The sequence below is a fragment of the Triturus cristatus genome, chromosome 10 (genome assembly GCF_964204655.1).
Source record: "Triturus cristatus chromosome 10, aTriCri1.1, whole genome shotgun sequence".
In the NCBI taxonomy this organism is placed as follows: Eukaryota; Metazoa; Chordata; class Amphibia; order Caudata; family Salamandridae; genus Triturus; species Triturus cristatus.
In genome coordinates, this window is record NC_140593.1 from 827231220 (window position 1) to 827303308 (window position 72089).

Genomic DNA, 72089 nt, shown 5'->3' on the forward strand with positions numbered 1-72089 from the left:
CTTTTGCAACAAAAACAAGTGTGTTTAGAGTCACTGTAATGCCTTAAATTGGTCGAAATAGAAGCTTCTGAATAGGAGAAAAAGTCTGTAATAATGGCAATTTTGGTCACATTGAGGCTTTAAAAAGTAGTTCTTCAACATGATGCACATTCCAAATGACATTTTGAATCAATTTTTCAACAGTCCAAAAAATCAATTTTCTGATGAAAAACGATGACCCGTGACCTGTCGAAATTTCTCCAGATGGTCAGAAATGGAAATTTTTTATAGTTTAATTTTTCGACTGCAAATGACTATTCCATGTAAATTATCACTTTTGGAACAAAAACAAGTGTGTTTAGAGTCCCTTTAATGCCTGAAATTGGTCGAAATAGAAGCTTCTGAATAGGAGAAAATGTCTGTAATAAGGCAATTTTGGTCACATTGAGGCTTTAAAAAGTAGTTATTCAAAATGAGGCACAATCCAAATGACATTTTGAATCAATTTTTCTACAGTCCAAAAAATCAATTTTCTGATGAAAAACGATGACCCGGGACCTGTCGAAATTTCTCCAGATGGTCAGAAATGGAATTTTTTTTATGTTTAATTTTTTGACTGCAAATGACTATTCCATGTAAATTATCACTTTTGGAACAAAAACAAGTGTGTTTAGAGTCACTGTAATGCCTGAAATTGGTCGAAATAGAAGCTTCTGAATAGGAGAAAAAGTCTGTAATAATGGCAATTTTGGTCACATTGAGGCTTTAAAAAGTAGTTCTTCAACATGAGGCACATTCCAAATGACATTTTGAATCAATTTTTCAACAGTCCAAAAAATCAATTTTCTGATGAAAAACAATGACCCGTGACCTGTCGAAATTTCTCCAGATGGTCAGAAATAGAAATTTTTTAGTGTTTAATTTTTCGACTGCAAATGACTATTCCATGTAAATTATCACTTTTGGAACAAAAACAAGTGTGTTTAGAGTCACTTTAATGCCTGAAATTGGTCGAAATAGAAGCTTCTGAATAGGAGAAAATGTCTGTAATAAGGCAATTTTGGTCACATTGAGGCTTTAAAAAGTAGTTCTTCAACATGAGGCACATTCCAAATGACATTTTGAATCAATTTTTCAACAGTCCAAAAAATCAATTTTCTGACGAAAAACGATGACCCGTGACCTGTCGAAATTTCTCCAGATGGTCAGAAATGGAAACTTTTTAAAGTTTAATTTTTTTACTGCAAATGACTATTCCATGTAAATTATCACTTTTGGAACAAAAACAAGTGTGTTTAGAGTCACTTTAAAGCCTGAAATTGTCGAAATAGAAGCTTCTGAATAGGAGAAAAAGTCTGTAATAAGGAAATTTTGGTCACATTGAGGCTTTAAAAAGTAGTTATTCAAAATGAGGCACAATCCAAATGACATTTTGAATCAATTTTTCAACAGTCCAAAAAATCAATTTTCTGATGAAAAACGATGACCCGTGACCTGTCGAAATTTCTCCAGATGGTCAGAAATGGAAATTTTTTAATGTTTAATTTTTCGACTGCAAATGACTATTCCATGTAAATTATCACTTTTGGAACAAAAACAATTGTGTTTAGAGTCACTTTAATGCCTGAAATTGGTCGAAATAGAAGCTTCTGAATAGGAGAAAAAGTCTGTAATAATGGCAATTTTGGTCAGATTGAGGCTTTAAAAAGTAGTTCTTCAACATGAGGCACATTCCAAATGACATTTTGAATCAATTTTTCTACAGTCCAAAAAATCAATTTTCTGATGAAAAACGATGACCCGGGACCTGTCGAAATTTCTCCAGATGGTCAGAAATGGAATTTTTTTTATGTTTCATTTTTTGACTGCAAATGACTATTGCATGTAAATTATCACTTTTGGAACAAAAACAAGTGTGTTTAGAGTCACTTTAATGCCTGAAATTGGTCGAAATAGAAGCTTCTGAATAGGAGAAAAAGTCTGTAATAATGGCAATTTTGGTCACATTGAGGCTTTAAAAAGTAGTTCTTCAACATGAGGCACATTCCAAATGACATTTTGAATCAATTTTTCAACAGTCCAAAAAATCAATTTTCTGACGAAAAACGATGACCCGTGACCTGTCGAAATTTCTCCAGATGGTCAGAAATGGAAATTTTTTAAAGTTTAATTTTTTTACTGCAAATGACTATTCCATGTAAATTATCACTTTTGGAACAAAAACAAGTGTGTTTAGAGTCACTTTAAAGCCTGAAATTGTCGAAATAGAAGCTTCTGAATAGGAGAAAAAGTCTGTAATAATGGCAATTTTGGTCACATTGGGGCTTTAAAAAGTAGTTCTTCAACATGAGGCACATTCCAAATGACATTTTGAATCAAATTTTTCTACAGTCCCAAAAAATCAATTTTCTGATGAAAAACGATGACCCGTGACCTGTCGAAATTTCTCCAGATGGTCAGAAATGGACATTTTTTAATGTTTAATTTTTTGACTGCAAATGACTATTCCATGTAAATTATCACTTTTGCAACAAAAACAAGTGTGTTTAGAGTCACTGTAATGCCTTAAATTGGTCGAAATAGAAGATTCTGAATAGGAGAAAAAGTCTGTAATAATGGCAATTTTGGTCACATTGAGGCTTTAAAAAGTAGTTCTTCAACATGATGCACATTCCAAATGACATTTTGAATCAATTTTTCAACAGTCCAAAAAATCAATTTTCTGATGAAAAACGATGACCCGTGACCTGTCGAAATTTCTCCAGATGGTCAGAAATGGAAATTTTTTATAGTTTAATTTTTCGACTGCAAATGACTATTCCATGTAAATTATCACTTTTGGAACAAAAACAAGTGTGTTTAGAGTCCCTTTAATGCCTGAAATTGGTCGAAATAGAAGCTTCTGAATAGGAGAAAATGTCTGTAATAAGGCAATTTTGGTCACATTGAGGCTTTAAAAAGTAGTTATTCAAAATGAGGCACAATCCAAATGACATTTTGAATCAATTTTTCTACAGTCCAAAAAATCAATTTTCTGATGAAAAACGATGACCCGGGACCTGTCGAAATTTCTCCAGATGGTCAGAAATGGAATTTTTTTTATGTTTAATTTTTTGACTGCAAATGACTATTCCATGTAAATTATCACTTTTGGAACAAAAACAAGTGTGTTTAGAGTCACTGTAATGCCTGAAATTGGTCGAAATAGAAGCTTCTGAATAGGAGAAAAAGTCTGTAATAATGGCAATTTTGGTCAGATTGAGGCTTTAAAAAGTAGTTCTTCAACATGAGGCACATTCCAAATGACATTTTGAATCAATTTTTCTACAGTCCAAAAAATCAATTTTCTGATGAAAAACGATGACCCGGGACCTGTCGAAATTTCTCCAGATGGTCAGAAATGGAATTTTTTTTATGTTTCATTTTTTGACTGCAAATGACTCTTGCATGTAAATTATCACTTTTGGAACAAAAACAAGTGTGTTTAGAGTCACTTTAATGCCTGAAATTGGTCGAAATAGAAGCTTCTGAATAGGAGAAAAAGTCTGTAATAATGGCAATTTTGGTCACATTGAGGCTTTAAAAAGTAGTTCTTCAACATGAGGCACATTCCAAATGACATTTTGAATCAATTTTTCAACAGTCCAAAAAATCAATTTTCTGACGAAAAACGATGACCCGTGACCTGTCGAAATTTCTCCAGATGGTCAGAAATGGAAATTTTTTAAAGTTTAATTTTTTTACTGCAAATGACTATTCCATGTAAATTATCACTTTTGGAACAAAAACAAGTGTGTTTAGAGTCACTTTAAAGCCTGAAATTGTCGAAATAGAAGCTTCTGAATAGGAGAAAAAGTCTGTAATAATGGTAATTTTGGTCACATTGAGGCTTTAAAAAGTAGTTCTTCAACATGAGGCACATTGCAAATGACATTTTGAATCAATTTTTCTACAGTCCAAAAAATCAATTTTCTGATGAAAAACGATGACCCGTGACCTGTCGAAATTTCTCCAGATGGTCAGAAATGGAAATTTTTTAATGTTTAATTTTTCGACTGCAAATGACTATTCCATGTAAATTATCACTTTTGGAACAAAAACAAGTGTGTTTAGAGTCACTGTAATGCCTTAAATTGGTCGAAATAGAAGCTTCTGAATAGGAGATAAAGTCTGTAATAATGGCAATTTTGGTCACATTGAGGCTTTAAAAAGTAGTTCTTCAACATGAGGCACATTCCAAATGACATTTTGAATCAATTTTTCAACAGTCCAAAAAATCAATTTTCTCATGAAAAACGATGACCCGTGACCTGTCGAAATTTCTCCAGATGGTCAGAAATGGAAATTTTTTCATGTTTAATTTTTCGACTGCAAATGACTATTCCATGTAAATTATCACTTTTTGAACAAAAACAAGTGTGTTTAGAGTCAGTTTAATGCCTGAAATTGGTCGAAATAGAAGCTTCTGAATAGGAGAAAAAGTCTGTAATAATGGTAATTTTGGTCACATTGAGGCTTTAAAAAGTAGTTCTTCAACATGAGGCACATTGCAAATGACATTTTGAATCAATTTTTCTACAGTCCAAAAAATCAATTTTCTGATGAAAAACGATGACCCGTGACCTGTCGAAATTTCTCCAGATGGTCAGAAATGGAAATTTTTTAATGTTTAATTTTTCGACTGCAAATGACTATTCCATGTAAATTATCACTTTTGGAACAAAAACAAGTGTGTTTAGAGTCACTTTAATGCCTGAAATTGGTCGAAATAGAAGCTTCTGAATAGGAGAAAAAGTCTGTAATAATGGCAATTTTGGTCACATTGAGGCTTTAAAAAGTAGTTCTTCAACATGAGGCACATTCCAAATGACATTTTGAATCAATTTTTCAACAGTCCAAAAAATCAATTTTCTGATGAAAAACGATGACCCGTGACCTGTCGAAATTTCTCCAGATGGTCAGAAATGGAAATTTTTTAATGTTTAATTTTTTGACTGCAAATGACTATTTCATGTAAATGATCACTTTTGGAACAAAAACAAGTGTGTTTAGAGTCACTTTAATGCCTGAAATTGGTCGAAATAGAAGCTTCTGAATAGGAGAAAATGTCTGTAATAAGGCAATTTTGGTCACATTGAGGCTTTAAAAAGTAGTTATTCAAAATGAGGCACAATCCAAATGACATTTTGAATCAATTTTTCTACAGTCCAAAAAATCAATTTTCTGATGAAAAACGATGACCCGGGACCTGTCGAAATTTCTCCAGATGGTCAGAAATGGAATTTTTTTTATGTTTAATTTTTTGACTGCAAATGACTATTCCATGTAAATTATCACTTTTGGAACAAAAACAAGTGTGTTTAGAGTCACTGTAATGCCTGAAATTGGTCGAAATAGAAGCTTCTGAATAGGAGAAAAAGTCTGTAATAATGGCAATTTTGGTCACATTGAGGCTTTAAAAAGTAGTTCTTCAACATGAGGCACATTCCAAATGACATTTTGAATCAATTTTTCAACAGTCCAAAAAATCAATTTTCTGATGAAAAACAATGACCCGTGACCTGTCGAAATTTCTCCAGATGGTCAGAAATAGACATTTTTTAGTGTTTAATTTTTCGACTGCAAATGACTATTCCATGTAAATTATCACTTTTGGAACAAAAACAAGTGTGTTTAGAGTCACTTTAATGCCTGAAATTGGTCGAAATAGAAGCTTCTGAATAGGAGAAAAAGTCTGTAATAATGGCAATTTTGGTCACATTGAGGCTTTAAAAAGTAGTTCTTCAACATGAGGCACATTCCAAATGACATTTTGAATCAATTTTTCAACAGTCCAAAAAATCAGTTTTCTGATGAAAAATGATGACCCGTGACCTGTCGAAATTTCTATAGATGGTCAGAAATGGAAATTTTTTAATGTTTAATTTTTCGACTGCAAATGACTATTCCATGTAAATTATCACTTTTGGAACAAAAACAAGTGTGTTTAGAGTCACTTTAATGCCTGAAATTGGTCGAAATAGAAGCTTCTGAATAGGAGAAAATGTCTGTAATAAGGCAATTTTGGTCACATTGAGGCTTTAAAAAGTAGTTATTCAAAATGAGGCACAATCAAAATGAGATTTTGAATCAATTTTTCAACAGTCCAAAAAATCAATTTTCTGATGAAAAACGATGACCCGTGACCTGTCGAAATTTCTCCAGATGGTCAGAAATGGAAATTTTTTAATGTTTAATTTTTTGACTGCAAATGACTATTCCATCTAAATTATCACTTTTGGAACAAAAACAAGTGTGTTTAGAGTCACTTTAATGCCTGAAATTGGTCGAAATAGAAGCTTCTGAATAGGAGAAAAAGTCTGTAATAATGGCAATTTTGGTCACATTGAGGCTTTAAAAAGTAGTTCTTCAACATGAGGCACATTCCAAATGACATTTTGAATCAATTTTTCAACAGTCCAAAAAATCAATTTTCTGATGAAAAATGATGACCCGTGACCTGTCGAAATTTCTCCAGATGGTCAGAAATGGAAATTTTTTAAAGTTTAATTTTTTTACTGCAAATGACTATTCCATGTAAATTATCACTTTTGGAACAAAAACAAGTGTGTTTAGAGTCACTTTAAAGCCTGAAATTGTCGAAATAGAAGCTTCTGAATAGGAGAAAAAGTCTGTAATAATGGTAATTTTGGTCACATTGAGGCTTTAAAAAGTAGTTCTTCAACATGAGGCACATTGCAAATGACATTTTGAATCAATTTTTCTACAGTCCAAAAAATCAATTTTCTGATGAAAAACGATGACCCGTGACCTGTCGAAATTTCTCCAGATGGTCAGAAATGGAAATTTTTTAGTGTTTAATTTTTCGACTGCAAATGACTATTCAATGTAAATTATCACTTTTGGAACAAAAACAAGTGTGTTTAGAGTCACTTTAATGCCTGAAATTGGTCGAAATAGAAGCTTCTGAATAGGAGAAAATGTCTGTAATAAGGCAATTTTGGTCACATTGAGGCTTTAAAAAGTAGTTCTTCAACATGAGGCACATTCCAAATGCCATTTTGAATCAATTTTTCAACAGTCCAAAAAATCAATTTTCTGATGAAAAACGATGACCCGTGACCTGTCGAAATTCCTCCAGATGGTCAGAAATGGAAATTTTTTAGTGTTTAATTTTTCGACTGCAAATGACTATTCAATGTAAATTATCACTTTTGGAACAAAAACAAGTGTGTTTAGAGTCACTTTAATGCCTGAAATTGGTCGAAATAGAAGCTTCTGAATAGGAGAAAATGTCTGTAATAAGGCAATTTTGGTCACATTGAGGCTTTAAAAAGTAGTTATTCAAAATGAGGCACAATCCAAATGACATTTTGAATCAATTTTTCAACAGTCCAAAAAATCAATTTTCTGATAAAAAACGATGACCCGTGACCTGTCGAAATTTCTCCAGATGGTCAGAAATGGAAATTTTTTAATGTTTAATTTTTCGACTGCAAATGACTATTCCATGTAAATTATCACTTTTGGAACAAAAACAAGTGTGTTTAGAGTCACTTTAATGCCTGAAATTGGTCGAAATAGAAGCTTCTGAATAGGAGAAAAAGTCTGTAATAATGGCAATTTTGGTCACATTGAGGCTTTAAAAAGTAGTTCTTCAACATGAGGCACTTTCCAAATGACATTTTGAATCAATTTTTCAACAGTCCAAAAAATCAATTTTCTGATGAAAAACGATGACCCGTGACCTGTCGAAATTTCTCCAGATGGTCAGAAATGGAAATTTTTTAATGTTTAATTTTTTGACTGCAAATGACTATTCCATGTAAATTATCACTTTTGGAACAAAAACAAGTGTGTTTAGAGTCACTTTAATGCCTGAAATTGGTCGAAATAGAAGCTTCTGAATAGGAGAAAAAGTCTGTAATAATGGCAATTTTGGTCACATTGAGGCTTTAAAAAGTAGTTCTTCAACATGAGGCACATTCCAAATGACATTTTGAATCAATTTTTCAACAGTCCAAAAAATCAATTTTCTGATGAAAAACGATGACCCGTGACCTGTCGAAATTTCTCCAGATGGTCAGAAATGGAAATTTTTTAAAGTTTAATTTTTTTACTGCAAATGACTATTCCATGTAAATTATCACTTTTGGAACAAAAACAAGTGTGTTTAGAGTCACTTTAAAGCCTGAAATTGTCGAAATAGAAGCTTCTGAATAGGAGAAAAAGTCTGTAATAATGGTAATTTTGGTCACATTGAGGTTTTAAAAAGTAGTTCTTCAACATGAGGCACATTGCAAATGACATTTTGAATCAATTTTTCTACAGTCCAAAAAATCAATTTTCTGATGAAAAACGATGACCCGTGACCTGTCGAAATTTCTCCAGATGGTCAGAAATGGAAATTTTTTAATGTTTAATTTTTCGACTGCAAATGACTATTCCATGTAAATTATCACTTTTGGAACAAAAACAAGTGTGTTTAGAGTCACTGTAATGCCTTAAATTGGTCGAAATAGAAGCTTCTGAATAGGAGAAAAAGTCTGTAATAATGGCAATTTTGGTCACATTGAGGCTTTAAAAAGTAGTTCTTCAACATGAGGCACATTCCAAATGACATTTTGAATCAATTTTTCAACAGTCCAAAAAATCAGTTTTCTGATGAAAAATGATGACCCGTGACCTGTCGAAATTTCTCCAGATGGTCAGAAATGGAAATTTTTTAATGTTTAATTTTTCGACTGCAAATGACTATTCCATGTAAATTATCACTTTTGGAACAAAAACAAGTGTGTTTAGAGTCACTTTAATGCCTGAAATTGGTCGAAATAGAAGCTTCTGAATAGGAGAAAATGTCTGTAATAAGGCAATTTTGGTCACATTGAGGCTTTAAAAAATAGTTATTCAAAATGAGGCACAATCCAAATGACATTTTGAATCAATTTTTCAACAGTCCAAAAAAATCAATTTTCTGATGAAAAACGATGACCCGTGACCTGTCGAAATTTCCCCAGATGGTCAGAAATGGAAATTTTTTAATGTTTAATTTTTCGACTGCAAATGACTATTCCATGTAAATTATCACTTTTGGAACAAAAACAAGTGTGTTTAGAGTCACTGTAATGCCTTAAATTGGTTGAAATAGAAGCTTCTGAATAGGAGAAAAAGTCTGTAATAATGGCAATTTTGGTCACATTGAGGCTTTAAAAAGTAGTTCTTCAACATGAGGCACATTCCAAATGACATTTTGAATCAATTTTTCAACAGTCCAAAAAATCAATTTTCTGATAAAAAACGATGACCCGTGACCTGTCGAAATTTCTCCAGATGGTCAGAAATGGAAATTTTTTAATGTTTAATTTTTCGACTGCAAATGACTATTCCATGTAAAGTATCACTTTTGGAACAAAAACAAGTGTGTTTAGAGTCACTTTAATGCCTGAAATTGGTCGAAATAGAAGCTGAATAGGAGAAAAAGTCTGTAATAATGGCAATTTTGGTCACATTGAGGCTTTAAAAAGTAGTTCTTCAACATGAGGCACATTCCAAATGACATTTTGAATCAATTTTTCAACAGTCCAAAAAATCAATTTTCTGATGAAAAATGATGACCCGTGACCTGTCGAAATTTCTCCAGATGGTCAGAAATGGAAATTTTTTAAAGTTTAATTTTTTTACTGCAAATGACTATTCCATGTAAATTATCACTTTTGGAACAAAAACAAGTGTGTTTAGAGTCACTTTAAAGCCTGAAATTGTCGAAATAGAAGCTTCTGAATAGGAGAAAAAGTCTGTAATAATGGTAATTTTGGTCACATTGAGGCTTTAAAAAGTAGTTCTTCAACATGAGGCACATTGCAAATGACATTTTGAATCAATTTTTCTACAGTCCAAAAAATCAATTTTCTGATGAAAAACGATGACCCGTGACCTGTCGAAATTTCTCCAGATGGTCAGAAATGGAAATTTTTTAATGTTTAATTTTTCGACTGCAAACGACTATTCCATGTAAATTATCACTTTTGGAACAAAAACAAGTGTGTTTAGAGTCACTTTAATGCCTGAAATTGGTCGAAATAGAAGCTTCTGAATAGGAGAAAATGTCTGTAATAAGGCAATTTTGGTCACATTGAGGCTTTAAAAAGTAGTTCTTCAACATGAGGCACATTCCAAATGACATTTTGAATCAATTTTTCAACAGTCCAAAAAATCAATTTTCTGATAAAAAACGATGACCCGTGACCTGTCGAAATTTCTCCAGATGGTCAGAAATGGAAATTTTATAATGTTTAATTTTTCGACTGCAAATGACTATTCCATGTAAATTATCACTTTTGGAACAAAAACAAGTGTGTTTAGAGTCACTTTAATGCCTGAAATTGGTCGAAATAGAAGCTTCTGAATAGGAGAAAATGTCTGTAATAATGGCAATTTTGGTCACATTGAGGCTTTAAAAATAGTTCTTCAACATGAGGCACATTCCAAATGACATTTTGAATCAATTTTTCAACAGTCCAAAAAATCAATTTTCTGATGAAAAACGATGACCCGTGACCTGTCGAAATTTCTCCAGATGGTCAGAAATGGAAATTTTTTAATGTTTAATTTTTTTACTGCAAATGACTATTCCATGTAAATTATCACTTTTGGAACAAAAACAAGTGTGTTTAGAGTCACTTTAATGCCTGAAATTGGTCGAAATAGAAGCTTCTGAATAGGAGAAAAAGTCTGTAATAATGGTAATTTTGGTCACATTGAGGCTTTAAAAAGTAGTTCTTCAACATGAGGCACATTGCAAATGACATTTTGAATCAATTTTTCTACAGTCCAAAAAATCAATTTTCTGATGAAAAACGATGACCCGTGACCTGTCGAAATTTCTTCAGATGGTCAGAAATGGAAATTTTTTAATGTTTAATTTTTCGACTGCAAATGACTATTCCATGTAAATTATCACTTTTGGAACAAAAACAAGTGTGTTTAGAGTCACTGTAATGCCTTAAATTGGTCGAAATAGAAGCTTCTGAATAGGAGAAAAAGTCTGTAATAATGGCAATTTTGGTCACATTGAGGCTTTAAAAAGTAGTTCTTCAACATGAGGCACATTCCAAATGACATTTTGAATCAATTTTTCAACAGTCCAAAAAATCAATTTTCTGATGAAAAACGATGACCCGTGACCTGTCGAAATTTCTCCAGATGGTCAGAAATGGAAATTTTTTAATGTTTAATTTTCCGACTGCAAATGACTATTCCATGTAAATTATCACTTTTGGAACAAAAACAATTGTGTTTAGAGTCACTTTAATGCCTGAAATTGGTCGAAATAGAAGCTTCTGAATAGGAGAAAAAGTCTGTAATAATGGCAATTTTGGTCAGATTGAGGCTTTAAAAAGTAGTTCTTCAACATGAGGCACATTCCAAATGACATTTTGAATCAATTTTTCTACAGTCCAAAAAATCAATTTTCTGATGAAAAACGATGACCCGGGTCCTGTCGAAATTTCTCTAGATGGTCAGAAATGGAAATTTTTTTATGTTTAATTTTTTGACTGCAAATGACTATTCCATGTAAATTATCACTTTTGGAACAAAAACAAGTGTGTTTAGAGTCACTTTAATGCCTGAAATTGGTCGAAATAGAAGCTTCTGAATAGGAGAAAAAGTCTGTAATAATGGCAATTTTGGTCACATTGAGGCTTTAAAAAGTAGTTCTTCAACATGAGGCACATTCCAAATGACATTTTGAATCAATTTTTCAACAGTCCAAAAAATCAATTTTCTGACGAAAAACGATGACCCGTGACCTGTCGAAATTTCTCCAGATGGTCAGAAATGGAAATTTTTTAAAGTTTAATTTTTTTACTGCAAATTACTATTCCATGTAAATTATCACTTTTGGAACAAAAACAAGTGTGTTTAGAGTCACTTTAAAGCCTGAAATTGTCGAAATAGAAGCTTCTGAATAGGAGAAAAAGTCTGTAATAATGGTAATTTTGGTCACATTGAGGCTTTAAAAAGTAGTTCTTCAACATGAGGCACATTGCAAATGACATTTTGAATCAATTTTTCTACAGTCCAAAAAATCAATTTTCTGATGAAAAACGATGACCCGTGACCTGTCGAAATTTCTCCAGATGGTCAGAAATGGAAATTTTTTAATGTTTAATTTTTCGACTGCAAATGACTATTCCATGTAAATTATCACTTTTGGAACAAAAACAAGTGTGTTTAGAGTCACTTTAATGCCTGAAATTGGTCGAAATAGAAGCTTCTGAATAGGAGAAAATGTCTGTAATAAGGCAATTTTGGTCACATTGAGGCTTTAAAAAGTAGTTATTCAAAATGAGGCACAATCCAAATGACATTTTGAATCAATTTTTCTACAGTCCAAAAAATCAATTTTCTGATGAAAAACGATGACCCGGGACCTGTCAAAATTTCTCCAGATGGTCAGAAATGGAATTTTTTTTATGTTTAATTTTTTGACTGCAAATGACTATTCCATGTAAATTATCACTTTTGGAACAAAAACAAGTGTGTTTAGAGTCACTGTAATGCCTTAAATTGGTCGAAATAGAAGCTTCTGAATAGGAGAAAAAGTCTGTAATAATGGCAATTTTGGTCACATTGAGGCTTTAAAAAGTAGTTCTTCAACATGAGGCACATTCCAAATGACATTTTGAATCAATTTTTCAACAGTCCAAAAAATCAATTTTCTGATGAAAAACGATGACCCGTGACCTGTCGAAATTTCTCCAGATGGTCAGAAATGGAAATTTTTTAATGTTTAATTTTTCGACTGCAAATGACTATTCCATGTAAAGTATCACTTTTGGAACAAAAACAAGTGTGTTTAGAGTCACTTTAATGCCTGAAATTGGTCGAAATAGAAGCTTCTGAATAGGAGAAAATGTCTGTAATAAAGCAATTTTGGTCACATTTGGGCTTTAAAAAGTAGTTATTCAAAATGAGGCACAATCCAAATGACATTTTGAATCAATTTTTCAACAGTCCAAAAAATCAATTTTCTGATGAAAAACGATGACCCGTGACCTGTCGAAATTTCTCCAGATGGTCAGAAATAGAAATTTTTTAGTGTTTAATTTTTCAACTGCAAATGACTATTCCATGTAAATTATCACTTTTGGAACAAAAACAAGTGTGTTTAGAGTCACTTTAATGCCTGAAATTGGTCGAAATAGAAGCTTCTGAATAGGAGAAAATGTCTGTAATAAGGCAATTTTGGTCACATTGAGGCTTTAAAAAGTAGTTATTCAAAATGAGGCACAATCCAAATGACATTTTGAATCAATTTTTCAACAGTCCAATAAATCAATTTTCTGATGAAAAACGATGACCCGTGACCTGTCGAAATTTCTCCAGATGGTCAGAAATGGAAATTTTTTAATGTTTAATTTTTCGACTGCAAATGACTATTCCATGTAAAGTATCACTTTTGGAACAAAAACAAGTGTGTTTAGAGTCACTTTAATGCCTGAAATTGGTCGAAATAGAAGCTTCTGAATAGGAGAAAAAGTCTGTAATAATGGCAATTTTGGTCACATTGAGGCTTTAAAAAGTAGTTCTTCAACATGAGGCACATTCCAAATGACATTTTGAATCAATTTTTCAACAGTCCAAAAAATCAATTTTCTGATGAAAAATGATGACCAGTGACCTGTCGAAATTTCTCCAGATGGTCAGAAATGGAAATTTTTTAAAGTTTAATTTTTTTACTGCAAATGACTATTCCATGTAAATTATCACTTTTGGAACAAAAACAAGTGTGTTTAGAGTCACTTTAAAGCCTGAAATTGTCGAAATAGAAGCTTCTGAATAGGAGAAAAAGTCTGTAATAATGGTAATTTTGGTCACATTGAGGCTTTAAAAAGTAGTTCTTCAACATGAGGCATATTGCAAATGACATTTTGAATCAATTTTTTTACAGTCCAAAAAATCAATTTTCTGATGAAAAACGATGACCCGTGACCTGTCGAAATTTCTCCAGATGGTCAGAAATGGACATTTTTTAATGTTTAATTTTTCGACTGCAAATGACTATTCCATGTAAATTATCACTTTTGGAACAAAAACAAGTGTGTTTAGAGTCACTTTAATGCCTGAAGTTGGTCGAAATAGAAGCTTCTGAATAGGAGAAAATGTCTGTAATAAGGCAATTTTGGTCACATTGAGGCTTTAAAAAGTAGTTATTCAAAATGAGGCACAATCCAAATGACATTTTGAATCAATTTTTCAACAGTCCAAAAAATCAATTTTCTGATAAAAAACGATGACCCGTGACCTGTCGAAATTTCTCCAGATGGTCAGAAATGGAAATTTTTTAATGTTTAATTTTTCGACTGCAAATGACTATTCCATGTAAATTATCACTTTTGGAACAAAAACAAGTGTGTTTAGAGTCACTTTAATGCCTGAAATTGGTCGAAATAGAAGCTTCTGAATAGGAGAAAAAGTCTGTAATAATGGCAATTTTGGTCACATTGAGGCTTTAAAAAGTAGTTATTCAAAATGAGGCACAATCCAAATGACATTTTGAATCAATTTTTCAACAGTCCAATAAATCAATTTTCTGATGAAAAACGATGACCCGTGACCTGTCGAAATTTCTCCAGATGGTCAGAAATGGAAATTTTTTAATGTTTAATTTTTCGACTGCAAATGACTATTCCATGTAAAGTATCACTTTTGGAACAAAAACAAGTGTGTTTAGAGTCACTTTAATGCCTGAAATTGGTCGAAATAGAAGCTTCTGAATAGGAGAAAAAGTCTGTAATAATGGCAATTTTGGTCACATTGAGGCTTTAAAAAGTAGTTCTTCAACATGAGGCACATTCCAAATGACATTTTGAATCAATTTTTCAACAGTCCAAAAAATCAATTTTCTGATGAAAAATGATGAATAGTGACCTGTCGAAATTTCTCCAGATGGTCAGAAATGGAAATTTTTTAAAGTTTAATTTTTTTACTGCAAATGACTATTCCATGTAAATTATCACTTTTGGAACAAAAACAAGTGTGTTTAGAGTCACTTTAAAGCCTGAAATTGTCGAAATAGAAGCTTCTGAATAGGAGAAAAAGTCTGTAATAATGGTAATTTTGGTCACATTGAGGCTTTAAAAAGTAGTTCTTCAACATGAGGCACATTGCAAATGACATTTTGAATCAATTTTTCTACAGTCCAAAAAATCAATTTTCTGATGAAAAACGATGACCCGTGACCTGTCGAAATTTCTCCAGATGGTCAGAAATGGACATTTTTTAATGTTTAATTTTTCGACTGCAAATGACTATTCCATGTAAATTATCACTTTTGGAACAAAAACAAGTGTGTTTAGAGTCACTTTAATGCCTGAAGTTGGTCGAAATAGAAGCTTCTGAATAGGAGAAAATGTCTGTAATAAGGCAATTTTGGTCACATTGAGGCTTTAAAAAGTAGTTATTCAAAATGAGGCACAATCCAAATGACATTTTGAATCAATTTTTCAACAGTCCAAAAAATCAATTTTCTGATAAAAAACGATGACCCGTGACCTGTCGAAATTTCTCCAGATGGTCAGAAATGGAAATTTTTTAATGTTTAATTTTTCGACTGCAAATGACTATTCCATGTAAATTATCACTTTTGGAACAAAAACAAGTGTGTTTAGAGTCACTTTAATGCCTGAAATTGGTCGAAATAGAAGCTTCTGAATAGGAGAAAAAGTCTGTAATAATGGCAATTTTGGTCACATTGAGGCTTTAAAAAGTAGTTCTTCAACATGAGGCACATTCCAAATGACATTTTGAATCAATTTTTCAACAGTCCAAAAAATCAATTTTCTGATGAAAAACGATGACCCGTGACCTGTCGAAATTTCTCCAGATGGTCAGAAATGGAAATTTTTTAATGTTTAATTTTTTGACTGCAAATGACTATTCCATGTAAATTATCACTTTTGGAACAAAAACAAGTGTGTTTAGAGTCACTTTAATGCCTGAAATTGGTCAAAATAGAAGCTTCTGAATAGGAGAAAATGTCTGTAATAAGGCAATTTTGGTCACATTGAGGCTTTAAAAAGTAGTTATTCAAAATGAGGCACAATCCAAATGACATTTTGAATCAATTTTTCAACAGTCCAAAAAATCAATTTTCTGATAAAAAACGATGACCCGTGACCTGTCGAAATTTCTCCAGATGGTCAGAAATGGAATTTTTTTAATGTTTAATTTTTCGACTGCAAATGACTATTCCATGTAAATTATCACTTTTGGAACAAAAACAAGTGTGTTTAGAGTCACTTTAATGCCTGAAATTGGTCGAAATAGAAGCTTCTGAATAGGAGAAAATGTCTGTAATAAGGCAATTTTGGTCACATTGAGGCTTTAAACAGTAGTTATTCAAAATGAGGCACAATCCAAATGACATTTTGAATCAATTTTTCTACAGTCCAAAAAATCAATTTTCTGATGAAAAACGATGACCCGGGACCTGTCGAAATTTCTCCAGATGGTCAGAAATGGAATTTTTTTTATGTTTAATTTTTTGACTGCAAATGACTATTCCATGTAAATTATCACTTTTGGAACAAAAACAATTGTGTTTAGAGTCACTGTAATGCCTTAAATTGGTCGAAATAGAAGCTTCTGAATAGGAGAAAAAGTCTGTAATAATGGCAATTTTGGTCACATTGAGGCTTTAAAAAGTAGTTCTTCAACATGAGGCACATTCCAAATGACATTTTGAATCAATTTTTCAACAGTCCAAAAAATCTATTTTCTGATGAAAAACGATGACCCGTGACCTGTCGAAATTTCTCCAGATGGTCAGAAATGGAAATTTTTTAGTGTTTAATTTTTCGACTGCAAATGACTATTCCATGTAAATTATCACTTTTGGAACAAAAACAAGTGTGTTTAGAGTCACTTTAATGCCTGAAATTGGTCAAAATAGAAGCTTCTGAATAGGAGAAAATGTCTGTAATAAGGCAATTTTGGTCACATTGAGGCTTTAAAAAGTAGTTATTCAAAATGAGGCACAATCCAAATGACATTTTGAATCAATTTTTCAACAGTCCAAAAAATCAATTTTCTGATAAAAAACGATGACCCGTGACCTGTCGAAATTTCTCCAGATGGTCAGAAATGGAAATTTTTTAATGTTTAATTTTTTGACTGCAAATGACTATTCCATCTAAATTATCACTTTTGGAACAAAAACAAGTGTGTTTAGAGTCACTTTAATGCCTGAAATTGGTTGAAATAGAAGCTTCTGAATAGGAGAAAATGTCTGTAATAATGGCAATTTTGGTCACATTGAGGCTTTAAAAAGTAGTTATTCAACATGAGGCACATTCCAAATGACATTTTGAATCAATCTTTCAACAGTCCAAAAAATCAATTTTCTGATGAAAAACGATGACCCGTGACCTGTCGAAATTTCTCCAGATGGTCAGAAATGGAAATTTTTTAATGTTTAATTTTTTGACTGCAAATGACTATTCCATGTAAATTATCACTTTTGGAACAAAAACAAGTGTATTTAGAGTCACTTTAATGCCTGAAATTGGTCGAAAAAGAAGCTTCAGAATAGGAGAAAATGTCTGTAATAAGGCAATTTTGGTCACATTGAGGCTTTAAAAAGTAGTTATTCAAAATGAGGCACAATCCAAATGACATTTTGAATCAATTTTTCTACAGTCCAAAAAATCAATTTTCTGATGAAAAACGATGACCCGGGACCTGTCGAAATTTCTCCAGATGGTCAGAAATGGAATTTTTTTTATGTTTAATTTTTTGACTGCAAATGACTATTCCATGTAAATTATCACTTTTTGAACAAAAACAAGTGTGTTTAGAGTCACTTTAATGCCTGAAATTGGTCGAAATAGAAGCTTCTGAATAGGAGAAAAAGTCTGTAATAATGGCAATTATGGTCACATTGAGGCTTTAAAAAGTAGTTCTTCAACATGAGGCACATTCCAAATGACATTTTGAATCAATTTTTCAACAGTCCAAAAAATCAATTTTCTGATGAAAAACGATGACCCGTGACCTGTCGAAATTTCTCCAGATGGTCAGAAATGGCAATTTTTTTATGTTTAATTTTTTGACTGCAAATGACTATTCCATGTAAATTATCACTTTTGGAACAAAAACAAGTGTGTTTAGAGTCACTTTAATGCCTCAAATTGGTCAAAATAGAAGCTTCTGAATAGGAGAAAAAGTCTGTAATAATGGCAATTTTGGTCACATTGAGGCTTTAAAAAGTAGTTCTTCAACATGAGGCACATTCCAAATGACATTTTGAATCAATTTTTCAACAGTCCAAAAAAATCAATTTTCTGATGAAAAACGATGACCCGTGACCTGTCGAAATTTCTCCAGATGGTCAGAAATGGAAATTTTTTAAAGTTTAATTTTTTTACTGCAAATGACTATTCCATGTAAATTATCACTTTTGGAACAAAAACAAGTGTGTTTAGAGTCACTTTAAAGCCTGAAATTGTCGAAATAGAAGCTTCTGAATAGGAGAAAAAGTCTGTAATAATGGTAATTTTGGTCAGATTGAGGCTTTAAAAAGTAGTTCTTCAACATGAGGCACATTGCAAATGACATTTTGAATCAATTTTTCTACAGTCCAAAAAATCAATTTTCTGATGAAAAACGATGACCCGTGACCTGTCGAAATTTCTCCAGATGGTCAGAAATGGAAATTTTTTAATGTTTAATTTTTCGACTGCAAATGACTATTCCATGTAAATTATCACTTTTGGAACAAAAACAAGTGTGTTTAGAGTCACTTTAATGCCTGAAATTGGTCGAAATAGAAGCTTCTGAATAGGAGAAAAAGTCTGTAATGATGGTAATTTTGGTCACATTGAGGTTTTAAAAAGTAGTTCTTCAACATGAGACACATTGCAAATGACATTTTGAATCAATTTTTCAACAGTCCAAAAAATCAATTTTCTGATGAAAAACGATGACCCGTGACCTGTCGAAATTTCTCCAGATGGTCAGAAATAGATATTTTTTAATGTTTAATTTTTCGACTGTAAATGACTATTCCATGTAAATTATCACTTTTGGAACAAAAACAAGTGTGTTTAGAGTCACTGTAATGCCTTAAATTGGTCGAAATAGAAGCTTCTGAATAGGAGAAAAAGTCTGTAATAATGGCAATTTTGGTCACATTGAGGCTTTAAAAAGTAGTTCTTCAACATGAGGCACATTCCAAATGACATTTTGAATCAATTTTTCAACAGTCCAAAAAATCAATTTTCTGATGAAAAATGATGACCCGTGACCTGTCGAAATTTCTCCAGATGGTCAGAAATGGAAATTTTTTAATGTTTAATTTTTCGACTGCAAATGACTATTCCATGTAAATTATCACTTTTGGAACAAAAACAAGTGTGTTTAGAGTCACTTTAATGCCTGAAATTGGTCGAAATAGAAGCTTCTGAATAGGAGAAAATGTCTGTAATAAGGCAATTTTGGTCACATTGAGGCTTTAAAAAGTAGTTATTCAAAATGAGGCACAATCCAAATGACATTTTGAATCAATTTTTCAACAGTCTAAAAAATCAATTTTCTGATGAAAAACGATGACCCGTGACCTGTCGAAATTTCTCCAGATGGTCAGAAATGGACATTTTTTAATGTTTAATTTTTTGACTGCAAATGACTATTCCATGTAAATTATCACTTTTGGAACAAAAACAAGTGTGTTTAGAGTCACTTTAATGCCTGAAATTGGTCGAAATAGAAGCTTCTGAATAGGAGAAAAAGTCTGTAATAATGGCAATTTTGGTCACATTGAGGCTTTAAAAAGTAGTTCTTCAACATGAGGCACATTCCAAATGACATTTTGAATCAATTTTTCAACAGTCCAAAAAATCAATTTTCTGATGAAAAACGATGACCCGTGACCTGTCGAAATTTCTCCAGATGGTCAGAAATGGAAATTTTTTAATGTTTAATTTTTTTACTGCAAATGACTATTCCATGTAAATTATCACTTTTGGAACAAAAACAAGTGTGTTTAGAGTCACTTTAATGCCTGAAATTGGTCGAAATAGAAGCTTCTGAATAGGAGAAAATGTCTGTAATAAGGCAATTTTGGTCACATTGAGGCTTTAAAAAGTAGTTATTCAAAATGAGGCACAATCCAAATGACATTTTGAATCAATTTTTCTACAGTCCAAAAAATCAATTTTCTGATGAAAAACGATGACCCGGGACCTGTCGAAATTTCTCCAGATGGTCGCAAAATGGAATTTTTTTTATGTTTAATTTTTTGACTGCAAATGACTATTCCATGTAAATTATCACTTTTTGAACAAAAACAAGTGTGTTTAGAGTCACTTTAATGCCTGAAATTGGTCGAAATAGAAGCTTCTGAATAGGAGAAAATGTCTGTAATAAGGCAATTTTGGTCACATTGAGGCTTTAAAAAGTAGTTATTCAAAATGAGGCAGAATCCAAATGACATTTTGAAACAATTTTTCAACAGTCCAAAAAATCAATTTTCTGATGAAAAACGATGACCCGTGACCTGTCGAAATTTCTCCAGATGGTCAGAAATGGAAATTTTTTAATGTTTAATTTTTCGACTGCAAATGACTATTCCATGTAAATTATCACTTTTGGAACAAAAACAAGTGTGTTTAGAGTCACTTTAATGCCTGAAATTGGTCGAAATAGAAGCTTCTGAATAGGAGAAAAAGTCTGTAATAATGGCAATTTTGGTCACATTGAGGCTTTAAAAAGTAGTTCTTCAACATGAGGCACATTCCAAATGACATTTTGAATCAATTTTTCAACAGTCCAAAAAATCAATTTTCTGATGAAAAACGATGACCCGTGACCTGTCGAAATTTCTCCAGATGGTCAGAAATGGAAATTTTTTTATGTTTAATTTTTTGACTGCAAATGACTATTCCATGTAAATTATCACCTTTGGAACAAAAACAAGTGTGTTTAGAGTCACTGTAATGCCTGAAATTGGTCGAAATAGAAGCTTCTGAATAGGAGAAAAAGTCTGTAATAATGGCAATTTTGGTCACATTGAGGCTTTAAAAAGTAGTTCTTCAACATGAGGCACATTCCAAATGACATTTTGAATCAATTTTTCAACAGTCCAAAAAATCAATTTTCTGATGAAAAACGATGACCCGGGACCTGTCGAAATTTCTCCAGATGGTCAGAAATGGAAATTTTTTAATGTTTAATTTTTCGACTGCAAATGACTATTCCATGTAAATTATCACTTTTGGAACAAAAACAAGTGTGTTTAGAGTCACTTTAATGCCTGAAATTGGTCGAAATAGAAGCTTCTGAATAGGAGAAAAAGTCTGTAATAATGGCAATTTTGGTCACATTGAGGCTTTAAAAAGTAGTTCTTCAACATGAGGCACATTCCAAATGACATTTTGAATCAATTTTTCAACAGTCCAAAAAATCAATTTTCTGATGAAAAACGATGACCCGTGACCTGTCGAAATTTCTCCAGATGGTCAGAAATGGAAATTTTTTTATGTTTAATTTTTTGACTGCAAATGACTATTCCATGTAAATTATCACTTTTGGAACAAAAACAAGTGTGTTTAGAGTCACTGTAATGCCTGAAATTGGTCGAAATAGAAGCTTCTGAATAGGAGAAAAAGTCTGTAATAATGGCAATTTTGGTCACATTGAGGCTTTAAAAAGTAGTTCTTCAACATGAGGCACATTCCAAATGACATTTTGAATCAATTTTTCAACAGTCCAAAAAATCAATTTTCTGATGAAAAACGATGACCCGGGACCTGTCGAAATTTCTCCAGATGGTCAGAAATGGAATTTTTTTTATGTTGAATTTTTTGACTGCAAATGACTATTCCATGTAAATTATCACTTTTTGAACAAAAACAAGTGTGTTTAGAGTCACTTTAATGCCTGAAATTGGTCGAAATAGAAGCTTCTGAATAGGAGAAAATGTCTGTAATAAGGCAATTTTGGTCACATTGAGGCTTTAAAAAGTAGTTATTCAAAATGAGGCAGAATCCAAATGACATTTTGAAACAATTTTTCAACAGTCCAAAAAATCAATTTTCTGATGAAAAACGATGACCCGTGACCTGTCGAAATTTCTCCAGATGGTCAGAAATGGAAATTTTTTAATGTTTAATTTTTCGACTGCAAATGACTATTCTATGTAAATTATCACTTTTGGAACAAAAACAAGTGTGTTTAGAGTCACTTTAATGCCTGAAATTGGTCGAAATAGAAGCTTCTGAATAGGAGAAAAAGTCTGTAATAATGGCAATTTTGGTCACATTGAGGCTTTAAAAAGTAGTTCTTCAACATGAGGCACATTCCAAATGACATTTTGAATCAATTTTTCAACAGTCCAAAAAATCAATTTTCTGATGAAAAACGATGACCCGTGACCTGTCGAAATTTCTCCAGATGGTCAGAAATGGAAATTTTTTTATGTTTAATTTTGTGACTGCAAATGACTATTCCATGTAAATTATCACTTTTGGAACAAAAACAAGTGTGTTTAGAGTCACTGTAATGCCTGAAATTGGTCGAAATAGAAGCTTCTGAATAGGAGAAAAAGTCTGTAATAATGGCAATTTTGGTCACATTGAGGCTTTAAAAAGTAGTTCTTCAACATGAGGCACATTCCAAATGACATTTTGAATCAATTTTTCAACAGTCCAAAAAATCAATTTTCTGATGAAAAACGATGACCCGGGACCTGTCGAAATTTCCCCAGATGGTCAGAAATGGAAAAATTTTTATGTTTAATTTTTTGACTGCAAATGACTATTCCATGTAAATTATCACTTTTGGAACAAAAACAAGTGTGTTTAGAGTCACTGTAATGCCTTAAATTGGTCGAAATAGAAGCTTCTGAATAGGAGAAAAAGTCTGTAATAAAGGCAATTTTCGTCACATTGGGGCTTTAAAAAGCAGTTCTTCAACATGAGGCACATTCCAAATGACATTTTGATTCAATTTTTCAACAGTCCAAAAAATAAATTTTCTGATGAAAAACGATGACCCGTGACCTGTCGAAATTTCTCCAGATGGTCAGAAATGGAATTTTTTTAAAGTTTAATTTTTTTACTGCAAATGACTATTCCATGTAAATTATCACTTTTGGAACAAAAACAAGTGTGTTTAGAGTCACTTTAATGCCTGAAATTGGTCGAAATAGAAGCTTCTGAATAGGAGAAAATGTCTGTAATAAGGCAATTTTGGTCACATTGAGGCTTTAAAAAGTAGTTATTCAAAATGAGGCACAATCCAAATGACATTTTGAATCAATTTTTCTACAGTCCAAAAAATCAATTTTCTGATGAAAAACGATGACCCGGGACCTGTCGAAATTTCCCCAGATGGTCAGAAATGGAAAAATTTTTATGTTTAATTTTTTGACTGCAAATGACTATTCCATGTAAATTATCACTTTTGGAACAAAAACAAGTGTGTTTAGAGTCACTGTAATGCCTTAAATTGGTCGAAATAGAAGCTTCTGAATAGGAGAAAAAGTCTGTAATAAAGGCAATTTTCGTCACATTGGGGCTTTAAAAAGCAGTTCTTCAACATGAGGCACATTCCAAATGACATTTTGAATCAATTTTTCAACAGTCCAAAAAATAAATTTTCTGATGAAAAACGATGACCCGTGACCTGTCGAAATTTCTCCAGATGGTCAGAAATGGAAATTTTTTAATGTTTAATTTTTCGACTGCAAATGACTATTCCATGTAAATTATCACTTTTGGAACAAAAACAAGTGTGTTTAGAGTCACTTTAATGCCTGAAATTGGTCGAAATAGAAGCTTCTGAATAGGAGAAAAAGTCTGTAATAATGGCAATTTTGGTCACATTGAGGCTTTAAAAAGTAGTTCTTCAACATGAGGCACATTCCAAATGACATTTTGAATCAATTTTTCAACAGTCCAAAAAATCAATTTTCTGATGAAAAACGATGACCCGTGACCTGTCGAAATTTCTCCAGATGGTCAGAAATGGAAATTTTTTAAAGTTTAATTTTTTTACTGCAAATGACTATTCCATGTAAATTATCACTTTTGGAACAAAAACAAGTGTGTTTAGAGTCACTTTAATGCCTGAAATTGGTCGAAATAGAAGCTTCTGAATAGGAGAAAAAGTCTGTAATAATGGCAATTTTGGTCACATTGAGGCTTTAAAAAGTAGTTCTTCAACATGAGGCACATTCCAAATGACATTTTGAATCAATTTTTCAACAGTCCAAAAAATCAATTTTCTGATGAAAAACGATGACCCGTGACCTGTCGAAATTTCTCCAGATGGTCAGAAATGGAAATTTTTTAATGTTTAATTTTTTTACTGCAAATGACTATTCCATGTAAATTATCACTTTTGGAACAAAAACAAGTGTGTTTAGAGTCACTTTAATGCCTGAAATTGGTCGAAATAGAAGCTTCTGAATAGGAGAAAATGTCTGTAATAATGGCAATTTTGGTCACATTGAGGCTTTAAAAAGTAGTTATTCAACATGAGGCACATTCCAAATGACATTTTGAATCAATCTTTCAACAGTCCAAAAAATCAATTTTCTGATGAAAAACGATGACCCGTGACCTGTCGAAATTTCTCCAGATGGTCAGAAATGGAAATTTTTTAATGTTTAATTTTTTGACTGCAAATGACTATTCCATGTAAATTATCACTTTTGGAACAAAAACAAGTGTGTTTAGAGTCACTTTAATGCCTGAAATTGGTCGAAATAGAAGCTTCTGAATAGGAGAAAATGTCTGTAATAAGGCAATTTTGGTCACATTGAGTCTTTAAAAAGTAGTTATTCAAAATGAGGCACAATCCAAATGACATTTTGAATCAATTTTTCTACAGTCCAAAAAATCAATTTTCTGATGAAAAACGATGACCCGGGACCTGTCGAAATTTCTCCAGATGGTCAGAAATGGAAGTTTTTTTTATGTTTAATTTTTTGACTGCAAATGACTATTCCATGTAAATTATCACTTTTTGAACAAAAACAAGTGTGTTTAGAGTCACTTTAATGCCTGAAATTGGTCGAAATAGAAGCTTCTGAATAGGAGAAAATGTCTGTAATAAGGCAATTTTGGTCACATTGAGGCTTTAAAAAGTAGTTATTCAAAATGAGGCAGAATCCAAATGACATTTTGAAACAATTTTTCTACAGTCCAAAAAATCAATTTTCTGATGAAAAACGATGACCCGTGACCTGTCGAAATTTCTCCAGATGGTCAGAAATGGAAATTTTTTAATGTTTAATTTTTCGACTGCAAATGACTATTCCATGTAAATTATCACTTTTGGAACAAAAACAAGTGTGTTTAGAGTCACTTTAATGCCTGAAATTGGTCGAAATAGAAGCTTCTGAATAGGAGAAAAAGTCTGTAATAATGGCAATTTTGGTCACATTGAGGCTTTAAAAAGTAGTTCTTCAACATGAGGCACATTCCAAATGACATTTTGAATCAATTTTTCAACAGTCCAAAAAATCAATTTTCTGATGAAAAACGATGACCCGTGACCTGTCAAAATTTCTCCAGATGGTCAGAAATGGAAATTTTTTTATGTTTAATTTTTTGACTGCAAATGACTATTCCATGTAAATTATCACCTTTGGAACAAAAACAAGTGTGTTTAGAGTCACTGTAATGCCTGAAATTGGTCGAAATAGAAGCTTCTGAATAGGAGAAAAAGTCTGTAATAATGGCAATTTTGGTCACATTGAGGCTTTAAAAAGTAGTTCTTCAACATGAGGCACATTCCAAATGACATTTTGAATCAATTTTTCAACAGTCCAAAAAATCAATTTTCTGATGAAAAACGATGACCCGTGACCTGTCGAAATTTCTCCAGATGGTCAGAAATGGAAATTTTTTAATGTTAAATTTTTCGACTGCAAATGACTATTCCATGTAAATTATCACTTTTGGAACAAAAACAAGTGTGTTTAGAGTCACTTTAATGCCTGAAATTGGTCTAAATCGAAGCTTCTGAATAGGAGAAAAAGTCTGTAATAATGGCAATTTTGGTCACATTGAGGCTTTAAAAAGTAGTTCTTCAACATGAGGCACATTCCAAATGACATTTTGAATCAATTTTTCAACAGTCCAAAAAATCAATTTTCTGATGAAAAACGATGACCCGGGACCTGTCGAAATTTCTCCAGATGGTCAGAAATGGAAATTTTTTAATGTTTAATTTTTTTACTGCAAATGACTATTCCATGTACATTATCACTTTTGGAACACAAACAAGTGTGTTTAGAGTCACTTTAATGCCTGAAATTGGTCGAAATAGAAGCTTCTGAATAGGAGAAAATGTCTGTAATAATGGCAATTTTGGTCACATTGAGGCTTTAAAAAGTAGTTCTTCAACATGAGGCACATTGCAAATGACATTTTGAATCAATTTTTCTACAGTCCAAAAAATCAATTTTCTGATGAAAAACGATGACCCGTGACCTGTCGAAATTTCTCCAGATGGTCAGAAATGGAAATTTTTTAATGTTTAATTTTTCGACTGCAAATGACTATTCCATGTAAATTATCACTTTTGGAACAAAAACAAGTGTGTTTAGAGTCACTTTAATACCTGAAATTGGTCGAAATAGAAGCTTCTGAATAGGAGAAAATGTCTGTAATAAGGCAATTTTGGTCACATTGAGGCTTTAAAAAGTAGTTATTCAAAATGAGGCACAATCCAAATGACATTTTGAATCAATTTTTCAACAGTCCAAAAAATCAATTTTCTGATGAAAAACGATGACCCGTGACCTGTCGAAATTTCTCCAGATGGTCAGAAATGGAAATTTATTAATGTTGAATTTTTCGACTGCAAATGACTATTCCATGTAAATTATCACTTTTGGAACAAAAACAAGTGTGTTTAGAGTCACTTTAAAGCCTGAAATTGTCAAAATAGAAGCTTCTGAATAGGAGAAAAAGTCTGTCATAATGGTAATTTTGGTCACATTGAGGCTTTAAAAAGTAGTTCTTCAACATGAGGCACATTGCAAATGACATTTTGAATCAATTTTTCTAGTCCAAAAAATCAATTTTCTGATGAAAAACGATGACCCGTGACCTGTCGAAATTTCTCCAGATGGTCAGAAATGGAAATTTTTTAATGTTTAATTTTTCGACTGCAAATGACTATTCCATGTAAATTATCACTTTTGGAACAAAAACAAGTGTGTTTAGAGTCACTTTAATGCCTGAAATTGGTCTAAATAGAAGCTTCTGAATAGGAGAAAAAGTCTGTAATAATGGCAATTTTGGTCACATTGAGGCTTTAAAAAGTAGTTCTTCAACATGAGGCACATTCCAAATGACATTTTGAATCAATTTTTCAACAGTCCAAAAAATCAATTTTCTGATGAAAAACGATGACCCGGGACCTGTCGAAATTTCTCCAGATGGTCAGAAATGGAAATTTTTTAATGTTTAATTTTTTTACTGCAAATGACTATTCCATGTACATTATCACTTTTGGAACACAAACAAGTGTGTTTAGAGTCACTTTAATGCCTGAAATTGGTCGAAATAGAAGCTTCTGAATAGGAGAAAAAGTCTGTAATAATGGTAATTTTGGTCACATTGAGGCTTTAAAAAGTAGTTCTTCAACATGAGGCACATTGCAAATGACATTTTGAATCAATTTTTCTACAGTCCAAAAAATCAATTTTCTGATGAAAAACGATGACCCGTGACCTGTCGAAATTTCTCCAGATGGTCAGAAATGGAAATTTTTTAATGTTTAATTTTTCGACTGCAAATGACTATTCCATGTAAATTATCACTTTTGGAACAAAAACAAGTGTGTTTAGAGTCACTTTAATGCCTGAAATTGGTCGAAATAGAAGCTTCTGAATAGGAGAAAATGTCTGTAATAAGGCAATTTTGGTCACATTGAGGCTTTAAAAAGTAGTTATTCAAAATGAGGCACAATCCAAATGACATTTTGAATCAATTTTTCAACAGTCCAAAAAATCAATTTTCTGATGAAAAACGATGACCCGTGACCTGTCGAAATTTCTCCAGATGGTCAGAAATGGAAATTTATTAATGTTTAATTTTTCGACTGCAAATGACTATTCCATGTAAATTATCACTTTTGGAACAAAAACAAGTGTGTTTAGAGTCACTTTAAAGCCTGAAATTGTCAAAATAGAAGCTTCTGAATAGGAGAAAAAGTCTGTCATAATAGTAATTTTGGTCACATTGAGGCTTTAAAAAGTAGTTCTTCAACATGAGGCACATTGCAAATGACATTTTGAATCAATTTTTCTACAGTCCAAAAAATCAATTTTCTGATGAAAAACGATGACCCGTGACCTGTCGAAATTTCTCCAGATGGTCAGAAATTGAAATTTTTTAATGTTTAATTTTTCGACTGCAAATGACTATTCCATGTAAATTATCACTTTTGGAACAAAAACAAGTGTGTTTAGAGTCACTTTAATGCCTGAAATTGGTCGAAATAGAAGCTTCTGAATAGGAGAAAATGTCTGTAATAATGGCAATTTTGGTCACATTGAGGCTTTAAAAAGTAGTTATTCAACATGAGGCACATTCCAAAAGACATTTTGAATCAATTTTTCTACAGTCCAAAAAATCAATTTTCTGTTGAAAAACGATGACCCGTGACCTGTCGAAATTTCTCCAGATGGTCAGAAATGGAATTTTTTTAAAGTTTAATTTTTTTACTGCAAATGACTATTCCATGTAAATTATCACTTTTGGAACAAAAACAAGTGTGTTTAGAGTCACTTTAATGCCTGAAATTGGTCGAAATAGAAGCTTCTGAATAGGAGAAAAAGTCTGTAATAATGGCAATTTTGGTCACATTGAGGCTTTAAAAAGTAGTTCTTCAACATGAGGCACATTCCAAATGACATTTTGAATCAATTTTTCAACAGTCCAAAAAATCAATTTTCTGATGAAAAACGATGACCCGTGACCTGTCGAAATTTCTCCAGATGATCAGAAATGGAAATTTTTTAAAGTTTAATTGTTTTACTGCAAATGACTATTCCATGTAAATTATCACTTTTGGAACAAAAACAAGTGTGTTTAGAGTCACTTTAATGCCTGAAATTGGTCTAAATAGAAGCTTCTGAATAGGAGAAAAAGTCTGTAATAATGGCAATTTTGGTCACATTGAGGCTTTAAAAAGTAGTTCTTCAACATGAGGCACATTCCAAATGACATTTTGAATCAATCTTTCAACAGTCCAAAAAATCAATTTTCTGATGAAAAACGATGACCCGGGACCTGTCGAAATTTCTCCAGATGGTCAGAAATGGAAATTTTTTAATGTTTAATTTTTTGACTGCAAATGACTATTCCATGTAAATGATCACTTTTGGAACAAAAACAAGTGTGTTTAGAGTCACTTTAAAGCCTGAAATTGTCGAAATAGAAGCTTCTGAATAGGAGAAAAAGTCTGTAATAATGGTAATTTTGGTCACATTGAGCCTTTAAAAAGTAGTTCTTCAACATGAGGCACATTGCAAATGACATTTTGAATCAATTTTTCTACAGTCCAAAAAATCAATTTTCTGATGAAAAACGATGACCCGTGACCTGTCGAAATTTCTCCAGATGGTCAGAAATGGAAATTTTTTAATGTTTAATTTTTCGACTGCAAATGACTATTCCATGTAAATTATCACTTTTGGAACAAAAACAAGTGTGTTTAGAGTCACTTTAATGCCTGAAATTGGTCGAAATAAAAGCTTCTGAATAGGAGAAAATGTCTGTAATAAGGCAATTTTGGTCACATTAAGGCTTTAAAAAGTAGTTCTTCAACATGAGGCACATTCCAAATGACATTTTGAATCAATCTTTCAACAGTCCAAAAAATCAATTTTCTGATGAAAAACGATGACCCGTGACCTGTCGAAATTTCTCCAGATGGTCAGAAATGGAAATTTTTTAATGTTTAATTTTTTGACTGCAAATGACTATTCCATGTAAATTATCACTTTTGGAACAAAAACAAGTGTGTTTAGAGTCACTTTATTGCCTGAAATTGGTCGAAATAGAAGCTTCTGAATAGGAGAAAATGTCTGTAATAAGGCAATTTTGGTCACATTGAGGCTTTAAAAAGTAGTTATTCAAAATGAGGCACAATCCAAATGACATTTTGAATCAATTTTTCTACAGTCCAAAAAATCAATTTTCTGATGAAAAACGATGACCCGGGATCTGTCGAAATTTCTCCAGATGGTCAGAAATGGAAATTTTTTAATGTTTAATTTTTTTACTGCAAATGACTATTCCATGTAAATTATCACTTTTGGAACACAAACAAGTGTGTTTAGAGTCACTTTAATGCCTGAAATTGGTCGAAATAGAAGCTTCTGAATAGGAGAAAATGTCTGTAATAATGGCAATTTTGGTCACATTGAGGCTTTAAAAAGTAGTTCTTCAACATGAGGCACATTCCAAATGACATTTTGAATCAATCTTTCAACAGTCCAAAAAATCAATTTTCTGATGAAAAACGATGACCCGTGACCTGTCGAAATTTCTCCAGATGGTCAGAAATGGAAATTTTTTAATGTTTAATTTTTTGACTGCAAATGACTATTCCATGTAAATTATCACTTTTGGAACAAAAACAAGTGTGTTTAGAGTCACTTTATTGCCTGAAATTGGTCGAAATAGAAGCTTCTGAATAGGAGAAAATGTCTGTAATAAGGCAATTTTGGTCAGATTGAGGCTTTAAAAAGTAGTTATTCAAAATGAGGCACAATCCAAATGACATTTTGAATCAATTTTTCTACAGTCCAAAAAATCAATTTTCTGATGAAACACGATGACCCGTGACCTGTCGAAATTTCTCCAGATGGTCAGAAATTGAAATTTTTTAATGTTTAATTTTTCGACTGCAAATGACTATTCCATGTAAATTATCACTTTTGGAACAAAAACAAGTGTGTTTAGAGTCACTTTAATGCCTGAAATTGGTCGAAATAGAAGCTTCTGAATAGGAGAAAATGTCTGTAATAATGGCAATTTTGGTCACATTGAGGCTTTAAAAAGTAGTTATTCAACATGAGGCACATTCCAAAAGACATTTTGAATCAATTTTTCTACAGTCCAAAAAATCAATTTTCTGTTGAAAAACGATGACCCGTGACCTGTCGAAATTTCTCCAGATGGTCAGAAATGGAATTTTTTTAAAGTTTAATTTTTTTACTGCAAATGACTATTCCATGTAAATTATCACTTTTGGAACAAAAACAAGTGTGTTTAGAGTCACTTTAATGCCTGAAATTGGTCGAAATAGAAGCTTCTGAATAGGAGAAAAAGTCTGTAATAATGGCAATTTTGGTCACATTGAGGCTTTAAAAAGTAGTTCTTCAACATGAGGCACATTCCAAATGACATTTTGAATCAATTTTTCAACAGTCCAAAAAATCAATTTTCTGATGAAAAACGATGACCCGTGACCTGTCGAAATTTCTCCAGATGATCAGAAATGGAAATTTTTTAAAGTTTAATTGTTTTACTGCAAATGACTATTCCATGTAAATTATCACTTTTGGAACAAAAACAAGTGTGTTTAGAGTCACTTTAATGCCTGAAATTGGTCTAAATAGAAGCTTCTGAATAGGAGAAAAAGTCTGTAATAATGGCAATTTTGGTCACATTGAGGCTTTAAAAAGTAGTTCTTCAACATGAGGCACATTCCAAATGACATTTTGAATCAATCTTTCAACAGTCCAAAAAATCAATTTTCTGATGAAAAACGATGACCCGGGACCTGTCGAAATTTCTCCAGATGGTCAGAAATGGAAATTTTTTAATGTTTAATTTTTTGACTGCAAATGACTATTCCATGTAAATGATCACTTTTGGAACAAAAACAAGTGTGTTTAGAGTCACTTTAAAGCCTGAAATTGTCGAAATAGAAGCTTCTGAATAGGAGAAAAAGTCTGTAATAATGGTAATTTTGGTCACATTGAGCCTTTAAAAAGTAGTTCTTCGACATGAGGCACATTGCAAATGACATTTTGAATCAATTTTTCTACAGTCCAAAAAATCAATTTTCTGATGAAAAACGATGACCCGTGACCTGTCGAAATTTCTCCAGATGGTCAGAAATGGAAATTTTTTAATGTTTAATTTTTCGACTGCAAATGACTATTCCATGTAAATTATCACTTTTGGAACAAAAACAAGTGTGTTTAGAGTCACTTTAATGCCTGAAATTGGTCGAAATAAAAGCTTCTGAATAGGAGAAAATGTCTGTAATAAGGCAATTTTGGTCACATTAAGGCTTTAAAAAGTAGTTCTTCAACATGAGGCACATTCCAAATGACATTTTGAATCAATCTTTCAACAGTCCAAAAAATCAATTTTCTGATGAAAAACGATGACCCGTGACCTGTCGAAATTTCTCCAGATGGTCAGAAATGGAAATTTTTTAATGTTTAATTTTTTGACTGCAAATGACTATTCCATGTAAATTATCACTTTTGGAACAAAAACAAGTGTGTTTAGAGTCACTTTATTGCCTGAAATTGGTCGAAATAGAAGCTTCTGAATAGGAGAAAATGTCTGTAATAAGGCAATTTTGGTCACATTGAGGCTTTAAAAAGTAGTTATTCAAAATGAGGCACAATCCAAATGACATTTTGAATCAATTTTTCTACAGTCCAAAAAATCAATTTTCTGATGAAAAACGATGACCCGGGATCTGTCGAAATTTCTCCAGATGGTCAGAAATGGAAATTTTTTAATGTTTAATTTTTTTACTGCAAATGACTATTCCATGTAAATTATCACTTTTGGAACACAAACAAGTGTGTTTAGAGTCACTTTAATGCCTGAAATTGGTCGAAATAGAAGCTTCTGAATAGGAGAAAATGTCTGTAATAATGGCAATTTTGGTCACATTGAGGCTTTAAAAAGTAGTTCTTCAACATGAGGCACATTCCAAATGACATTTTGAATCAATCTTTCAACAGTCCAAAAAATCAATTTTCTGATGAAAAACGATGACCCGTGACCTGTCGAAATTTCTCCAGATGGTCAGAAATGGAAATTTTTTAATGTTTAATTTTTTGACTGCAAATGACTATTCCATGTAAATTATCACTTTTGGAACAAAAACAAGTGTGTTTAGAGTCACTTTATTGCCTGAAATTGGTCGAAATAGAAGCTTCTGAATAGGAGAAAATGTCTGTAATAAGGCAATTTTGGTCAGATTGAGGCTTTAAAAAGTAGTTATTCAAAATGAGGCACAATCCAAATGACATTTTGAATCAATTTTTCTACAGTCCAAAAAATCAATTTTCTGATGAAACACGATGACCCGGGACCTGTCGAAATTTCTCCAGATGGTCAGAAATGGAATTTTTTTTATGTTTAATTTTTTGACTGCAAATGACTATTCCATGTAAATTATCACTTTTGGAACAAAAACAAGTGTGTTTAGAGTCACTTTAATGCCTGAAATTGGTCGAAATAGAAGCTTCTGAATAGGAGAAAATGTCTGTAATAAGGCAATTTTGGTCACATTGAGGCTTTAAAAAGTAGTTATTCAAAATGAGGCACAATCCAAATGACATTTTGAATCAATTTTTCAACAGTCCAAAAAATCAATTTTCTGATGAAAAACGATGACCCGTGACCTGTCGAAATTTCTCCAGATGGTCAGAAATGGAAATTTTTTAATGTTTAATTTTTCGACTGCAAATGACTATTCCATGTAAATTATCACTTTTGGAACAAAAACAAGTGTGTTTAGAGTCACTTTAATGCCTGAAATTGGTCGAAATAGAAGCTTCTGAATAGGAGAAAATGTCTGTAATAATGGCAATTTTGGTCACATTGAGGCTTTAAAAAGTAGTTCTTCAACATGAGGCACATTGCAAATGACATTTTGAATCAATTTTTCTACAGTCCAAAAAATCAATTTTCTGATGAAAAACGATGACCCGTGACCTGTCGAAATTTCTCCAGATGGTCAGAAATGGAAATTTTTTAATGTTTAATTTTTCGACTGCAAATGACTATTCCATGTAAATTATCACTTTTGGAACAAAAACAAGTGTGTTTAGAGTCACTTTAATACCTGAAATTGGTCGAAATAGAAGCTTCTGAATAGGAGAAAATGTCTGTAATAAGGCAATTTTGGTCACATTGAGGCTTTAAAAAGTAGTTATTCAAAATGAGGCACAATCCAAATGACATTTTGAATCAATTTTTCAACAGTCCAAAAAATCAATTTTCTGATGAAAAACGATGACCCGTGACCTGTCGAAATTTCTCCAGATGGTCAGAAATGGAAATTTATTAATGTTTAATTTTTCGACTGCAAATGACTATTCCATGTAAATTATCACTTTTGGAACAAAAACAAGTGTGTTTAGAGTCACTTTAAAGCCTGAAATTGTCAAAATAGAAGCTTCTGAATAGGAGAAAAAGTCTGTCATAATGGTAATTTTGGTCACATTGAGGCTTTAAAAAGTAGTTCTTCAACATGAGGCACATTGCAAATGACATTTTGAATCAATTTTTCTACAGTCCAAAAAATCAATTTTCTGATGAAAAACGATGACCCGTGACCTGTCGAAATTTCTCCAGATGGTCAGAAATGGAAATTTTTTAATGTTTAATTTTTCGACTGCAAATGACTATTCCATGTAAATTATCACTTTTGGAACAAAAACAAGTGTGTTTAGAGTCACTTTAATGCCTGAAATTGGTCTAAATAGAAGCTTCTGAATAGGAGAAAAAGTCTGTAATAATGGCAATTTTGGTCACATTGAGGCTTTAAAAAGTAGTTCTTCAACATGAGGCACATTCCAAATGACATTTTGAATCAATTTTTCAACAGTCCAAAAAATCAATTTTCTGATGAAAAACGATGACCCGGGACCTGTCGAAATTTCTCCAGATGGTCAGAAATGGAAATTTTTTAATGTTTAATTTTTTTACTGCAAATGACTATTCCATGTACATTATCACTTTTGGAACACAAACAAGTGTGTTTAGAGTCACTTTAATGCCTGAAATTGGTCGAAATAGAAGCTTCTGAATAGGAGAAAAAGTCTGTAATAATGGTAATTTTGGTCACATTGAGGCTTTAAAAAGTAGTTCTTCAACATGAGGCACATTGCAAATGACATTTTGAATCAATTTTTCTACAGTCCAAAAAATCAATTTTCTGATGAAAAACGATGACCCGTGACCTGTCGAAATTTCTCCAGATGGTCAGAAATGGAAATTTTTTAATGTTTAATTTTTCGACTGCAAATGACTATTCCATGTAAATTATCACTTTTGGAACAAAAACAAGTGTGTTTAGAGTCACTTTAATGCCTGAAATTGGTCGAAATAGAAGCTTCTGAATAGGAGAAAATGTCTGTAATAAGGCAATTTTGGTCACATTGAGGCTTTAAAAAGTAGTTATCAAAATGAGGCACAATCCAAATGACATTTTGAATCAATTTTTCAACAGTCCAAAAAATCAATTTTCTGATGAAAAACGATGACCCGTGACCTGTCGAAATTTCTCCAGATGGTCAGAAATGGAAATTTATTAATGTTTAATTTTTCGACTGCAAATGACTATTCCATGTAAATTATCACTTTTGGAACAAAAACAAGTGTGTTTAGAGTCACTTTAAAGCCTGAAATTGTCAAAATAGAAGCTTCTGAATAGGAGAAAAAGTCTGTCATAATAGTAATTTTGGTCACATTGAGGCTTTAAAAAGTAGTTCTTCAACATGAGGCACATTGCAAATGACATTTTGAATCAATTTTTCTACAGTCCAAAAAATCAATTTTCTGATGAAAAACGATGACCCGTGACCTGTCGAAATTTCTCCAGATGGTCAGAAATTGAAATTTTTTAATGTTTAATTTTTTGACTGCAAATGACTATTCCATGTAAATTATCACTTTTGGAACAAAAACAAGTGTGTTTAGAGTCACTTTAATGCCTGAAATTGGTCGAAATAGAAGCTTCTGAATAGGAGAAAATGTCTGTAATAATGGCAATTTTGGTCACATTGAGGCTTTAAAAAGTAGTTATTCAACATGAGGCACATTCCAAAAGACATTTTGAATCAATTTTTCTACAGTCCAAAAAATCAATTTTCTGTTGAAAAACGATGACCCGTGACCTGTCGAAATTTATCCAGATGGTCAGAAATGGAATTTTTTTAAAGTTTAATTTTTTTACTGCAAATGACTATTCCATGTAAATTATCACTTTTGGAACAAAAACAAGTGTGTTTAGAGTCACTTTAATGCCTGAAATTGGTCGAAATAGAAGCTTCTGAATAGGAGAAAAAGTCTGTAATAATGGCAATTTTGGTCACATTGAGGCTTTAAAAAGTAGTTCTTCAACATGAGGCACATTCCAAATGACATTTTGAATCAATTTTTCAACAGTCCAAAAAATCAATTTTCTGATGAAAAACGATGACCCGTGACCTGTCGAAATTTCTCCAGATGATCAGAAATGGAAATTTTTTAAAGTTTAATTGTTTTACTGCAAATGACTATTCCATGTAAATTATCACTTTTGGAACAAAAACAAGTGTGTTTAGAGTCACTTTAAAGCCTGAAATTGTCGAAATAGAAGCTTCTGAATCGGAGAAAAAGTCTGTAATAATGGTAATTTTGGTCACATTGAGGCTTTAAAAAGTAGTTCTTCAACATGAGGCACATTGCAAATGACATTTTGAATCAATTTTTCTACAGTCCAAAAAATCAATTTTCTGATGAAAAATGATGACCCGTGACCTGTCGAAATTTCTCCAGATGGTCAGAAATGGAAATTTTTTAATGTTTAATTTTTCGACTGCAAATGACTATTCCATGTAAATTATCACTTTTGGAACAAAAACAAGTGTGTTTAGAGTCACTTTAATGCCTGAAATTGGTCTAAATAGAAGCTTCTGAATAGGAGAAAAAGTCTGTAATAATGGCAATTTTGGTCACATTGAGGCTTTAAAAAGTAGTTCTTCAACATGAGGCACATTCCAAATGACATTTTGAATCAATTTTTCAACAGTCCAAAAAATCAATTTTCTGATGAAAAACGATGACCCGGGACCTGTCGAAATTTCTCCAGATGGTCAGAAATGGAAATTTTTTAATGTTTAATTTTTTACTGCAAATGACTATTCCATGTACATTATCACTTTTGGAACACAAACAAGTGTGTTTAGAGTCACTTTAATGCCTGAAATTGGTCGAAATAGAAGCTTCTGAATAGGAGAAAATGTCTGTAATAATGGCAATTTTGGTCACATTGAGGCTTTAAAAAGTAGTTCTTCAACATGAGGCACATTCCAAATGACATTTTGAATCAATCTTTCAACAGTCCAAAAAATCAATTTTCTGATGAAAAACGATGACCCGTGACCTGTCGAAATTTCTCCAGATGGTCAGAAATGGAAATTTTTTAATGTTTAATTTTTTGACTGCAAATGACTATTCCATGTAAATGATCACTTTTGGAACAAAAACAAGTGTGTTTAGAGTCACTTTAAAGCCTGAAATTGTCGAAATAGAAGCTTCTGAATAGGAGAAAAAGTCTGTAATAATGGTAATTTTGGTCACATTGAGCCTTTAAAAAGTAGTTCTTCAACATGAGGCACATTGCAAATGACATTTTGAATCAATTTTTCTACAGTCCAAAAAATCAATTTTCTGATGAAAAACGATGACCCGTGACCTGTCGAAATTTCTCCAGATGGTCAGAAATGGAAATTTTTTAATGTTTAATTTTTCGACTGCAAATGACTATTCCATGTAAATTATCACTTTTGGAACAAAAACAAGTGTGTTTAGAGTCACTTTAATGCCTGAAATTGGTCGAAATAAAAGCTTCTGAATAGGAGAAAATGTCTGTAATAAGGCAATTTTGGTCACATTGAGGCTTTAAAAAGTAGTTCTTCAACATGAGGCACATTCCAAATGACATTTTGAATCAATCTTTCAACAGTCCAAAAAATCAATTTTCTGATGAAAAACGATGACCCGTGACCTGTCGAAATTTCTCCAGATGGTCAGAAATGGAAATTTTTTAATGTTTAATTTTTTGACTGCAAATGACTATTCCATGTAAATTATCACTTTTGGAACAAAAACAAGTGTGTTTAGAGTCACTTTATTGCCTGAAATTGGTCGAAATAGAAGCTTCTGAATAGGAGAAAATGTCTGTGATAAGGCAATTTTGGTCACATTGAGGCTTTAAAAAGTAGTTATTCAAAATGAGGCACAATCCAAATGACATTTTGAATCAATTTTTCTACAGTCCAAAATATCAATTTTCTGATGAAAAACGATGACCCGGGATCTGTCGAAATTTCTCCAGATGGTCAGAAATGGAAATTTTTTAATGTTTAATTTTTTTACTGCAAATGACTATTCCATGTAAATTATCACTTTTGGAACACAAACAAGTGTGTTTAGAGTCACTTTAATGCCTGAAATTGGTCGAAATAGAAGCTTCTGAATAGGAGAAAATGTCTGTAATAATGGCAATTTTGGTCACATTGAGGCTTTAAAAAGTAGTTCTTCAACATGAGGCACATTCCAAATGACATTTTGAATCAATCTTTCAACAGTCCAAAAAATCAATTTTCTGATGAAAAACGATGACCCGTGACCTGTCGAAATTTCTCCAGATGGTCAGAAATGGAAATTTTTTAATGTTTAATTTTTTGACTGCAAATGACTATTCCATGTAAATTATCACTTTTGGAACAAAAACAAGTGTGTTTAGAGTCACTTTATTGCCTGAAATTGGTCGAAATAGAAGCTTCTGAATAGGAGAAAATGTCTGTAATAAGGCAATTTTGGTCACATTGAGGCTTTAAAAAGTAGTTATTCAAAATGAGGCACAATCCAAATGACATTTTGAATCAATTTTTCAACAGTCCAAAAAATCAATTTTCTGATGAAAAACGATGACCCGTGACCTGTCGAAATTTCTCCAGATGGTCAGAAATGGAAATTTTTTAATGTTTAATTTTTCGACTGCAAATGACTATTCCATGTAAATTATCACTTTTGGAACAAAAACAAGTGTGTTTAGAGTCACTTTAATGCCTGAAATTGGTCGAAATAGAAGCTTCTGAATAGGAGAAAAAGTCTGTAATAATGGCAATTTTGGTCACATTGGGGCTTTAAAAAGTAGTTCTTCAACATGAGGCACATTCCAAAAGACATTTTGAATCAATTTTTCTACAGTCCAAAAAATCAATTTTCTGTTGAAAAACGATGACCCGTGCCTGTCGAAATTTCTCCAGATGGTCAGAAATGGAAATGTTTTAATGTTTAATTTTTTGACTGCAAATGATTATTCCATGTAAATTATCACTTTTGGAACAAAAACAAGTGTGTTTAGAGTCACTTTAATGCCTGAAATAGGCCGAAATAAAAGCTTCTGAATATGAAAAAATGTCTGTAATAAGGCAATTTTGGTCACATTGAGGCTTTAAAAAGAGTTATTCAACATGAGGCACATTCCAAATGACATTTTGAATCAATTTTTCAACAGTCCAAAAAATCAATTTTCTGATGAAAAACGATGACCCGTGACCTGTCGAAATTTCTCCAGATGGTCAGAAATGGAAATTTTTTAATGTTTAATTTTCTGACTGCAAATGACTATTCCATGTAAATTATCACTTTTGGAACAAAAACAAGTGTGTTTAGAGTCACTTTAAAGCCTGAAATTGTCGAAATAGAAGCTTCTGAATAGGAGAAAAAGTCTGTAATAATGGTAATTTTGGTCACATTGAGGCTTTAAAAAGTAGTTCTTCAACATGAGGCACATTGCAAATGACATTTTGAATCAATTTTTCTACAGTCCAAAAAATCAATTTTCTGATGAAAAACGATGACCCGTGACCTGTCGAAATTTCTCCAGATGGTCAGAAATGGAAATTTTTTAATGTTTAATTTTTCGACTGCAAATGACTATTCCATGTAAATTATCACTTTTGGAACAAAAACAAGTGTGTTTAGAGTCACTTTAATGCCTGAAATTGGTCGAAATAGAAGCTTCTGAATAGGAGAAAATGTCTGTAATAAGGCAATTTTGGTCACATTGAGGCTTTAAAAAGTAGTTATTCAAAATGAGGCACAATCCAAATGACATTTTGAATCAATTTTTCTACAGTCCAAAAAATCAATTTTCTGATGAAAAACGATGACCCGGGACCTGTCGAAATTTCTCCAGATGGTCAGAAATGGAATTTTTTTTATGTTTAATTTTTTGACTGCAAATGACTATTCCATGTAAATTATCACTTTTGGAACAAAAACAAGCGTGTTTAGAGTCACTTTAATGCCTGAAATTGGTCGAAATAGAAGCTTCTGAATAGGAGAAAAAGTCTGTAATAATGGCAATTTTGGTCACATTGAGGCTTTAAAAAGTAGTTCTTCAACATGAGGCACATTCCAAATGACATTTTGAATCAATTTTTCAACAGTCCAAAAAATCAATTTTCTGATGAAAAACGATGACCCGTGACCTGTCGAAATTTCTCCAGATGGTCAGAAATGGAAATTTTTTAATGTTTAATTTTTTGACTGCAAATTACTATTCCATGTAAATTATCACTTTTGGAACAAAAACAAGTGTGTTTAGAGTCACTTTAAAGCCTGAAATTGTCGAAATAGAAGCTTCTGAATAGGAGAAAAAGTCTGTAATAATGGTAATTTTGGTCACATTGAGGCTTTAAAAAGTAGTTCTTCAACATGAGGCACATTGCAAATGACATTTTGAATCAATTTTTCTACAGTCCAAAAAATCAATTTTCTGATGAAAAACGATGACCCGTGACCTGTCGAAATTTCTCCAGATGGTCAGAAATGGAAATTTTTTAATGTTTAATTTTTCGACTGCAAATGACTATTCCATGTAAATTATCACTTTTGGAACAAAAACAAGTGTGTTTAGAGTCACTTTAATGCCTGAAATTGGTCGAAATAGAAGCTTCTGAATTGGAGAAAAAGTCTGTAATAATGGCAATTTTGGTCACATTGAGGTTTTAAAAATTAGTTCTTCAACATGAGGCACATTCCAAATGACATTTTGAATAAATTTTTCAACAGTCCAAAAAATCAATTTTCTGATGAAAAATGATGACCCGTGACCTGTCGAAATTTCTCCAGATGGTCAGAAATGGAAATTTTTTAATGTTTAATTTTTTGACTGCAAATGACTATTCCATGTAAATTATCACTTTTGGAACAAAAACAAGTGTGTTTAGAGTCACTTTAATGCCTGAAATTGGTCGAAATAGAAGCTTCTGAATAGGAGAAAATGTCTGTAATAAGGCAATTTTGGTCACATTGAGGCTTTAAAAAGTAGTTATTCAAAATGAGGCACAATCCAAATGACATTTTGAATCAATTTTTCAACAGTCCAAAAAATCAATTTTCTGATGAAAAACGATGACCCGTGACCTGTCGAAATTTCTCCAGATGGTCAGAAATGGAAATTTTTTAAAGTTTAATTTTTTTACTGCAAATGACTATTCCATGTAAATTATTACTTTTGGAACAAAAACAAGTGTGTTTAGAGTCACTTTAATGCCTGAAATTGGTCGAAATAGAAGCTTCTGAATAGGAGAAAATGTCTGTAATAAGGCAATTTTGGTCACATTGAGGCTTTAAAAAGTAGTTATTCAAAATGAGGCACAATCCAAATGACATTTTGAATCAATTTTTCAACAGTCCAAAAAATCAATTTTCTGATGAAAAACGATGACCCGTGACCTGTCGAAATTTCTCCAGATGGTCAGAAATGGAAATTTTTTAATGTTTAATTTTTCGACTGCAAATGACTATTCCATGTAAATTATCACTTTTGGAACAAAAACAAGTGTGTTTAGAGTCACTTTAATGCCTCAAATTGGTCGAAATAGAAGCTTCTGAATAGGAGAAAAAGTCTGTAATAATGGCAATTTTGGTCACATTGAGGCTTTAAAAAGTAGTTCTTCAACATGAGGCACATTCCAAATGACATTTTGAATCAATTTTTCTACAGTCCAAAAAATAAATTTTCTGATGAAAAACGATGACCCGTGACCTGTCGAAATTTCTCCAGATGGTCAGAAATGGAAATTTTTTAATGTTTAATTTTTTGACTGCAAATGACTATTCCATGTAAATTATCACTTTTGGAACAAAAACAAGTGTGTTTAGAGTCACTTTAATGCCTGAAATTGGTCGAAATAGAAGCTTCTGAATAGGAGAAAAAGTCTGTAATAATGGCAATTTTGGTCACATTGAGGCTTTAAAAAGTAGTTCTTCAACATGAGGCACATTCCAAATGACATTTTGAATCAATTTTTCAACAGTCCAAAAAATCAATTTTCTGATGAAAAACGATGACCCGTGACCTGTCGAAATTTCTCCAGATGGTCAGAAATGGAAATTTTTTAAAGTTTAATTTTTTTACTGCAAATGACTATTCCATGTAAATTATCACTTTTGGAACAAAAACAAGTGTGTTTAGAGACACTTTAAAGCCTGAAATTGTCGAAATAGATGCTTCTGAATAGGAGAAAAAGTCTGTAATAATGGTAATTTTGGTCACATTGAGGCTTTAAAAAGTAGTTCTTCAACATGAGGCACATTGCAAATGACATTTTGAATCAATTTTTCTACAGTCCAAAAAATCAATTTTCTGATGAAAAACGATGACCCGTGACCTGTCGAAATTTCTCCAGATGGTCAGAAATGGAAATTTTTTAATGTTTAATTTTTCGACTGCAAATGACTCTTCCATGTAAATTATCCCTTTTGGAACAACAACACGTGTGTTTAGAGTCACTTTAATGCCTGAAATTGGTCGAAATAGAAGCTTCTGAATAGGAGAAAAAGTCTGTAATAATGGCAATTTTGGTCACATTGAGGCTTTAAAAAGTAGTTCTTCAACATGAGGCACATTCCAAATGACATTTTGAATCAATTTTTCAACAGTCCAAAAAATCAATTTTCTGATGAAAAACGATGACCCGTGACCTGTCGAAATTTCTCCAGATGGTCAGAAATGGAAATTTTTTAATGTTTAATTTTTTTACTGCAAATGACTATTCCATGTAAATTATCACTTTTGGAACAAAAACAAGTGTGTTTAGAGTCACTTTAATGCCTGAAATTGGTCGAAATAGAAGCTTCTGAATAGGAGAAAATGTCTGTAATAATGGCAATTTTGGTCACATTGAGGCTTTAAAAAGTAGTTATTCAAAATGAGGCACAATCCAAATGACATTTTGAATCAATTTTTCGACAGTCCAAAAAATCAATTTTCTGATGAAAAACGATGACCCGGGACCTGTCAAAATTTCTCCAGATGGTCAGAAATGGAAATTTTTTAATGTTTAATTTTTTGACTGCAAATGACTATTCCATGTAAATTATCACTTTTGGAACAAAAACAAGTGTGTTTAGAGTCACTTTATTGCCTGAAATTGGTCGAAATAGAAGCTTCTGAATAGGAGAAAATGTCTGTAATAAGGCAATTTTGGTCACATTGAGGCTTTAAAAAGTAGTTATTCAAAATGAGGCACAATCCAAATGACATTTTGAATCAATTTTTCTACAGTCCAAAAAATCAATTTTCTGATGAAAAACGATGACCCGGGACCTGTCGAAATTTCTCCAGATGGTCAGAAATGGAATTTTTTTTATGTTTAATTTTTTGACTGCAAATGACTATTCCATGTAAATTATCACTTTTGGAACAAAAACAAGTGTGTTTAGAGTCACTTTAAAGCCTGAAATTGTCGAAATAGAAGCTTCTGAATAGGAGAAAAAGTCTGTAATAATGGTAATTTTGGTCACATTGAGGCTTTAAAAAGTAGTTCTTCAACATGAGGCACATTGCAAATGACATTTTGAATCAATTTTTCTACAGTCCAAAAAATCAATTTTCTGATGAAAAATGATGACCCGTGACCTGTCGAAATTTCTCCAGATGGTCAGAAATGGAAATTTTTTAATGTTTAATTTTTCGACTGCAAATGACTATTCCATGTAAATTATCACTTTTGGAACAAAACACAAGTGTGTTTAGAGTCACTTTAATGCCTGAAATTGGTCGAAATAGAAGCTTCTGAATAGGAGAAAATGTCTGTAATAATGGCAATTTTGGTCACATTGAGGCTTTAAAAAGTAGTTATTCAACATGAGGCACATTCCAAAAGACATTTTGAATCAATTTTTCTACAGTCCAAAAAATCAATTTTCTGTTGAAAAACGATGACCCGTGACCTGTCGAAATTTTTCCAGATGGTCAGAAATGGAATTTTTTTAAAGTTTAATTTTTTTACTGCAAATGACTATTCCATGTAAATTATCACTTTTGGAACAAAAACAAGTGTGTTTAGAGTCACTTTAATGCCTGAAATTGGTCGAAATAGAAGCTTCTGAATAGGAGAAAATGTCTGTAATAAGGCAATTTTGGTCACATTGAGGCTTTAAAAAGTAGTTATTCAAAATGAGGCACAATCCAAATTACATTTTGAATCAATTTTTCTACAGTCCAAAAAACCAATTTTCTGATGAAAAACGATGACCCGGGACCTGTCAAAATTTCTCCAGATGGTCAGAAATGGAAATTTTTTTATGTTTAATTTTTTGACTGCAAATGACTATTCCATGTAAATTATCACTTTTGGAACAAAAACAAGTGTGTTTAGAGTCACTGTAATGCCTTAAATTGGTCGAAATAGAAGCTTCTGAATAGGAGAAAAAGTCTGTAATAATGGCAATTTTGGTCACATTGAGGCTTTAAAAATTAGTTCTTCACCATGAGGCACATTCCAAATGACATTTTGAATCAATCTTTCAACAGTCCAAAAAAATCAATTTTCTGATGAAAAACGATGACCCGTGACCTGTCGAAATTTCTCCAGATGGTCAGAAATGGAAATTTTTTAATGTTTAATTTTTGGACTGCAAATGACTATTCCATGTAAATTATCACTTTTGGAACAAAAACAAGTGTGTTTAGAGTCACTTTAATGCCTGAAATTGGTCGAAATAGAAGCTTCTGAATAGGAGAAAATGTCTGTAATAAGGCAATTTTGGTCACATTGAGGCTTTAAAAAGTAGTTATTCAAAATGAGGCACAATCCAAATGACATTTTGAATCAATTTTTCTACAGTCCAAAAAATCAATTTTCTGATGAAAAACGATGACCCGGGACCTGTCGAAATTTCTCCAGATGGTCAGAAATGGAAATTTTTTAATGTTTAATTTTTCGACTGCAAATGACTATTCCATGTAAATTATCACTTTTGGAACAAAAACAAGTGTGTTTAGAGTCACTTTAATGCCTGAAATTGGTCGAAATAAAAGCTTCTGAATAGGAGAAAATGTCTGTAATAAGGCAATTTTGGTCACATTGAGGCTTTAAAAAGTAGTTCTTCAACATGAGGCACATTCCAAATGACATTTTGAATCAATCTTTCAACAGTCCAAAAAATCAATTTTCTGATGAAAAACGATGACCCGTGACCTGTCGAAATTTCTCCAGATGGTCAGAAATGGAAATTTTTTAATGTTTAATTTTTTGACTGCAAATGACTATTCCATGTAAATTATCACTTTTGGAACAAAAACAAGTGTGTTTAGAGTCACTTTATTGCCTGAAATTGGTCGAAATAGAAGCTTCTGAATAGGAGAAAATGTCTGTGATAAGGCAATTTTGGTCACATTGAGGCTTTAAAAAGTAGTTATTCAAAATGAGGCACAATCCAAATGACATTTTGAATCAATTTTTCTACAGTCCAAAATATCAATTTTCTGATGAAAAACGATGACCCGGGATCTGTCGAAATTTCTCCAGATGGTCAGAAATGGAAATTTTTTAATGTTTAATTTTTTTACTGCAAATGACTATTCCATGTAAATTATCACTTTTGGAACACAAACAAGTGTGTTTAGAGTCACTTTAATGCCTGAAATTGGTCGAAATAGAAGCTTCTGAATAGGAGAAAATGTCTGTAATAATGGCAATTTTGGTCACATTGAGGCTTTAAAAAGTAGTTCTTCAACATGAGGCACATTCCAAATGACATTTTGAATCAATCTTTCAACAGTCCAAAAAATCAATTTTCTGATGAAAAACGATGACCCGTGACCTGTCGAAATTTCTCCAGATGGTCAGAAATGGAAATTTTTTAATGTTTAATTTTTTGACTGCAAATGACTATTCCATGTAAATTATCACTTTTGGAACAAAAACAAGTGTGTTTAGAGTCACTTTATTGCCTGAAATTGGTCGAAATAGAAGCTTCTGAATAGGAGAAAATGTCTGTAATAAGGCAATTTTGGTCACATTGAGGCTTTAAAAAGTAGTTATTCAAAATGAGGCACAATCCAAATGACATTTTGAATCAATTTTTCAACAGTCCAAAAAATCAATTTTCTGATGAAAAACGATGACCCGTGACCTGTCGAAATTTCTCCAGATGGTCAGAAATGGAAATTTTTTAATGTTTAATTTTTCGACTGCAAATGACTATTCCATGTAAATTATCACTTTTGGAACAAAAACAAGTGTGTTTAGAGTCACTTTAATGCCTGAAATTGGTCGAAATAGAAGCTTCTGAATAGGAGAAAAAGTCTGTAATAATGGCAATTTTGGTCACATTGGGGCTTTAAAAAGTAGTTCTTCAACATGAGGCACATTCCAAAAGACATTTTGAATCAATTTTTCTACAGTCCAAAAAATCAATTTTCTGTTGAAAAACGATGACCCGTGCCTGTCGAAATTTCTCCAGATGGTCAGAAATGGAAATGTTTTAATGTTTAATTTTTTGACTGCAAATGATTATTCCATGTAAATTATCACTTTTGGAACAAAAACAAGTGTGTTTAGAGTCACTTTAATGCCTGAAATAGGCCGAAATAAAAGCTTCTGAATATGAGAAAATGTCTGTAATAAGGCAATTTTGGTCACATTGAGGCTTTAAAAAGAGTTATTCAACATGAGGCACATTCCAAATGACATTTTGAATCAATTTTTCAACAGTCCAAAAAATCAATTTTCTGATGAAAAACGATGACCCGTGACCTGTCGAAATTTCTCCAGATGGTCAGAAATGGAAATTTTTTAATGTTTAATTTTCTGACTGCAAATGACTATTCCATGTAAATTATCACTTTTGGAACAAAAACAAGTGTGTTTAGAGTCACTTTAAAGCCTGAAATTGTCGAAATAGAAGCTTCTGAATAGGAGAAAAAGTCTGTAATAATGGTAATTTTGGTCACATTGAGGCTTTAAAAAGTAGTTCTTCAACATGAGGCACATTGCAAATGACATTTTGAATCAATTTTTCTACAGTCCAAAAAATCAATTTTCTGATGAAAAACGATGACCCGTGACCTGTCGAAATTTCTCCAGATGGTCAGAAATGGAAATTTTTTAATGTTTAATTTTTCGACTGCAAATGACTATTCCATGTAAATTATCACTTTTGGAACAAAAACAAGTGTGTTTAGAGTCACTTTAATGCCTGAAATTGGTCGAAATAGAAGCTTCTGAATAGGAGAAAATGTCTGTAATAAGGCAATTTTGGTCACATTGAGGCTTTAAAAAGTAGTTATTCAAAATGAGGCACAATCCAAATGACATTTTGAATCAATTTTTCTACAGTCCAAAAAATCAATTTTCTGATGAAAAACGATGACCCGGGACCTGTCGAAATTTCTCCAGATGGTCAGAAATGGAATTTTTTTTATGTTTAATTTTTTGACTGCAAATGACTATTCCATGTAAATTATCACTTTTGGAACAAAAACAAGTGTGTTTAGAGTCACTTTAATGCCTGAAATTGGTCGAAATAGAAGCTTCTGAATAGGAGAAAAAGTCTGTAATAATGGCAATTTTGGTCACATTGAGGCTTTAAAAAGTAGTTCTTCAACATGAGGCACATTCCAAATGACATTTTGAATCAATTTTTCAACAGTCCAAAAAATCAATTTTCTGATGAAAAACGATGACCCGTGACCTGTCGAAATTTCTCCAGATGGTCAGAAATGGAAATTTTTTAATGTTTAATTTTTTGACTGCAAATTACTATTCCATGTAAATTATCACTTTTGGAACAAAAACAAGTGTGTTTAGAGTCACTTTAAAGCCTGAAATTGTCGAAATAGAAGCTTCTGAATAGGAGAAAAAGTCTGTAATAATGGTAATTTTGGTCACATTGAGGTTTTAAAAAGTAGTTCTTCAACATGAGGCACATTGCAAATGACATTTTGAATCAATTTTTCTACAGTCCAAAAAATCAATTTTCTGATGAAAAACGATGACCCGTGACCTGTCGAAATTTCTCCAGATGGTCAGAAATGGAAATTTTTTAATGTTTAATTTTTCGACTGCAAATGACTATTCCATGTAAATTATCACTTTTGGAACAAAAACAAGTGTGTTTAGAGTCACTTTAATGCCTGAAATTGGTCGAAATAGAAGCTTCTGAATTGGAGAAAAAGTCTGTAATAATGGCAATTTTGGTCACATTGAGGTTTTAAAAATTAGTTCTTCAACATGAGGCACATTCCAAATGACATTTTGAATAAATTTTTCAACAGTCCAAAAAATCAATTTTCTGATGAAAAATGATGACCCGTGACCTGTCGAAATTTCTCCAGATGGTCAGAAATGGAAATTTTTTAATGTTTAATTTTTTGACTGCAAATGACTATTCCATGTAAATTATCACTTTTGGAACAAAAACAAGTGTGTTTAGAGTCACTTTAATGCCTGAAATTGGTCGAAATAGAAGCTTCTGAATAGGAGAAAATGTCTGTAATAAGGCAATTTTGGTCACATTGAGGCTTTAAAAAGTAGTTATTCAAAATGAGGCACAATCCAAATGACATTTTGAATCAATTTTTCAACAGTCCAAAAAATCAATTTTCTGATGAAAAACGATGACCCGTGACCTGTCGAAATTTCTCCAGATGGTCAGAAATGGAAATTTTTTAAAGTTTAATTTTTTTACTGCAAATGACTATTCCATGTAAATTATCACTTTTGGAACAAAAACAAGTGTGTTTAGAGTCACTTTAATGCCTGAAATTGGTCGAAATAGAAGCTTCTGAATAGGAGAAAAAGTCTGTAATAAGGCAATTTTGGTCACATTGAGGCTTTAAAAAGTAGTTATTCAAAATGAGGCACAATCCAAATGACATTTTGAATCAATTTTTCAACAGTCCAAAAAATCAATTTTCTGATGAAAAACGATGACCCGTGACCTGTCGAAATTTCTCCAGATGGTCAGAAATGGAAATTTTTTAAAGTTTAATTTTTTTACTGCAAATGACTATTCCATGTAAATTATCACTTTTGGAACAAAAACAAGTGTGTTTAGAGACACTTTAAAGCCTGAAATTGTCGAAATAGATGCTTCTGAATAGGAGAAAAAGTCTGTAATAATGGTAATTTTGGTCACATTGAGGCTTTAAAAAGTAGTTCTTCAACATGAGGCACATTGCAAATGACATTTTGAATCAATTTTTCTACAGTCCAAAAAATCAATTTTCTGATGAAAAACGATGACCCGTGACCTGTCGAAATTTCTCCAGATGGTCAGAAATGGAAATTTTTTAATGTTTAATTTTTCGACTGCAAATGACTCTTCCATGTAAATTATCCCTTTTGGAACAACAACACGTGTGTTTAGAGTCACTTTAATGCCTGAAATTGGTCGAAATAGAAGCTTCTGAATAGGAGAAAAAGTCTGTAATAATGGCAATTTTGGTCACATTGAGGCTTTAAAAAGTAGTTCTTCAACATGAGGCACATTCCAAATGACATTTTGAATCAATTTTTCAACAGTCCAAAAAATCAATTTTCTGATGAAAAACGATGACCCGTGACCTGTCGAAATTTCTCCAGATGGTCAGAAATGGAAATTTTTTAATGTTTAATTTTTTTACTGCAAATGACTATTCCATGTAAATTATCACTTTTGGAACAAAAACAAGTGTGTTTAGAGTCACTTTAATGCCTGAAATTGGTCGAAATAGAAGCTTCTGAATAGGAGAAAATGTCTGTAATAATGGCAATTTTGGTCACATTGAGGCTTTAAAAAGTAGTTATTCAAAATGAGGCACAATCCAAATGACATTTTGAATCAATTTTTCGACAGTCCAAAAAATCAATTTTCTGATGAAAAACGATGACCCGGGACCTGTCGAAATTTCTCCAGATGGTCAGAAATGGAAATTTTTTAATGTTTAATTTTTTGACTGCAAATGACTATTCCATGTAAATTATCACTTTTGGAACAAAAACAAGTGTGTTTAGAGTCACTTTATTGCCTGAAATTGGTCGAAATAGAAGCTTCTGAATAGGAGAAAATGTCTGTAATAAGGCAATTTTGGTCACATTGAGGCTTTAAAAAGTAGTTATTCAAAATGAGGCACAATCCAAATGACATTTTGAATCAATTTTTCTACAGTCCAAAAAATCAATTTTCTGATGAAAAACGATGACCCGGGACCTGTCGAAATTTCTCCAGATGGTCAGAAATGGAATTTTTTTTATGTTTAATTTTTTGACTGCAAATGACTATTCCATGTAAATTATCACTTTTGGAACAAAAACAAGTGTGTTTAGAGTCACTTTAAAGCCTGAAATTGTCGAAATAGAAGCTTCTGAATAGGAGAAAAAGTCTGTAATAATGGTAATTTTGGTCACATTGAGGCTTTAAAAAGTAGTTCTTCAACATGAGGCACATTGCAAATGACATTTTGAATCAATTTTTCTACAGTCCAAAAAAATCAATTTTCTGATGAAAAACGATGACCCGTGACCTGTCGAAATTTCTCCAGATGGTCAGAAATGGAAATTTTTTTATGTTTAATTTTTTGACTGCAAATGACTATTCCATGTAAATTATCACTTTTGGAACAAAAACAAGTGTGTTTAGAGTCACTGTAATGCCTTAAATTGGTCGAAATAGAAGCTTCTGAATAGGAGAAAAAGTCTGTAATAATGGCAATTTTGGTCACATTGAGGCTTTAAAAATTAGTTCTTCACCATGAGGCACATTCCAAATGACATTTTGAATCAATCTTTCAACAGTCCAAAAAAATCAATTTTCTGATGAAAAACGATGACCCGTGACCTGTCGAAATTTCTCCAGATGGTCAGAAATGGAAATTTTTTAATGTTTAATTTTTGGACTGCAAATGACTATTCCATGTAAATTATCACTTTTGGAACAAAAACAAGTGTGTTTAGAGTCACTTTAATGCCTGAAATTGGTCGAAATAGAAGCTTCTGAATAGGAGAAAATGTCTGTAATAAGGCAATTTTGGTCACATTGAGGCTTTAAAAAGTAGTTATTCAAAATGAGGCACAATCCAAATGACATTTTGAATCAATTTTTCAACAGTCCAAAAAATCAATTTTCTGATGAAAAACGATGACCCGTGACCTGTCGAAATTTCTCCAGATGGTCAGAAATGGAAATTTTTTAATGTTTAATTTTTCAACTGCAAATGACTATTCCATGTAAATTATCACTTTTGGAACAAAAACAAGTGTGTTTAGAGTCACTTTAATGCCTGAAATTGGTCGAAATAAAAGCTTCTGAATAGGAGAAAAAGTCTGTAATAATGGCAATTTTGGTCACATTGAGGCTTTAAAAAGTAGTTCTTCAACATGAGGCACATTCCAAATGACATTTTGAATCAATTTTTCTACAGTCCAAAAAATCAATTTTCTGATGAAAAACGATGACCCGTGACCTGTCGAAATTTCTCCAGATGGTCAGAAATGGAAATTTTTTAATGTTTAATTTTTTGACTGCAAATGACTATTCCATGTAAATTATCACTTTTGGAACAAAAACAAGTGTGTTTAGAGTCACTTTAATGCCTGAAATTGGTCGAAATAGAAGCTTCTGAATAGGAGAAAAAGTCTGTAATAATAGCAATTTTGGTCACATTGAGGCTTTAAAAAGTAGTTCTTCAACATGAGGCACATTCTAAATGACATTTTGAATCAATTTTTCAACAGTCCAAAAAATCAATTTTCTGATGAAAAACGATGACCCGTGACCTGTCGAAATTTCTCCAGATGGTCAGAAATGGAAATTTTTTAAAGTTTAATTTTTTTACTGCAAATGACTATTCCATGTAAATTATCACTTTTGGAACAAAAACAAGTGTGTTTAGAGTCACTTTAAAGCCTGAAATTGTCGAAATAGAAGCTTCTGAATAGGAGAAAAAGTCTGTAATAATGGTAATTTTGGTCACATTGAGGCTTTAAAAAGTAGTTCTTCAACATGAGGCACATTGCAAATGACATTTTGACTCAATTTTTCTACAGTCCAAAAAATCAATTTTCTGATGAAAAACGATGACCCGTGACCTGTCAAAATTTCTCCAGATGGTCAGAAATGGAAATTTTTTAATGTTTAATTTTTCGACTGCAAATGACTATTCCATGTAAATTATTACTTTTGGAACAAAAACAAGTGTGTTTAGAGTCACTTTAATGCCTGAAATTGGTCGAAATAGAAGCTTCTGAATAGGAGAAAAAGTCTGTAATAATGGCGATTTTGGTCACATTGAGGCTTTAAAAAGTAGTTCTTCAACATGAGGCACATTCCAAATGACATTTTGAATCAATTTTTCAACAGTCCAAAAAATCAATTTTCTGATGAAAAACGAGGACCCGTGACCTGTCGAAATTTCTCCAGATGGTCAGAAATGGAAATTTTTGAATGTTTAATTTTTTTACTGCAAATGACTATTCCATGTAAATTATCACTTTTGGAACAAAAACAAGTGTGTTTAGAGTCACTTTAATGCCTGAAATTGGTCGAAATAGAAGCTTCTGAATAGGAGAAAATGTCTGTAATAATGGCAATTTTGGTCACATTGAGGCTTTAAAAAGTAGTTATTCAACATGAGGCACATTCCAAACGACATTTTGAATCAATTTTTCTACAGTCCAAAAAATCAATTTTCTGTTGAAAAACGATGACCCGTGACCTGTCGAAATTTCTCCAGATGGTCAGAAATGGAATTTTTTTAAAGTTTATTTTTTTTACTGCAAATGACTATTCCATGTAAATTATCACTTTTGGAACAAAAACAAGTGTGTTTAGAGTCACTTTAATGCCTGAAATTGGTCGAAATAGAAGCTTCTGAATAGGAGAAAAAGTCTGTAATAAGGCAATTTTGGTCACATTGAGGCTTTAAAAAGTAGTTATTCAAAATGAGGCACATTCCAAATGACATTTTGAATCAATTTTTCTACAGTCCAAAAAATCAATTTTCTGATGAAAAACGATGACCCGGGACCTGTCGAAATTTCTCCAGATGGTCAGAAATGGAAATTTTTTTATGTTTAATTTTTTGACTGCAAATGACTATTCCATGTAAATTATCACTTTTGGAACAAAAACAAGTGTGTTTAGAGTCACTGTAATGCCTTAAATTGGTCGAAATAAAAGCTTCTGAATAGGAGAAAAAGTCTGTAATAATGGCAATTTTGGTCACATTGAGGCTTTAAAAAGTAGTTCTTCAACATGAGGCACATTCCAAATGACATTTTGAATCAATTTTTCAACAGTCCAAAAAATCAATTTTCTGATGAAAAACGATGACCCGGGACCTGTCGAAATTTCTCCAGATGGTCAGAAATGGAAATTTTTTAATGTTTAATTTTTTTACTGCAAATGACTATTCCATGTAAATTATCACTTTTGGAACACAAACAAGTGTGTTTAGAGTCACTTTAATGCCTGAAATTGGTCGAAATAGAAGCTTCTGAATAGGAGAAAATGTCTGTAATAATGGCAATTTTGGTCACATTGAGGCTTTAAAAAGTAGTTCTTCAACATGAGGCACATTCCAAATGACATTTTGAATCAATCTTTCAACAGTCCAAAAAATCAATTTTCTGATGAAAAACGATGACCCGTGACCTGTCGAAATTTCTCCAGATGGTCAGAAATGGAAATTTTTTAATGTTTAATTTTTTGACTGCAAATGACTATTCCATGTAAATTATCACTTTTGGAACAAAAACAAGTGTGTTTAGAGTCACTTTAAAGCCTGAAATTGGTCGAAATAGAAGCTTCTGAATAGGAGAAAAAGTCTGTAATAATGGTAATTTTGGTCACATTGAGGCTTTAAAAAGTAGTTCTTCAACATGAGGCACATTGCAAATGACATTTTGAATCAATTTTTCTACAGTCCAAAAAATCAATTTTCTGATGAAAAACGATGACCCGTGACCTGTCAAAATTTCTCCAGATGGTCAGAAATGGAAATTTTTTAATGTTTAATTTTTCAACTGCAAATGACTATTCCATGTAAATTATCACTTTTGGAACAAAAACAAGTGTGTTTAGAGTCACTTTAAAGCCTGAAATTGTCGAAATAGAAGCTTCTGAATAGGAGAAAAAGTCTGTAATAATGGTAATTTTGGTCACATTGAGGCTTTAAAAAGTAGTTATTCAAAATGAGGCACAATCCAAATGACATTTTGAATCAATTTTTCTACAGTCCAAAAAATCAATTTTCTGATGAAAAACGATGACCCGGGACCTGTCGAAATTTCTCCAGATGGTCAGAAATGGAAATTTTTTTATGTTTAATTTTTTGACTGCAAATGACTATTCCATGTAAATTATCACTTTTGGAACACAAACAAGTGTGTTTAGAGTCACTGTAATGCCTTAAATTGGTCGAAATAAAAGCTTCTGAATAGGAGAAAAAGTCTGTAATAATGGCAATTTTGGTCACATTGAGGCTTTAAAAAGTAGTTCTTCAACATGAGGCACATTCCAAATGACATTTTGAATCAATTTTTCAACAGTCCAAAAAATCAATTTTCTGATGAAAAACGATGACCCGGGCGGGACCTGTTGAAATTTCTCCAGATGGTCAGAAATGGAAATTTTTTAATGTTTAATTTTTTTACTGCAAATGACTATTCCATGTAAATTATCACTTTTGGAACACAAACAAGTGTGTTTAGAGTCACTTTAATGCCTGAAATTGGTCGAAATAGAAGCTTCTGAATAGGAGAAAAAGTCTGTAATAATGGCAATTTTGGTCACATTGAGGCTTTAAAAAGTAGTTCTTCAACATGAGGCACATTCCAAATGACATTTTGAATCAATTTTTCAACAGTCCAAAAAATCAATTTTCTGATGAAAAACGATGACCCGTGACCTGTCGAACTTTCTCCAGTTGGTCAGAAATGGAAATTTTTTAATGTTTAATTTTTCGACTGCAAATGACTATTCCATGTAAATTATCACTTTTGGAACACAAACAAGTGTGTTTAGAGTCACTGTAATGCCTTAAATTGGTCGAAATAAAAGCTTCTGAATAGGAGAAAATGTCTGTAATAAGGCAATTTTGGTCACATTGAGGTTTTAAAAAGTAGTTATTCAAAATGAGGCACAATCCAAATTACATTTTGAATCAATTTTTCTACAGTCCAAAAAAACAATTTTCTGATGAAAAACGATGACCCGGGACCTGTCGAAATTTCTCCAGATGGTCAGAAATGGAAATTTTTTAATGTTTAATTTTTTGACTGCAAATGACTATTCCATGTAAATTATCACTTTTGGAACAAAAACAAGTGTGTTTAGAGTCACTTTATTGCCTGAAATTGGTCGAAATAGAAGCTTCTGAATAGGAGAAAATGTCTGTAATAAGGCAATTTTGGTCACATTGAGGCTTTAAAAAGTAGTTATTCAAAATGAGGCACAATCCAAATGACATTTTGAATCAATTTTTCTACAGTCCAAAAAATCAATTTTCTGATGAAAAACGATGACCCGGGACCTGTCGAAATTTCTCCAGATGGTCAGAAATGGAAATTTTTTAATGTTTAATTTTTCGACTGCAAATGACTATTCCATGTAAATGATCACTTTTGGAACAAAAACAAGTGTGTTTAGAGTCACTTTAATGCCTGAAATTGGTCGAAATAGAAGCTTCTGAATAGGAGAAAAAGTCTGTAATATTGGCAATTTTGGTCACATTGAGGCTTTAAAAAGTAGTTCTTCAACATGAGGCACATTCCAAATGACATTTTGAATCAATTTTTCTACAGTCCAAAAAATCAATTTTCTGATGAAAAACGATGACCCGTGACCTGTCGAAATTTCTCCAGATGGTCAGAAATGGAATTTTTTTAAAGTTTAATTTTTTTACTGCAAATGACTATTCCATGTAAATTATCACTTTTGGAACAAAAACAAGTGTGTTTAGAGTCACTTTAATGCCTGAAATTGGTCGAAATAGAAGCTTCTGAATAGGAGAAAATGTCTGTAATAAGGCAATTTTGGTCACATTGAGGCTTTAAAAAGTAGTTATTCAAAATGAGGCACAATCCAAATGACATTTTGAATCAATTTTTCTACAGTCCAAAAAATCAATTTTCTGATGAAAAACGATGACCCGGGACCTGTCGAAATTTCTCCAGATGGTCAGAAATGGAAATTTTTTTATGTTTAATTTTTTGACTGCAAATGACTATTCCATGTAAATTATCACTTTTGGAACAAAAACAAGTGTGTTTAGAGTCACTGTAATGCCTTAAATTGGTCGAAATAAAAGCTTCTGAATAGGAGAAAAAGTCTGTAATAATGGCAATTTTGGTCACATTGAGGCTTTAAAAAGTAGTTCTTCAACATGAGGCACATTCCAAATGACATTTTGAATCAATTTTTCAACAGTCCAAAAAATCAATTTTCTGATGAAAAACGATGACCCGGGCGGGACCTGTCGAAATTTCTCCAGATGGTCAGAAATGGAAATTTTTTAATGTTTAATTTTTTTACTGCAAATGACTATTCCATGTAAATTATCACTTTTGGAACACAAACAAGTGTGTTTAGAGTCACTTTAATGCCTGAAATTGGTCGAAATAGAAGCTTCTGAATAGGAGAAAAAGTCTGTAATAATGGCAATTTTGGTCACATTGAGGCTTTAAAAAGTAGTTCTTCAACATGAGGCACATTCCAAATGACATTTTGAATCAATTTTTCAACAGTCCAAAAAATCAATTTTCTGATGAAAAACGATGACCCGTGACCTGTCGAAATTTCTCCAGATGGTCAGAAATGGAAATTTTTTAATGTTTAATTTTTTGACTGCAAATGACTATTCCATGTAAATTATCACTTTTGGAACAAAAACAAGTGTGTTTAGAGTCACTTTAAAGCCTGAAATTGTCGAAATAGAAGCTTCTGAATAGGAGAAAAAGTCTTTAATAATGGTAATTTTGGTCACATTGAGGCTTTAAAAAGTAGTTCTTCAACATGAGGCACATTGCAAATGACATTTTGAATCAATTTTTCTACAGTCCAAAAAATCAATTTTCTGATGAAAAACGATGACCCGTGACCTGTCGAAATTTCTCCAGATGGTCAGAAATGGAAATTTTTTAATGTTTAATTTTTCGACTGCAAATGACTATTCCATGTAAATTATCACTTTTGGAACAAAAACAAGTGTGTTTAGAGTCACTTTAAAGCCTGAAATTGTCGAAATAGAAGCTTCTGAATAGGAGAAAAAGTCTGTAATAATGGTAATTTTGGTCACATTGAGGCTTTAAAAAGTAGTTCTTCAACATGAGGCACATTGCAAATGACATTTTGAATCAATTTTTCTACAGTCCAAAAAATCAATTTTCTGATGAAAAACGATGACCCGTGACCTGTCGAAATTTCTCCAGATGGTCAGAAATGGAATTTTTTTAAAGTTTAATTTTTTTACTGCAAATGACTATTCCATGTAAATTATCACTTTTGGAACAAAAACAAGTGTGTTTAGAGTCACTTTAATGCCTGAAATTGGTCGAAATAGAAGCTTCTGAATAGGAAAAATGTCTGTAATAAGGCAATTTTGGTCACATTGAGGCTTTAAAAAGTAGTTATTCAAAATGAGGCACAATCCAAATGACATTTTGAATCAATTTTTCTACAGTCCAAAAAATCAATTTTCTGATGAAAAACGATGACCCGGGACCTGTCGAAATTTCTCCAGATGGTCAGAAATGGAAATTTTTTTATGTTTAATTTTTTGACTGCAAATGACTATTCCATGTAATTATCACTTTTGGAACAAAAACAAGTGTGTTTAGAGTCACTGTAATGCCTTAAATTGGTCGAAATAAAAGCTTCTGAATAGGAGAAAAAGTCTGTAATAATGGCAATTTTGGTCACATTGAGGCTTTAAAAAGTAGTTCTTCAACATGAGGCACATTCCAAATGACATTTTGAATCAATTTTTCAACAGTCCAAAAAATCAATTTTCTGATGAAAAACGATGACCCGTGACCTGTCGAAATTTCTCCAGATGGTCAGAAATGGAAATTTTTTAATGTTTAATTTTTTGACTGCAAATGACTATTCCATGTAAATTATCACTTTTGGAACAAAAACAAGTGTGTTTAGAGTCACTTTAAAGCCTGAAATTGTCGAAATAGAAGCTTCTGAATAGGAGAAAAAGTCTGTAATAATGGTAATTTTGGTCACATTGAGGCTTTAAAAAGTAGTTCTTCAACATGAGGCACATTGCAAATGACATTTTGAATCAATTTTTCTACAGTCCAAAAAATCAATTTTCTGATGAAAAACGATGACCCGTGACCTGTCGAAATTTCTCCAGATGGTCAGAAATGGAAATTTTTTAATGTTTAATTTTTCGACTGCAAATGACTATTCCATGTAAATTATCACTTTTGGAACAAAAACAAGTGTGTTTAGAGTCACTTTAAAGCCTGAAATTGTCGAAATAGAAGCTTCTGAATAGGAGAAAAAGTCTGTAATAATGGTAATTTTGGTCACATTGAGGCTTTAAAAAGTAGTTCTTCAACATGAGGCACATTGCAAATGACATTTTGAATCAATTTTTCTACAGTCCAAAAAATCAATTTTCTGATGAAAAACGATGACCCGGGACCTGTCGAAATTTCTCCAGATGGTCAGAAATGGAATTTTTTCAAAGTTTAATTTTTTTACTGCAAATGACTATTCCATGTAAATTATCACTTTTGGAACAAAAACAAGTGTGTTTAGAGTCACTTTAATGCCTGAAATTGGTCGAAATAGAAGCTTCTGAATAGGAGAAAATGTCTGTAATAAGGCAATTTTGGTCACATTGAGGTTTTAAAAAGTAGTTATTCAAAATGAGGCACAATCCAAATTACATTTTGAATCAATTTTTCTACAGTCCAAAAAACCAATTTTCTGATGAAAAACGATGACCCGGGACCTGTCGAAATTTCTCCAGATGGTCAGAAATGGAAATTTTTTTATGTTTAATTTTTTGACTGCAAATGACTATTCCATGTAAATTATCACTTTTGGAACAAAAACAAGTGTGTTTAGAGTCACTGTAATGCCTTAAATTGGTCGAAATAGAAGCTTCTGAATAGGAGAAAAAGTCTGTAATAATGGCAATTTTGGTCACATTGAGGCTTTAAAAATTAGTTCTTCACCATGAGGCACATTCCAAATGACATTTTGAATCAATCTTTCAACAGTCCAAAAAAATCAATTTTCTGATGAAAAACGATGACCCGTGACCTGTCGAAATTTCTCCAGATGGTCAGAAATGGAAATTTTTTAATGTTTAATTTTTGGACTGCAAATGACTATTCCATGTAAATTATCACTTTTGGAACAAAAACAAGTGTGTTTAGAGTCACTTTAATGCCTGAAATTGGTCGAAATAGAAGCTTCTGAATAGGAGAAAATGTCTGTAATAAGGCAATTTTGGTCACATTGAGGCTTTAAAAAGTAGTTATTCAAAATGAGGCACAATCCAAATGACATTTTGAATCAATTTTTCAACAGTCCAAAAAATCAATTTTCTGATGAAAAACGATGACCCGTGACCTGTCGAAATTTCTCCAGATGGTCAGAAATGGAAATTTTTTAAAGTTTAATTTTTTTACTGCAAATGACTATTCCATGTAAATTATCACTTTTGGAACAAAAACAAGTGTGTTTAGAGTCACTTTAATGCCTGAAATTTGTCGAAATAGAAGCTTCTGAATAGGAGAAAATGTCTGTAATAAGGCAATTTTGGTCACATTGAGGCTTTAAAAAGTAGTTATTCAAAATGAGGCACAATCCAAATGAAATTTTGAATCAATTTTTCAACAGTCCAAAAAATCAATTTTCTGATGAAAAACGATGACCCGTGACCTGTCGAAATTTCTCCAGATGGTCAGAAATGGAAATTTTTTAATGTTTAATTTTTCAACTGCAAATGACTATTCCATGTAAATTATCACTTTTGGAACAAAAACAAGTGTGTTTAGAGTCACTTTAATGCCTGAAATTGGTCGAAATAAAAGCTTCTGAATAGGAGAAAAAGTCTGTAATAATGGCAATTTTGGTCACATTGAGGCTTTAAAAAGTAGTTCTTCAACATGAGGCACATTCCAAATGACATTTTGAATCAATTTTTCTACAGTCCAAAAAATCAATTTTCTGATGAAAAACGATGACCCGTGACCTGTCGAAATTTCTCCAGATGGTCAGAAATGGAAATTTTTTAATGTTTAATTTTTTGACTGCAAATGACTATTCCATGTAAATTATCACTTTTGGAACAAAAACAAGTGTGTTTAGAGTCACTTTAATGCCTGAAATTGGTCGAAATAGAAGCTTCTGAATAGGAGAAAAAGTCTGTAATAATAGCAATTTTGGTCACATTGAGGCTTTAAAAAGTAGTTCTTCAACATGAGGCACATTCTAAATGACATTTTGAATCAATTTTTCAACAGTCCAAAAAATCAATTTTCTGATGAAAAACGATGACCCGTGACCTGTCGAAATTTCTCCAGATGGTCAGAAATGGAAATTTTTTAAAGTTTAATTTTTTTACTGCAAATGACTATTCCATGTAAATTATCACTTTTGGAACAAAAACAAGTGTGTTTAGAGTCACTTTAAAGCCTGAAATTGTCGAAATAGAAGCTTCTGAATAGGAGAAAAAGTCTGTAATAATGGTAATTTTGGTCACATTGAGGCTTTAAAAAGTAGTTCTTCAACATGAGGCACATTGCAAATGACATTTTGAATCAATTTTTCTACAGTCCAAAAAATCAATTTTCTGATGAAAAACGATGACCCGTGACCTGTCAAAATTTCTCCAGATGGTCAGAAATGGAAATTTTTTAATGTTTAATTTTTCGACTGCAAATGACTATTCCATGTAAATTATCACTTTTGGAACAAAAACAAGTGTGTTTAGAGTCACTTTAATGCCTGAAATTGGTCGAAATAGAAGCTTCTGAATAGGAGAAAAAGTCTGTAATAATGGCAATTTTGGTCACATTGAGGCTTTAAAAAGTAGTTCTTCAACATGAGGCACATTCCAAATGACATTTTGAATCAATTTTTCAACAGTCCAAAAAATCAATTTTCTGATGAAAAACGATGACCCGTGACCTGTCGAAATTTCTCCAGATGGTCAGAAATGGAAATTTTTTAATGTTTAATTTTTTTACTGCAAATGACTATTCCATGTAAATTATCACTTTTGGAACAAAAACAAGTGTGTTTAGAGTCACTTTAATGCCTGAAATTGGTCGAAATAGAAGCTTCTGAATAGGAGAAAATGTCTGTAATAATGGCAATTTTGGTCACATTGAGGCTTTAAAAAGTAGTTATTCAACATGAGGCACATTCCAAAAGACATTTTGAATCAATTTTTCTACAGTCCAAAAAATCAATTTTCTGTTGAAAAACGATGACCCGTGACCTGTCGAAATTTCTCCAGATGGTCAGAAATGGAATTTTTTTAAAGTTTATTTTTTTTACTGCAAATGACTATTCCATGTAAATTATCACTTTTGGAACAAAAACAAGTGTGTTTAGAGTCACTTTAATGCCTGAAATTGGTCGAAATAGAAGCTTCTGAATAGGAGAAAAAGTCTGTAATAAGGCAATTTTGGTCACATTGAGGCTTTAAAAAGTAGTTATTCAAAATGAGGCACATTCCAAATGACATTTTGAATCAATTTTTCTACAGTCCAAAAAATCAATTTTCTGATGAAAAACGATGACCCGGGACCTGTCGAAATTTCTCCAGATGGTCAGAAATGGAAATTTTTTTATGTTTAATTTTTTGACTGCAAATGACTATTCCATGTAAATTATCACTTTTGGAACAAAAACAAGTGTGTTTAGAGTCACTGTAATGCCTTAAATTGGTCGAAATAAAAGCTTCTGAATAGGAGAAAAAGTCTGTAATAATGGCAATTTTGGTCACATTGAGGCTTTAAAAAGTAGTTCTTCAACATGAGGCACATTCCAAATGACATTTTGAATCAATTTTTCAACACTCCAAAAAATCAATTTTCTGATGAAAAACGATGACCCGGGACCTGTCGAAATTTCTCCAGATGGTCAGAAATGGAAATTTTTTAATGTTTAATTTTTTTACTGCAAATGACTATTCCATGTAAATTATCACTTTTGGAACACAAACAAGTGTGTTTAGAGTCACTTTAATGCCTGAAATTGGTCGAAATAGAAGCTTCTGAATAGGAGAAAATGTCTGTAATAATGGCAATTTTGGTCACATTGAGGCTTTAAAAAGTAGTTCTTCAACATGAGGCACATTCCAAATGACATTTTGAATCAATCTTTCAACAGTCCAAAAAATCAATTTTCTGATGAAAAACGATGACCCGTGACCTGTCGAAATTTCTCCAGATGGTCAGAAATGGAAATTTTTTAATGTTTAATTTTTTGACTGCAAATGACTATTCCATGTAAATTATCACTTTTGGAACAAAAACAAGTGTGTTTAGAGTCACTTTATTGCCTGAAATTGGTCGAAATAGAAGCTTCTGAATAGGAGAAAATGTCTGTAATAAGGCAATTTTGGTCACATTGAGGCTTTAAAAAGTAGTTATTCAAAATGAGGCACAATCCAAATGACATTTTGAATCAATTTTTCTACAGTCCAAAAAATCAATTTTCTGATGAAAAACGATGACCCGGGACCTGTCGAAATTTCTCCAGATGGTCAGAAATGGAAATTTTTTAATGTTTAATTTTTCGACTGCAAATGACTATTCCATGTAAATGATCACTTTTGGAACAAAAACAAGTGTGTTTAGAGTCACTTTAATGCCTGAAATTGGTCGAAATAGAAGCTTCTGAATAGGAGAAAAAGTCTGTAATAATGGCAATTTTGGTCACATTGAGGCTTTAAAAAGTAGTTCTTCAACATGAGGCACATTCCAAATGACATTTTGAATCAATTTTTCAACAGTCCAAAAAATCAATTTTCTGATGAAAAACGATGACCCGTGACCTGTCGAAATTTCTCCAGATGGTCAGAAATGGAAATTTTTTAATGTTTAATTTTTCGACTGCAAATGACTATTCCATGTAAATTATCACTTTTGGAACAAAAACAAGTGTGTTTAGAGTCACTTTAAAGCCTGAAATTGTCGAAATAGAAGCTTCTGAATAGGAGAAAAAGTCTGTAATAATGGTAATTTTGGTCACATTGAGGCTTTAAAAAGTAGTTCTTCAACATGAGGCACATTGCAAATGACATTTTGAATCAATTTTTCTACAGTCCAAAAAATCAATTTTCTGATGAAAAACGATGACCCGTGACCTGTCGAAATTTCTCCAGATGGTCAGAAATGGAATTTTTTTAAAGTTTAATTTTTTTACTGCAAATGACTATTCCATGTAAATTATCACTTTTGGAACAAAAACAAGTGTGTTTAGAGTCACTGTAATGCCTTAAATTGGTCGAAATAAAAGCTTCTGAATAGGAGAAAAAGTCTGTAATAATGGCAATTTTGGTCACATTGAGGCTTTACAAAGTAGTTCTTCAACATGAGGCACATTCCAAATGACATTTTGAATCAATTTTTCAACAGTCCAAAAAATCAATTTTCTGATGAAAAACGATGACCCGGGCGGGACCTGTCGAAATTTCTCCAGATGGTCAGAAATGGAAATTTTTTAATGTTTAATTTTTTTACTGCAAATGACTATTCCATGTAAATTATCACTTTTGGAACACAAACAAGTGTGTTTAGAGTCACTTTAATGCCTGAAATTGGTCGAAATAGAAGCTTCTGAATAGGAGAAAATGTCTGTAATAATGGCAATTTTGGTCACATTGAGGCTTTAAAAAGAAGTTCTTCAACATGAGGCACATTCCAAATGACATTTTGAATCAATCTTTCAACAGTCCAAAAAATCAATTTTCTGATGAAAAACGATGACCCGGGACCTGTCGAAATTTCTCCAGATGGTCAGAAATGGAAATTTTTTTATGTTTAATTTTTTGACTGCAAATGACTATTCCATGTAAATTATCACTTTTGGAACAAAAACAAGTGTGTTTAGAGTCACTGTAATGCCTTAAATTGGTCGAAATAAAAGCTTCTGAATAGGAGAAAAAGTCTGTAATAATGGCAATTTTGGTCACATTGAGGCTTTAAAAAGTAGTTCTTCAACATGAGGCACATTCCAAATGACATTTTGAATCAATTTTTCAACAGTCCAAAAAATCAATTTTCTGATGAAAAACGATGACCCGGGACCTGTCGAAATTTCTCCAGATGGTCAGAAATGGAAATTTTTTCATGTTTAATTTTTTTACTGCAAATGACTATTCCATGTAAATTATCACTTTTGGAACACAAACAAGTGTGTTTAGAGTCACTTTAATGCCTGAAATTGGTCGAAATAGAAGCTTCTGAATAGGAGAAAATGTCTGTAATAATGGCAATTTTGGTCACATTGAGGCTTTAAAAAGTAGTTCTTCAACATGAGGCACATTCCAAATGACATTTTGAATCAATCTTTCAACAGTCCAAAAAATCAATTTTCTGATGAAAAACGATGACCCGTGACCTGTCGAAATTTCTCCAGATGGTCAGAAATGGAAATTTTTTAATGTTTAATTTTTTGACTGCAAATGACTATTCCATGTAAATTATCACTTTTGGAACAAAAACAAGTGTGTTTAGAGTCACTTTATTGCCTGAAATTGGTCGAAATAGAAGCTTCTGAATAGGAGAAAATGTCTGTAATAAGGCAATTTTGGTCACATTGAGGCTTTAAAAAGTAGTTATTCAAAATGAGGCACAATCCAAATGACATTTTGAATCAATTTTTCTACAGTCCAAAAAATCAATTTTCTGATGAAAAACGATGACCCGGGACCTGTCGAAATTTCTCCAGATGGTCAGAAATGGAAATTTTTTAATGTTTAATTTTTCGACTGCAAATGACTATTCCATGTAAATGATCACTTTTGGAACAAAAACAAGTGTGTTTAGAGTCACTTTAATGCCTGAAATTGGTCGAAATAGAAGCTTCTGAATAGGAGAAAAAGTCTGTAATAATGGCAATTTTGGTCACATTGAGGCTTTAAAAAGTAGTTCTTCAACATGAGGCACATTCCAAATGACATTTTGAATCAATTTTTCAACAGTCCAAAAAATCAATTTTCTGATGAAAAACGATGACCCGTGACCTGTCGAAATTTCTCCAGATGGTCAGAAATGGAAATTTTTTAATGTTTAATTTTTCGACTGCAAATGACTATTCCATGTAAATTATCACTTTTGGAACAAAAACAAGTGTGTTTAGAGTCACTTTAAAGCCTGAAATTGTCGAAATAGAAGCTTCTGAATAGGAGAAAAAGTCTGTAATAATGGTAATTTTGGTCACATTGAGGCTTTAAAAAGTAGTTCTTCAACATGAGGCACATTGCAAATGACATTTTGAATCAATTTTTCTACAGTCCAAAAAATCAATTTTCTGATGAAAAACGATGACCCGTGACCTGTCGAAATTTCTCCAGATGGTCAGAAATGGAATTTTTTTAAAGTTTAATTTTTTTACTGCAAATGACTATTCCATGTAAATTATCACTTTTGGAACAAAAACAAGTGTGTTTAGAGTCACTGTAATGCCTTAAATTGGTCGAAATAAAAGCTTCTGAATAGGAGAAAAAGTCTGTAATAATGGCAATTTTGGTCACATTGAGGCTTTAAAAAGTAGTTCTTCAACATGAGGCACATTCCAAATGACATTTTGAATCAATTTTTCAACAGTCCAAAAAATCAATTTTCTGATGAAAAACGATGACCCGGGCGGGACCTGTCGAAATTTCTCCAGATGGTCAGAAATGGAAATTTTTTAATGTTTAATTTTTTTACTGCAAATGACTATTCCATGTAAATTATCACTTTTGGAACACAAACAAGTGTGTTTAGAGTCACTTTAATGCCTGAAATTGGTCGAAATAGAAGCTTCTGAATAGGAGAAAATGTCTGTAATAATGGCAATTTTGGTCAAATTGAGGCTTTAAAAAGAAGTTCTTCAACATGAGGCACATTCCAAATGACATTTTGAATCAATCTTTCAACAGTCCAAAAAATCAATTTTCTGATGAAAAACGATGACCCGGGACCTGTCGAAATTTCTCCAGATGGTCAGAAATGGAAATTTTTTTATGTTTAATTTTTTGACTGCAAATGACTATTCCATGTAAATTATCACTTTTGGAACAAAAACAAGTGTGTTTAGAGTCACTGTAATGCCTTAAATTGGTCGAAATAAAAGCTTCTGAATAGGAGAAAAAGTCTGTAATAATGGCAATTTTGGTCACATTGAGGCTTTAAAAAGTAGTTCTTCAACATGAGGCACATTCCAAATGACATTTTGAATCAATTTTTCAACAGTCCAAAAAATCAATTTTCTGATGAAAAACGATGACCCGGGACCTGTCGAAATTTCTCCAGATGGTCAGAAATGGAAATTTTTTCATGTTTAATTTTTTTACTGCAAATGACTATTCCATGTAAATTATCACTTTTGGAACACAAACAAGTGTGTTTAGAGTCACTTTAATGCCTGAAATTGGTCGAAATAGAAGCTTCTGAATAGGAGAAAATGTCTGTAATAATGGCAATTTTGGTCACATTGAGGCTTTAAAAAGTAGTTCTTCAACATGAGGCACATTCCAAATGACATTTTGAATCAATCTTTCAACAGTCCAAAAAATCAATTTTCTGATGAAAAACGATGACCCGTGACCTGTCGAAATTTCTCCAGATGGTCAGAAATGGAAATTTTTTAATGTTTAATTTTTCGACTGCAAATGACTATTCCATGTAAATGATCACTTTTGGAACAAAAACAAGTGTGTTTAGAGTCACTTTAATGCCTGAAATTGGTCGAAATAGAAGCTTCTGAATAGGAGAAAAAGTCTGTAATAATGGCAATTTTGGTCACATTGAGGCTTTAAAAAGTAGTTCTTCAACATGAGGCACATTCCAAATGACATTTTGAATCAATTTTTCAACAGTCCAAAAAATCAATTTTCTGATGAAAAACGATGACCCGTGACCTGTCGAAATTTCTCCAGATGGTCAGAAATGGAAATTTTTTAATGTTTAATTTTTTGACTGCAAATGACTATTCCATGTAAATTATCACTTTTGGAACAAAAACAAGTGTGTTTAGAGTCACTTTAAAGCCTGAAATTGTCGAAATAGAAGCTTCTGAATAGGAGAAAAAGTCTGTAATAATGGTAATTTTGGTCACATTGAGGCTTTAAAAAGTAGTTCTTCAACATGAGGCACATTGCAAATGACATTTTGAATCAATTTTTCTACAGTCCAAAAAATCAATTTTCTGATGAAAAACGATGACCCGTGACCTGTCGAAATTTCTCCAGATGGTCAGAAATGGAAATTTTTTAATGTTTAATTTTTTGACTGCAAATGACTATTCCATGTAAATTATCACTTTTGGAACAAAAACAAGTGTGTTTAGAGTCACTGTAATGCCTTAAATTGGTCGAAATAAAAGCTTCTGAATAGGAGAAAAAGTCTGTAATAAGGCAATTTTGGTCACATTGAGGCTTTAAAAAGTAGTTATTCAAAATGAGGCACAATCCAAATGACATTTGAATCAATTTTTCAACAGTCCAAAAAATCAATTTTCTGATGAAAAACGATGACCCGTGACCTGTCGAAATTTCTCCAGATGGTCAGAAATGGAAATTTTTTAATGTTTAATTTTTCGACTGCAAATGACTATTCCATGTAAATGATCACTTTTGGAACAAAAACAAGTGTGTTTAGAGTCACTTTAATGCCTGAAATTGGTCGAAATAGAAGCTTCTGAATAGGAGAAAAAGTCTGTAATAATGGCAATTTTGGTCACATTGAGGCTTTAAAAAGTAGTTCTTCAACATGAGGCACATTCCAAATGACATTTTGAATCAATTTTTCAACAGTCCAAAAAATCAATTTTCTGATGAAAAACGATGACCCGTGACCTGTCGAAATTTCTCCAGATGGTCAGAAATGGAAATTTTTTAATGTTTAATTTTTTGACTGCAAATGACTATTCCATGTAAATTATCACTTTTGGAACAAAACACAAGTGTGTTTAGAGTCACTTTAATGCCTGAAATTGGTCGAAATAGAAGCTTCTGAATAGGAGAAAATGTCTGTAATAAGGCAATTTTGGTCACATTGAGGCTTTAAAAAGTAGTTATTCAAAATGAGGCACAATCCAAATTACATTTTGAATCAATTTTTCTACAGTCCAAAAAACCAATTTTCTGATGAAAAACGATGACCCGGGACCTGTCGAAATTTCTCCAGATGGTCAGAAATTGAAATTTTTTTATGTTTAATTTTTTGACTGCAAATGACTATTCCATGTAAATTATCACTTTTGGAACAAAAACAAGTGTGTTTAGAGTCACTGTAATGCCTTAAATTGGTCGAAATAGAAGCTTCTGAATAGGAGAAAAAGTCTGTAATAATGGCAATTTTGGTCACATTGAGGCTTTAAAAAGTAGTTCTTCACCATGAGGCACATTCCAAATGACATTTTGAATCAATCTTTCAACAGTCCAAAAAAATCAATTTTCTGATGAAAAACGATGACCCGTGACCTGTCGAAATTTCTCCAGATGGTCAGAAATGGAAATTTTTTAATGTTTAATTTTTCGACTGCAAATGACTATTCCATGTAAATTATCACTTTTGGCACAAAAACAAGTGTGTTTAGAGTCACTTTAATGCCAGAAATTGGTCGAAATAGAAGCTTCTGAATAGGAGAAAATGTGTGTAATAAGGCAATTTTGGTCACATTGAGGCTTTAAAAAGTAGTTATTCAAAATGAGGCACAATCCAAATGACATTTTGAATCAATTTTTCTACAGTCCAAAAAATCAATTTTCTGATGAAAAACGATGACCCGGGACCTGTCGAAATTTCTCCAGATGGTCAGAAATGGAAGTTTTTTTTATGTTTAATTTTTTGACTGCAAATGACTATTCCATGTAAATTATCACTTTTGGAACAAAAACAAGTGTGTTTAGAGTCACTTTAATGCCTGAAATTGGTCGAAATAGAAGCTTCTGAATAGGAGAAAATGTCTGTAATAAGGCAATTTTGGTCACATTGAGGCTTTAAAAAGTAGTTATTCAAAATGAGGCACAATCCAAATGACATTTTGAATCAATTTTTCAACAGTCCAAAAAATCAATTTTCTGATGAAAAACGATGACCCGTGACCTGTCGAAATTTCTCCAGATGGTCAGAAATGGAAATTTTTTAATGTTTAATTTTTTGACTGCAAATGACTATTCCATTTAAATTATCACTTTTGGAACAAAAACAAGTGTGTTTAGAGTCACTTTAAAGCCTGAAATTGTCGAAATAGAAGCTTCTGAATAGGAGAAAAAGTCTGTAATAATGGTAATTTTGGTCACATTGAGGCTTTAAAAAGTAGTTCTTCAACATGAGGCACATTGCAAATGACATTTTGAATCAATTTTTCTACAGTCCAAAAAATCAATTTTCTGATGAAAAACGATGACCCGTGACCTGTCGAAATTTCTCCAGATGGTCAGAAATGGAAATTTTTTAATGTTTAATTTTTCGACGGCAAATGACTATTCCATGTAAATTATCACTTTTGGAACAAAAACAAGTGTGTTTAGAGTCACTTTAATGCCTGAAATTGGTCGAAATAGAAGCTTCTGAATAGGAGAAAATGTCTGTAATAAGGCAATTTTGGTCACATTGAGGCTTTAAAAAGTAGTTATTCAAAATGAGGCACAATCCAAATTACATTTTGAATCAATTTTTCTACAGTCCAAAAAACCAATTTTCTGATGAAAAACGATGACCCGGGACCTGTCGAAATTTCTCCAGATGGTCAGAAATGGAAATTTTTTTATGTTTAATTTTTTGACTGCAAATGACTATTCCATGTAAATTATCACTTTTGGAACAAAAACAAGTGTGTTTAGAGTCACTGTAATGCCTTAAATTGGTCGAAATAGAAGCTTCTGAATAGGAGAAAAAGTCTGTAATAATGGCAATTTTGGTCACATTGAGGCTTTAAAAAGTAGTTCTTCACCATGAGGCACATTCCAAATGACATTTTGAATCAATCTTTCAACAGTCCAAAAAAATCAATTTTCTGATGAAAAACGATGACCCGTGACCTGTCGAAATTTCTCCAGATGGTCAGAAATGGAAATTTTTTAATGTTTAATTTTTCGACTGCAAATGACTATTCCATGTAAATTATCACTTTTGGAACAAAAACAAGTGTGTTTAGTGTCACTTTAAAGCCTGAAATTGTCGAAATAGAAGCTTCTGAATAGGAGAAAAAGTCTGTAATAATGGTAATTTTGGTCACATTGAGGCTTTAAAAAGTAGTTCTTCAACATGAGGCACATTGCAAATGACATTTTGAATCAATTTTTCTACAGTCCAAAAAATCAATTTTCTGATGAAAAACGATGACCCGTGACCTGTCGAAATTTCTCCAGATGGTCAGAAATGGAAATTTTTTAATGTTTAATTTTTCGACTGCAAATGACTATTCCATGTAAATTATCACTTTTGGAACAAAAACAAGTGTGTTTAGAGTCACTTTAATGCCAGAAATTGGTCGAAATAGAAGCTTCTGAATAGGAGAAAATGTGTGTAATAAGGCAATTTTGGTCACATTGAGGCTTTAAAAAGTAGTTATTCAAAATGAGGCACAATCCAAATGACATTTTGAATCAATTTTTCTACAGTCCAAAAAATCAATTTTCTGATGAAAAACGATGACCCGGGACCTGTCGAAATTTCTCCAGATGGTCAGAAATGGAAGTTTTTTTTATGTTTAATTTTTTGACTGCAAATGACTATTCCATGTAAATTGTCACTTTTGGAACAAAAACAAGTGTGTTTAGAGTCACTTTAATGCCTGAAATTGGTCGAAATAGAAGCTTCTGAATAGGAGAAAATGTCTGTAATAAGGCAATTTTGGTCACATTGAGGCTTTAAAAAGTAGTTATTCAAAATGAGACACAATCCAAATGACATTTTGAATCAATTTTTCAACAGTCCAAAAAATCAATTTTCTGATGAAAAACGATGACCCGTGACCTGTCGAAATTTCTCCAGATGGTCAGAAATGGAAATTTTTTAATGTTTAATTTTTCGACTGCAAATGACTATTCCATGTAAATTATCACTTTTGGAACAAAAACAAGTGTGTTTAGAGTCACTTTAATGCCTGAAATTGGTCAAAATAGAAGCTTCTGAATAGGAGAAAAAGTCTGTAATAATGGCAATTTTGGTCACATTGAGGCTTTAAAAAGTAGTTCTTCAACATGAGGCACATTCCAAATGACATTTTGAATCAATTTTTCAACAGTCCAAAAAATCAATTTTCTGATGAAAAACGATGACCCGTGACCTGTCGAAATTTCTCCAGATGGTCAGAAATGGAAATTTTTTAATGTTTAATTTTTTGACTGCAAATGACTATTCCATGTAAATTATCACTTTTGGAACAAAAACAAGTGTGTTTAGAGTCACTTTAAAGCCTGAAATTGTCGAAATAGAAGCTTCTGAATAGGAGAAAAAGTCTGTAATAATGGTAATTTTGGTCACATTGAGGCTTTAAAAAGTAGTTCTTCAACATGAGGCACATTGCAAATGACATTTTGAATCAATTTTTCTACAGTCCAAAAAATCA